Source organism: Lactuca virosa, chromosome 6, assembly GCF_052849685.1.
Source record: "Lactuca virosa cultivar CGN04683 chromosome 6, Lactuca_virosa_CGN04683_v6, whole genome shotgun sequence".
Classification (NCBI taxonomy): domain Eukaryota; kingdom Viridiplantae; phylum Streptophyta; class Magnoliopsida; order Asterales; family Asteraceae; genus Lactuca; species Lactuca virosa.
Genome location: NC_136431.1, coordinates 98,836,002 through 98,908,090, shown reverse-complemented (window position 1 = coordinate 98,908,090; position 72,089 = coordinate 98,836,002). Strand labels below are relative to the sequence as shown.

Sequence of the window (72,089 nt, the reverse complement as noted above, 5' to 3'; positions counted from 1 at the left end):
TTCCAAGCTTGAAATCACACAAGATGAACACACACACGAATTAGGGTTTTCAGAACTCTCTAGAGGCTGTAAGAGACTTAAGGGAGGCAAATGATTCCTTAAATAGGGTGCAAAACCCCGGAAATTAGGGTTTCACCCTCCAGCTCCAACTCGTTGAGTCACTCTACTGACTCGGCGAGTTGGTCACTTAAACACGTGGCCCCAAACCCGCTACTACTCGACGAGTCAGGGCATCCAACTCGTCGAGTAGACCTTGAAACTTGAAAATTAAAGTCATAATATTAATACCTGAGAATCGGGGCGTCACACCAACAAGGGAAAGAACACGTGAAGAAACAACCCTCCACATCAGACAGTCATTTCATTGCCACAATCGGGTCCCTGACCCCATTAAACTCTGGAGGCTTCATATTGTTGAAGTCCCGGTACTGAAAAGATCTCTCCCCTCGAATCCCCGCAGTAGAAACAACCATGGTAGCTGCAACAACACTAGCATCAGAAAGAGAAGCATATCAATCGTCAAAGATCTCAAATCATATCGGTCTTGATAGGCCCAAACATCTCCGCATAGACCTCCGGACAGCAGCAGTCACTTCATTAGCGATGATCTCCCGAATCTGATCATCAGTCAATCCTGGCCTATCCTGGCCACCCGCTCCAGATCCTGATCCTCTCGTCTCCACCATTCTGAAATTAAACCAAAACTGTCACACCCCAAAACCGGAACGGCGGAAACGTTCAGGGGTGGAGGACGTCATGTACAGTATCACAACAATGCATAGTAGTAAACAAGCAACAACATCATCCAGTGCATTAATAATATAATTTAATACAAGTGTGTTCTGTCAAGTTAATAGACACCAAAAATATATGAATCAAAATAAAAGATGAGTCTTGAACGAGCTCCATCTTCTCAAAACCTGGCACCGGTACCTGTCTACTGGTCACCTGAGAATACAAGTTATTTTGAAAGAGTTTATCAGCTTTAAAGCTGGTGAGATCATAAGTATATTAGTGTCTGTGTTTGTATGAAAGTGTTTGTAAGTATGAAATGTATAATTTTGTAAATGTTTGTAATTGTTTGAACTCTCCTAGAAAACCCTATGTTTTCTACTAAAAGTGGCCTTCTACCAAGGCATCTAGTGTTTGTATGTGTGTCTCTTGTAAGAGTATGTATTTTCCCAAATCTGACTATATTAACCAAAAATATAGTTTTTACATTACTGCTCATTGTGTGAAGGTCACAAAGTGAATGCAATGGGGAAATAAAATAGTACTGTAGTGTTGTATTAAGTAACTACTGGTGTACCAACTACCTTAAACCAATTGTTATTTAAAGTACCATGTGATCGGCTTGTACCATACTACCGACTATAAACACGACGATGTAAGACGTCGGAAGAAATGACGTTTGGCACCCGTAGACTTGCAAGTCCCACTGTAGCTAGCAGCAAGGTGTAGGATAGTCAATCCAATATAGATCTATACACAAACTCAACGCTCTCCATTTAAGGAGATTTTGGATACAAAACGGGCCATGACAGGTGATGCCATGCCCCGTTACGTGGCTCACATAACTGTATTAGTGCACTTGTGTATGTATTGAATGTACTAGTTGTATTGTATGTTCTCTCTCTGTCTAGTATGTATGTATGTTCTCTCTGTATGGTATTGACTCATGTATGAACTGACTCTTTGTATGTTTCATTATGCTAGTAATAGTATTAGTATCTCCCTAAACTATACCTATTATAACTTACTAGTAATGTTGTTTGAATGTATGAACATATGTGTATACCTTTGCTACCCAAAGGTATTGAATAGAAAGAAGTAACCTTTTATATCTATACACATATACATGATATATGACTAGGATTCAAACGACCTTCGGACAAACAACCGATACCCTAAGTCCACAACCAAACAAGGAACAGGAGGTAAGGTGAGCTATCAGTCCTAAGTCCTTTAAATCCTACTTATATAACTATATCTATATAGATACACATTTAGCAGAATATAAGTTTAAAAGAGTTTACTAAAAGTATTTGACATGTAAAAGAGTTTAATAAAACAGTTTGAAGTAGTTTGTTTGATAACACAATTTGAAAAGTAAGAAATCCACTTGTTTGGTAGTTATTAATCACATGTGATTGATATAATAACTATAATAGTTCAACTTGTATCCCCCCCCATAAAAGCATTTAAAATCAATTAAAAGGTTGATTTAGGGGTATGAACTCACCTGTAGTGAGTAACTCGAATGAAAGATCGATATAGGATTGTTGGGTGTCAATTGGAGTCTTGAGCACAAACGAATCCTATTTAACATATAATGATACATATATGAATACAATTAGTGCTTATAATAACTAATTATTGAATTGGAACCACCTTAGGGACTAGTAAACACTTATTTTGAAGTGTTACAACCATATATGATTGTATATAAGGGGTATATGGCTATACAAGGGAGTGTATGGTCAAAATGCACAATATTTGAGTGTGTGCGGCCAGGGTGTGCGGACAGGGTGTGTGTGCGGCCGCACACTCCCTATGAAATGTGCCAAAACGTATTTTAAGGCTTTAGGACTCATCGAGGAAGGTTTCTTACTTCATGCTTTAGCCTTATAAGGAGTTCATTGCCATTTTTGGACCTAAAAAGGGTGTGTGCGGCCACCATGATGTGTGCGGCCGCACACCCTTTATGAAGATGATAAAATCGTGTTTTTCTAGTATATCATCAAGTGTTCTTAGCATATAACAAGTTATGATAAGTGTATACACGTTATAGAGGCTTGAAAGGGTGATTAAGGTCCAAAACTAGTGTGTGTTCTTGGTGTTCTTGGTGTTCTTGGTGTTCTTGACTAAAAATGGATGTTTTCATGGATCAAAGCAAAGGGTTTTGCTAGTTAGGGTCGTGCATCAACAAATCAAAAGGAAGAATTACTTACTTTTATGAAGATCAAGATGAAGATTTGGATGATACTTGAGAGGATTTCGAGTTCTAGTCTTGAAGAAGTGGAAAAGTGTTCAAATATGACTAAGTGTTGAATATATAAGGGAGAGTGTGCGGTTGGGATGGGTGTGTGGCCGCACACTCTTGTGTGCGGCCGCACACACCTTGTGTTGGTGTGTTTGGCTCATTTGCAAGGTGTTACACTCACAATACTCATCCCAGGACTCATCCCCTGATTATACTAAGTTTTAAACACTCTAATTGACTCCAAACAGAGCTAGAAGATAGCAAAAACGAGTCTGACCTTCATTGATTTGAATAAGAGTACAAGATAAAAATTTCAGATTGTCACATCATCCCCCCGTTAGAAGGAATTTCGTCCCGAAATTAGAGTTTAAGCAATTAAGTAGTTACAAATAACTAAGCAAAAAGATGAGGATATTTCAGTTTCATGTGATCCTCTCGCTCCCAAGTGAATTCAGGTCCTCGCTTGGCGTTCCAGCGAACCTTCACTATCGGGATACGGCTTTGCTTTGTTTGCTTGACCTCTCGGTCCATGATATCTACAGGTTCTTCCACGAAGTTGAGGCTCTCGTTGATCTCGATCTCGTCAAGTGGGATTACAAGAGTCTCGTCGGACAGACACTTTTTCAAGTTCGAGACGTGAAAAGTAGAATGTACGTTACTGAGTTCACGAGGTAAGTTACGTTTGTAAGCTACAGGGCCGATTCTCGCGAGAATATTGAAAGGCCCTATGTATCTTGGATTTAGCTTTCCACGCTTTCCGAAGCGTATACAGCCTTTCCAGGGTGAGACCTTCAATAGAACACGGTCGCCCACCTGGAATTCCAACGGTTTCCTTCGTTTATCTGCGTAGCTTTTCTGTCGGTCTCTAGAGGCTTTCAATCGTTCACGAATCTGAACGATCTTCTCTGTCGTTTCCCGAATGATCTCCGGACCCGTGAGAGTGCTGTCAGGAACTCGTCCTTTAGCTAATGGGGTATCACCCACCTCAGCCCAGCACAGAGGGGATCTGCACTTTCGGCCATAGAGGGCTTCGAATGGAGCAGCCTTTATGCTCGTGTGATAACTGTTGTTGTAGGAAAATTCAACAAGGGGTAAATGAGTATCCCATGCTTTCCCAAAGTCGATCACACAGGCTCGCAACATATCTTCCAAGGTTTTGATAGTCCTCTCACTTTGCCCGTCGGTCTGTGGATGGTAGGCTGTACTCATGTCCAGCCTAGTTCCTAGGGAACTTTGTAGCGACTGCCAGAACCTCGAAGTGAATCTACTATCTCTGTCCGAGATAATGGATATGGGAACACCGTGCAGTCGTACAATCTCCCGTATGTAGGTTCTTGTAAGCTTCTCCATCTTGTCTGTTTCTTTGATAGGCAGGAAGTGTGCGGACTTGGTCAATCTGTCGATGATGACCCATATGGTATCCAGTCCACCCATTGTCTCGGGCAACTTGGTTATAAAGTCCATAGTGATCCGCTCCCACTTCCATTCTGGTATCTCCGGCTGTTGTAGAAGACCTGAGGGTTTCTGGTATTCGAAATTGACCTTGGCGCAAGTAAGGCATTTACTTACGAAGGTAGCAATCTCTGCTTTCATGTTAGGCCACCAGTATAGCTTTTTAAGATCCAGATACATCTTATCTGAACCCGGGTGGACGGAATAACGAGTTTTGTGCGCCTCTGTCATGACCAAGTCTCTGAATCCACCGTGTTTCGGTGTCCAGATCCGATCCATGAAATATAAGGCTCCGCCACCTTTGACTTCCAAGTTCTTATCCATCCCTCTCAGGGATTCACTCGCCACATTTTCAGGTTTCAAAGCGTCGAGCTGAGCCTCCTTAATTTGTGTGGACAAGTGTGAATGGAAAGTCATAGTCAATGATTTGACTCTACGGCCAGAGTATTCTTTCCGACTTAGGGCGTCGGCTACTACGTTGGCTTTACCCGGATTATAACAAATTTCGCATTCGTAATCACTGAGTAGCCCGACCCACCGCCGTTGTCTCATGTTGAGCTCCTTCTGGTCGAATATATGTTGTAGGCTTTTGTGGTCTGTAAAGATAGTGCTTTTTGTACCATACAGGGTAGTGTTTCCAGATCTTCAGAGCAAACACAACTGCTCCTAGCTCAAGATCGTGTGTGGTGTAGTTTACTTCATGTGTCTTTAGCTGCCTTGAGGCATAGGCGATGATCTTACCTCGTTGCATCAGAACACACCCGAGCCCTTGATTTGACGCATCGCAGTAGACTACGAAGTCTTCTATTCCTTCGGGGAGGGATAGTATCGGTGCGGTGCATAAGGCTCGCTTCAGCATTTGGAACGCCTTCTCTTGTTTCTCTTCCCAGTCGAAGGCCACGCCTTTCTGGGTCAATGTCGTAAGGGGTTTCGCAATTCGAGAGAAGTTCTGTATAAATCTGCGGTAGTAGCCAGCGAGGCCTAGAAATTGACGAATTTTGGTAGGCGTCTTCGGTGCTCACCAGCTCTCAATGGCTTTGATTTTGGAAGGGTCCACGTGTATTCCCTCTTCGCTAACCACGTGCCCTAAGAATTCGACTCTTCGGATCCAAAATTTGCATTTCGAGAACTTCGCATAAAGCTTCTCCGAACGCAGCGTTTCTAAAACTAGTCGAAGATGTTGACTATGCTCCTCCTTACTACGAGAGTAGATAAGTATGTCATCGATGAAGACGATGACGAACTGATCCAAGTAAGGACGACACACCCTATTCATTAAATCCATGAATACTGCGGGCGCGTTTGTTAATCCGAACGGCATCACTACGAATTCGTAGTGCCCATAACGAGTTCGGAAGGCTGTCTTCGGGACATCCTCCCCTAGCACTCGTAGTTGGTGATATCCGGATCTTAGATCGATTTTTGAAAAGAAGTTCGCCCCTTGCAGTTGATCAAATAAATCGTCAATACGAGGTAGAGGATAACGATTTTGTGACGGTTAGTTTGTTGAGCTCCCTGTAGTCGATGACCATACGAAACGATCCGTCTTTCTTCTTGATGAACAAGACTGGAGCTCCCCAGGGTGAGAAGCTTGGTCTTATAAAGCCCTTGCTGAGCAGTTCGTTAAGTTGACAGGACAGTTCTTGCATCTCTGCAGGTGCTAAACGATAGGGCGATTTGGCTACTGGGGTAGCCCCTAGAACTAAGTCGATTCTAAACTCGACTTGACGTTGGGGAGGTAATCCTGGGAGTTCTTCTAGAAAGATATCGGGAAAATCGCGTACTACTGGAATGTTCTTAATGTCTTTCGTTTCTTGGCTCACATCTACCACATGAGCAAGGAATGCGCGACATTCCTTTCGCAAAAATTTCTGGGCTTGAATGCCCAAGATGATACGAAGGTTCGTGCCGGGTTTGTCGCCATAAACTACTAGAGTTTCGCCTGACGGCAGATTAAGGCGAACAGCCTTTTCGTAACACATGATGTCGGCACGATGTAGACTCAACCAATCCATGCCGATAATGACGTCGAAACTTTTAATTGAGACCGGCATGAGGTCGATCGAAAATGAATGGCTATCCAGTGTTAGGGTACACCCTATGAATATACTGCTAGTGCTCTCCGTCTTTCCATTAGCCATTTCTACGGTGAACGGTTCTTTAAGTGATCGTGATTTTTGCTTAAGTAAATGAGAAAATTTTTGGTTCACGAAACTCCTCTCCGCTCCACTATCAAATAGTATGCATGCATAAGCGTTATCGAGGAGAAACGTACCAGTGACCACTGTGGGTTCGGCAACCGCCTCCTCGTGGCCTATGGCCAGAACTCTTCCCATTCCACCGGCGTTCCCTGCCTTAGGGCAGTTCCTCTTGTAGTGGCCCACCTCGCCACAACCGTAGCAAGCTTGGCCCACTCCTGCGCCGGGGACTTGGTTGATTGGCCTCGCCGGAGCTTTGCAGAAACGGGCAGTGTGCCCCTTCCTGTTGCAGTTTGAACATTGCATTTCCCGGCAGGCTCCGATGTGGTGGAAGTTGCATTTGTTGCACTTAGGCAAACTCCCAACGTACTGCTTGACCGGAGCAGCAGCGGCAGGTGCTATCGCAGCATGAACTGCCACGACCGGCTGCTTTTTGGCAGCCCTCTTCTTCTTCTTGTCATCCCAGAACTTCCGCTTGGAATCAGTGGTTTTGGAGGGTTTCGAGATGGCTAGGGTCGTTGTTACTGATGGGGTACGGGCCCCATGTTCTATGAGCCGTTGTGCCAACCGCTTGGCACTATCGAATGTGGTGGGGTTTGAGGCTAACACATTCCCCTGAAATGGAGGCACCAACCTGTTGAATTAATGTCTAAGTCCATAACTATATTTGGTATGTACTTGACCCGACCCGGCATGGTCCATTTGGGTTGCACTTCACCGGCATAATTTATATGGATAGTCTTTTGAGAATAGTATATTTATGATTTATATTAATATATTATAAGTTCTAATATATTAATATGGAATCATATTATTTAATTAGTATTGATCAAGAATTAATTTAGAATTAATTAAGTGATCAAAAAGAACTAATTAAATATGGACTCTTATATATATGGAATGGGCCAAGTTCATTTAGGTTGGGCTAAGCTTTCATGGATGGTCCATGGAGCTTTTAACCCATGGATCCTATGTAAATGAAAGGTCATGGGTATTAGGGTTTACATGGATGTAACCCTAATCCTCCATAATATATAAAGGGGTCCTTGGCTCACAAAATTGGCACAAGTGTGTGAAAATAAGAGTGGGTCGATTTTAGTGTGCATACATATTCTCTCAAGTTCTTCCAAGGTGTTTTGGTGATTTGTGATTCCATTTGAGGCTTCCACACTATTGGGGCTAAGCTCTTAAAGCTTGAAGACATCAAGCTACATCAAAAGGTATGTCATCTAACTAGAACTTTGTAGTATAGGTGCTTCATAATATGCTAGTTAGGATGAAACCTTGGAATAGTTAATATTTGCATGTATAATAGAGAAAACATAGATCCAAGGTTTATAGGGTTGCATGTACACCATAGGAGTGTTAGAATGCTCAAAACCCAACACAGCCCTCATATGTATCTCTCTATCTTCTTTCCCTCTATATGAACCATGTTGGGACAGAGGGCCACCAGCTCACAGAACCTGGCGGTGTAGAAGACTATGTCGGAGCCTTTCATGGTTAGGCTCCACAGTTCCTGCTCCAGCTTTTGGATTTCGCCCCTCGGGCAGTATTCTTCGATCATCAGCTCTTTCAGAGCTTCCCAGCCCATAGCATTAGCCACTATGAGAGATAGTGACTTGACATGGCTATTCCACCATGTCAGGGCTTTTGCCTCGAAGGTGCACGCTGCAAATTTGACTTTTCTTCCTTCCGGGCATGAGCAGATCTCGAAGATCGACTCTGTCTTTTCGAACCATTGCGAGAGGGCAATGACTCCGCCAGTCCCTTTAAAGGATAATGGCTTGCAGTTGGTGAAGTCCTTATAGGAGCACTCTCTCAATCGCACAAGGGCTTCACCATGGGTAGAATGAACATGTGTACCACCTCCGGTGGCACTCGAAGAATGATATTGAGCCATGGCTGTTGCCACAGCCGCAACTACTGCAGCATTTAGAGCTGCTGTATCGATTTGAGGAGCAGGTGGTGTTGCAGTTATCGGAGGATCGCGTCTCGTTGATCGGCGTGGAGGCATATTTTAACTATAAGTTTACAAAGATGAAGATATTGATAAGAATTTAATAGGGAGAATTTGGTGATAATGACTCACGGACTAACTCTCCATAGCCCAACAGCACAATTGATTAGTATGATTGAATGTAGATTTAGTACTAAAAGATGAAAGCATTTGGATATAATTTCCATGAGATTAGATATCTTTCAATAATACTGGAATTACAGATGTAACAAGTTTGGGAAAAATGACCTAGAAGTAGGCCTTACATCAACCAAGATGGGAAAATTTTGACAGAACTACGACCTAATCAAGACCTAACAGGTCCAAGTTTTAACAAAGATAGGAAATTAGACTAGAGTTTTTACATAAACTAGGTTATATCCAAAAGAGAAGTCGAGGAGACTCTATCTGCGACGAGAACTACTAGGGTGAGTTCTTGACTCTGACAGAAGGCGTTCTATGTCCCTCACGCGCCTGTCAGATCTTACTTGTTGAGCTCGAAGTTCCATGACTTCGGCTTGGGATGCAGCTAGTTGTTGCTGCAGATTCCCATTGGTTATCCTAGTCCTCTCCATAGCTACCTCGAGTTAGCGAATGCGGACCGTGTTAACGCCAAAGTTGGCGTCAATCTCCACGACTCGGTCGATAGTTGCTCGACCTTGCTCGGTGTTCCGAGCAATCCTACGGACCATGATGGGCAGGACTTGGTCAGCTGAACCTCCCTCGTTTAGGTTGTAAAAGCTTCTGTCCCCATTGTAGGGAATGGGTTGACCCTGTTCCTGACTCCATCTGTTCAAGTTTGTGGCCCACAGAGGTGTGAGTCCTTGAAATGCTGGACGAGGGTTTGGGTTTGGAGCTACTAGGGGTAGGTTGTTGACTTCCGGCTCTTATTCAGAACCATCAGAAAAGCCTTCAACTTGGTGATCATCCAAAGGGATTGGGTGATCATCTTCTGGCTCTTCTCCCAGCCATCCTGCATTGCCGTTGTTGGGATAGTATGGGTCTCCGGGGATATGGAATCCAGCCATGATATCTACGCGAGAAAATGGGTATAAGATATAACTAAATAGACGCGCTAAATAGATAATTATAAGATGATCTTTATAAGTTACTACAATACTTGTTTAGTGTATACCAGTTATATGTACTCAAAATAGGATAGACCTTCGAATAGGTGACCCTAACTCTAAGTCCACAACCAAACAAGGAACAAAAGGTAAAGCAAATATCACAGATTCTAAGTCTATGACATCTTAGTTACATATAACCTTAGCGTATCCACTCAGCAACTATTGACATACTAATAAAGACCTTTTTAGTTCTCAGATAAGTAATTATAGTAACACAAAATACTCCTATAGTATTTTAAGTTTATGTTATGTTCTATTCTTTCCATTGTAGTATTGTTGGTAAGTTTTTTTAGACTTGTTGCAACCTCACAACCACCCTTAGGCACATGCTAGTCACTCCTCGGATAATATAGTTGATCAGGCTATATCTTCCCAGGGTTGACTGTATGTCTCTAAGTCTGATTGTGTTGTCCAACAATCGTAATACTTTTATTCTGTCCTAGTGACACTGATTTTAGTATGAATGCAGGTATGTATACTTGGTTAAATATTTTATTATTTAAAAGTATAAACTCTTGGTCAGAGTATTTTAATCCCGTTTGTGTTTATAGTTTGTATATCTTTTATGGGTTGATATACTCGATTCACTATAAACAATGCTCTAATACCAATCTGTCACACCCCAAAACCGGAACGGCGGAAACGTTCAGGGGTGGAGGACGTCATGTACACCATAGGAGTGTTAGAATGCTCAAAACCCAACAGTGGTATCAGAGCCATGGGTTGTTTTCTGTTATATTGATGCAAATGTTTTATTTCCAAGTTGAAAAAAAAGGAAAAAAAAACATGACGTTTGTCAAATTTTAAGATAATTACTTGTTGTGTGAAAAACTAATTATTTGTAAATTTTGAATCATTTGCTATATGAGTTGAATTAGGTCAAATTTAGTAAAAGATAAAATGATATGATTATTTTATTAGTTTTAAAAGTTTGATCTAAATGTTTTAAGGAGTTACATATTTTGTCATAAAATTTTGGAGTTCAAAAGTTTTTTTTAAAGTTGTGATCTTAAGGGTTTTTGAAACTTCCATAAGTTATGGATATGAAAGTTTTTTTTTTAAAAAAAATTTGATTCAAAGTTTTTATGGAGTTACAAAATTTGGTGTTAATGTTTTAAAGAATGCCATAACTTGTTCTTAAGTTATGGAACATGGAAAGTTTCATCATAAAACACCATTAATTCCATAAGTTATGGAATCCAAAGGTTTTCAAGAATTATCTCCCACCGCTTCCTTGACCGGTGGAGGGTCGTTAGCCGAACGGGTAGGACAAGGACTATAATTCTCCCTTCATTAAAAGTATGAATGATAAATACTAAGTAACTAAACTCTTAATAATACCCAATCTTAGTTACTTAGGAAAATGTGAATTTGGTGCTAACCCATGAAATTACACTTTGCACTTTGCTTAAGTCAGTTAGTGGAGCGTGTGTGGTTAACCGGCACACTAGCTTGATTTAACAAGGTAGGCAAAGGGTAACTTAATGTTTATCAGAGTATCGGTGGAGCGTGTGTGGTTAACCAGCACATCGATTGAGGGGTAAATATTAAGGGTACCAAGTATATTTGCATGGTTATTCACACCTTGTTTTGTGATCCTCGGCATCCCAGTCACAAAACCTGAAGGGCACACTCGAGATTGAAACATGCCTTTGAAAAGTTCAATGAATCTCAAAAGAATCTAGGAGTTTCAAAACCAATTAAAACCTAATAATAAATTTCATTTATCTTGGTGGAAATTGGTGAATCATCATTCACCTACCTTCAAATATTTTATAGCTTGGATTACGGCATCCTTCTTCCAAGTTATAAAATAGTTTGCTGGGTCCTAGCCTTAATATTTCATATTGGGTGTTATATTAAGGACTTTAGATCAACTATCTTGAATTTCTCCCATTGTTGATGTCTGGTTTAGACAACAATGATCTTCCCAAACCAAGCTTTCCTAATGAATATGACTTCCCGAGTTTGGCTCATGGAAGTCATACTTCTCTTCCTCCACCTCCTCCAATTATTCTCCCTAACCCACAAGTTCAAGGTCACTCAAGCCCTAATGGCAAGCAAGGTCTATGTGTGATCACATCTTAGAGATGAAGTCACATATTGACAAGCCGGGAGAGTTGGGTGTCAAATTCTTGAGAAAGTTGGATGTTCAATCACTTTCTAAGTCACATAGTGAGTTCCTTTGGGACTACTATGAAACAGACTATGACATGAACCTTAATGATCATATCTATTTGCTTGGTGCTGCTGAATCAGCAATGATTTGGAACGATAGTAAAGCAAATTTGATTAGAAGATCAACTTTCCAAAAACTTTATGAACAGTAACAATGGTGACACTGGAAATCCAGAAAAAGCCTTCTCTTCCCAATGGAAATGGATTGGCCATAGTCAACCCGGTTGACCAAATGGTAAAGAGAAATGCTAAGTCTGAGATAGTCCCATTACCAAAGGGTCCATATGTTTATTTTGCCAAAGGAAGGGGCGTTGATTGCAAAGCTGCCAACTTTACCTAAGGATGTTAAAGTCAATAAGTTTGACTCTACATCAGGTACAACCCATTATCTAACTCTGTTAAGTTCTATTCTGAGATCCTCATTACATGATGTGACTGGGTCACATGTTGATGTTTTAAGAATCAAAGAATAGAGAGAAATCTTAAAGGAAGTATATGTTGATTCTGATCGCGAAGGTGGATTTCGATCGCATCAGAATTTTGAGCAGTTGCTTAAGAAGTTATGATATATTGCTAAGGAATAGATAACAACAATTTTCCATGTGGATTGTAAGGATAAGTTTTTCTGCAAAGTTTTAAAATAAAAGAAAATTGTTTAATTTTATTTATTTGAAGTATCCTTACAATGGCATTTGTGGAAAATTGTTGCTTATATGATTCCACTGACAGCAATATTGGAAAATGGATTTGATTCTTTCATTTGTGGTAGTGTCTAAATTTACCAAATCAGGAAAGTTCCTCATCACCCAAGTTTCAATTTGACCGAAACTTGGAATCATGCAAGTTGAATAGTATGATGAATGAGAACTTTCAAGCATTGGAAAATCAAGACTAATTACTTGTTCACATGGATGTGTGAGTCAAGTGAAGGACTAAAGGGATCGAGTACACATTCTTGTGCACTGGTCATGTCCACCACAAAGCTCGTTAAGACTATTTGATTTACTAAAGTTTAGTAAATATGGTTATACTTACAAGTTTAAGTATAATTCTGAAACATTGGAAAAGTCTCAATGTATGGCAGAACGAATGGGAAGAATCAAATTAGGCAGAAAGATAAAAGTTTCTCAAATCTGAAAAGATGGGAGAGTACTTTAGTATCATGTTTGTGATCATCTTAATGATTTAGAAATCATATCACAATTAGTCCTCTAAAGGTCATCTTAGTGCATTCTTATGACTAAGAACAGGAGTCATGAATTGTTGAAATGGTTAGATCAGGAAGATGAGTCATATTTCGTTCCAAAGCAATTCTTAGAGTCATACTCCAAGATTGTAACTTGAGTGATATATCTTAAAGAAAGGTTTAAAACACTTGTCAAATGTAAGAGTAAAAGTGTCCTACTCTTGTACATTTGAAATTTGTAAGTTGTGATGTTTTGGATAAAACAAAGACCAACTAAGGCCAATTGTGTGAAGTGTTTGTCTTGATAAAGAATCCGCACTATCTCTTGAATATTTGGCAAGATAGTCTTATATGTCAAGAGGATAGTGGGAGTCTTAAAGATCCTAAAAAGAATTTCAAGAACTAATCAAGAATAAAACCCGAGGTTCTTCACTAGCACACGACTTGAGGTTTATAACCTATCGTGTTGACATATTCTGTGCCCATTCCAGTTAAAGTTGGCTTTGCATAGGAGTTCTGAATGTTCTCAATTGGTTGCATAACAACTTGGAAGCAATGGCAGGCCCTGTACTGCCAGGTGTCAAGAAGTTAAGATTGCATAAGTTCAGTCCATATGAGTTTGGATTTGTCATTATCCTTGTCTTGTGACTATGGTTTTGACGATTCACATGGATAAGAACACATACACCATAAAATCTAAGGGTCATAAGGTTTCTCTCCGATTCATGAAAATGATGGTGAGGAAACACTTCCACCAAGTAGATTTGAAGCAGATGGCAAAAGGTCTAAACAAGTGAGACTATGATTACGGCATCCCTTTTCATAGTTCTGAAATTGTTTAGACACACATGCATGCTATCTAAGGAAAGGTGTATGATTTTGATAAAGTTTTATCAAAGCATCTCGTATCAGAAATCTGAACTTTGGTAAGAAAGTCAATAAAGTATTGATTTCTAGAAGTCCAACTGATTTCTGAGTACATGTCAAAGCTAGTGGGAGCATAAGTGTTATGCTAATAATCATCATGTTAGTGGGAGCATGATAATTATTGTTAGTATTGCAAGTTAGCAATGTTAATTATAGAAAACAAAAGTTTCAATTCGTGAGGCTGCATGGATTGAAAAGGTTGTTTTGCTATAATTAAGGGAGAGGATATACTTCATTTCAGTTCTAAAGGCTTAGATTGAGACCTTAATCATCTTTAGTCAAGAATATATATATATATATATATATATATATATATATATATAAATTTCATGTTGGATTGGTTCAACTTAAGGAAATTATATACATTGCGTTCTCAAAATTCGATTATGATTACGACATCCCTCTTCATAGTCAAATTTTGAAAACATGGCAAATAAAAATATTGTAGCAAAAGACTGGTCTAGAATCATGTCTTTATGTGAGACATCATGAATCGTGTACCATTTGCTTTGGGTACAGGATCGATTGCATGTGCTATAATATTTGTCATTTCTAAATTTTTCCAAATGCCCAGAGGCATTAAGAAGGGAAAAGGTCTAGAATTGGATATGACTAAAATGATTAAGCAATTGTCGAGGTCAATCTGAGGTTTACCAAAGATTGGTTGCTCAGGGACAGTTGGAAGTATAGTGCTAATTTTGGAAGGACCATATTGACATATTCTGAAAAGAGGCATCTCTTGTTCAGAAGTGATAGTCAAAATGAGAATATGGAGTTGTCTCCATAGGTGGAAGTTATCTGTGTAAGATTAGAAAACTTAATGCAAGAAGCATGTCCAAAGCAATGTACTTTGAATATGAGACTTAGTTTCCATGGAGTTGATCTCCATTGGAATACCTTATAATGAATGTTGACAAGTCTTTGTGACTTTGTACATATTCCTTACAGGAGGGTCAGTGCATATAAGTTTAAAATCTAAACAGATTTCGATAAATGATAGGAATTTGAAATTCTCACATTTTTCGATAAGGATTTGGGAGTGTGAAAAGAGAATCATTGAAATTATGTTCAATTGATCTAGTTCACAAAGAAAAGGATCATAGACAAACATAGAGTGCATACTTGGTGTATGGCAAAGCTATTGTTTAAGAAAAACATAGTGTACATGCTTGGAGCATGGGACAACTAGTGTTTTTAATTCAAGTATAAAGTTGATAAAACCGAAACAATGAATAATGAGTAATCAGTATGGTGATAAATAAAAGTGTTTATTTATATTCATAGGGTTTGATACCATATTTGATTCATTTATTCTTGTGTTTCACTTTGCATGTTTTGACTTCCAGAATAACTAAGTCGCTCTTCCTGAATGATTAAGTTATTCAAACCATCCACAGTCGGTCATATGTTGGAAGTAGATATGAATCAAGACTGTCATGGGTTGGTTTGTAGAGGTCCAAGTTGGTGGACAAAGTGGTGCTACAACACTCATTAGTGCTCATAAGTTCTGAGTATTGGATTCAACCCGCGCTCATTTGAATCACTTCATGGATTTTATCACGAGTGATCATGAGACGATAATATCTTATATTCTTCAAACCTAGAGATATGAGTTGTTACTATGAGTTGGTTATACATTGATTGCACGAAAACGCATTTGGTAACTCGATGTTATAAAACGTGCCTTTGTGTATGATTCAACAAGTAGTAGAACAAGCCATATGAGTCGAAGTTTATCCATTCCTTTTACCTTCGGGATAAAAGCGATATCTGTGGGCCCCTCGATGATTTAGCGATGACACATGTGAGTGCTTGGCCAAGCCAGGACTGATTTGATTTGTTCAATCAGTCAGTCATCATAAATCGAAAATCGGGAAACAACAAATGGACAGAGAGAATGATTATAATCCATGTCTCAGTCCATATGATATCTAGAATGGAGGAATATATGATCCCTTATCTAATGGACAAGTCATTGACAAGGTCAGAGTTCGACAGCGGCTTTAAGAGCTACGATTGCCAGTTAGGTTTTGAAGTCATACTCAATAATAGTTTTAGACTTATCCAAGTGGGAGACTGTTGGATTAATGTCTAAGTCCATAACTATATTTGGTATGTACTTGACCCGACCCGGCATGGTCCATGTGGGTTGCACTTCACCGGCACAATTTATATGGATAGTCTTTTGAGAATAGTATATTTATGATTTATATTAATATATTATAAGTTCTAATATATTAATATGGAATCATATTATTTAATTAGTATTGATCAAGAATTAATTTAGAATTAAATAAGTGATCAAAAAGAACTAATTAAATATGGACTCTTATATATATGGAATGGGCCAAGTTCATTTAGGTTGGGCTAAGCTTTCATGGATGGTCCATGGAGCTTTTAACCCATGGATCCTATGTAAATGAAAGGTCATGGGTATTAGGGTTTACATGGATGTAACCCTAATCCTCCATAATATATAAAGGGGTCCTTGGCTCACAAAATTGGCATAAGTGTGTGAAAATAAGAGTGGGCCGATTTTAGTGTGCATACATATTCTCTCAAGTTTTTCCAAGGTGTTTTGGTTATTTGTGATTCCATTTGAGGCTTCCACACTATTGGGGCTAAGCTCTTAAAGCTTGAAGACATCAAGCTACATCAAAAGGTATGTCATCTAACTAGAACTTTGTAGTATAGGTGCTTCATAATATGCTAGTTAGGATGAAACCTTGGAATAGTTAATATTTGCATGTATAATAGAGAAAACATAGATCCAAGGTTTATAGGGTTGCATGTACACCATAGGAGTGTTAGAATGCTCAAAACCCAACACAGCCCCCATATGTATCTCTCTATCTTCTTTCCCTCTGTATGAACCATGTTGGGACAGAGGGCCACCAGCTCACAGAACCTGGCGGTGTAGGAGACTATGTCGGAGCCTTTCATGGTTAGGCTCCACGGTTCCTGCTCCAGCTTTTGGATTTCGCCCCTCGGGCAGTATTCTTCGATCATCAGCTCTTTCAGAGCTTCCCAGCCCATAGCATTAGCCACTATGAGAGATAGTGACTTGACATGGCTATTCCACCATGTCAGGGCTTTTGCCTCGAAGGTGCACGCATCAAATTTGACTTTGCTTCCTTCCGGGCATGAGCAGATCTCGAAGATCAACTCTATCTTTTCGAACCATTGCGAGAGGGCAATGACTCTGCTAGTCCCTTTAAAGGATAATGGCTTGCAGTTGGTGAAGTCCTTATAGGAGCACTCTCTCAAGCGCACAAGGGCTTCACCATGGCTAAAATGAACAGGTGTACCACCTCCGGTGGCACTCGAAGAATGATATTGAGCCATGGCTGTTGCCACAGCCGCAACTACTGCAGCATTTAGAGCTGCTGTATCGATTTGAGGAGCAGGTGGTGTTGCAGTTATCGGAGGATCGCGTCTCGTTGATCGGCGTGGAGGCATATTTTAACTATAAGTTTACAAAGATGAAGATATTGATAAGAATTTAATAGGGAAAATTTGGTGAGAATGACTCATGGGCTAACTCTCCATAGCCCAACAACACAATTGATTAGTATGATTGAATGTAGATTTAGTACTAAAAGATGAAAGCATTTGGATATAATTTCCATGAGATTAGATATCTTTCAATAATACTGGAATTACAGATGTAACAAGTTTGGGAAAAATGACCTAGAAGTAGGCCTTACATCAACCAAGATGGGAAAATTTTGACAGAACTACGACCTAATCAAGACCTAACAGGTCCAAGTTTTAACAAAGATAGGAAATTAGACTAGAGTTTTTACATAAACTAGGTTATATCCAAAAGAGAAGTCGAGGAGACTCTATCTGTGACGAGAACTACTAGGGTGAGTTCTTGACTCTGACAGAAGGCGTTCTATGTCCCTCACGCGCCTGTCAGATCTTACTTGTTGAGCTCGAAGTTCCATGACTTCGGCTTGGGATGCAGCTAGCTGTTGCTGCAGATTCCCATTGGTTATCCTAGTCCTCTCCATAGCTACCTCGAGTTGGCGAATGCGGACCGTGTTAACGCCAAAGTTGGCGTCAATCTCCACGACTCGGTCGATAGTTGCTCGACCTTGCTCGATGTTCCTAGCAATCCTACGGACCATGATGGGCAGGACTTGGTCAGCTGAACCTCCCTCATTTAGGTTGTAAAAGCTTCTGTCCCCATTGTAGGGAATGGGTTGACCCTGTTCCTGACTCCATCTGTTCAAGTTTGTGGCCCACAGAGGTGTGAGTCCTTGAAATGCTGGACGAGGGTTTGGGTTTGGAGCTACTAGGGGTAGGTTGTTGACTTCCGGCTCTTATTCAGAACCATCAGAAAAGCCTTCAACTTGGTGATCATCCAAAGGGATTGGGTGATCATCTTCTGGCTCTTCTCCCAGCCATCCTGCGTTGCCGTTGTTGGGATAGTATGGGTCTCCGGGGATATGGAATCCAGCCATGATATCTACGCGAGAAAATGGGTATAAGATATAACTAAATAGACACGCTAAATAGATAATTATAAGATGATCTTTATAAGTTACTCCAATACTTGTTTAGTGTATACCAGTTATATGTACTCAAAATAGGATAGACCTTCGAATAGGTGACCCTAACTCTAAGTCCACAACCAAACAAGGAACAAAAGGTAAAGCAAATATCATAGATTCTAAGTCTATGACATCTTAGTTACATATAACCTTAGCGTATCCACTCAGCAACTATTGACATACTAATAAAGACCTTTTTAGTTCTCAGATAAGTAATTATAGTAACACAAAATACTCCTATAGTATTTTAAGTTTATGTTCTGTTCTATTGTTTCCATTGTAGTATTGTTGGTAAGTTTTTTTAGACTTGTTGCAACCTCACAACCACCCTTAGGCACATGCTAGTCACTCCTCGGATAATATAGTTGATCAGGCTATATCTTCCCAGGGTTGACTGTATGTCTCTAAGTCTGATTGTGTTGTCCAACAATCGTAATACTTTTATTCTGTCCTAGTGACACTGATTTTAGTATGAATGCAGGTATGTATACTTGGTTAAATATTTTATTATTTAAAAGTATAAACTCTTGGTCAGAGTATTTTAATCCCGTTTGTGTTTATAGTTTGTATATCTTTTATGGGTTGATATACTCGATTCACTATAAACAATGCTCTAATACCAATCTGCCACACCCCAAAACCGGAACGGCGGAAACGTTCAGGGGTGGAGGACGTCATGTACAGTATCACAACAATGCATAGTAGTAAACAAGCAACAACATCATCCATTGCATTAATAATATAATTTAATACAAGTGTGTTCTGTCAAGTTAATAGACACCAAAAATATATGAATCAAAATAAAAGATGAGTCTTGAACGAGCTCCATCTTCTCAAAACCTGGCACCGGTACCTGTCTACTGGTGACCTGAGAATACAAGTTATTTTGAAAGAGTTTATCAGCTTTAAAGCTGGTGAGATCATAAGTATATTAGTGTCTGTGTTTGTATGAAAGTGTTTGTAAGTATGAAATGTATAATTTTGTAAATGTTTGTAATTGTTTGAACTCTCCTAGAAAACCCTATGTTTTCTACTAAAAGTGGCCTTCTACCAAGGCATCTAGTGTTTGTATGTGTGTCTCTTGTAAGAGTATGTATTTTCCCAAATCTGACTATATTAACCAAAAATATAGTTTTTACATTACTGCTCATTGTGTGAAGGTCACAAAGTGAATGCAATGGGGAAATAAAATAGTACTGTAGTGTTGTATTAAGTAACTACTGGTGTACCAACTACCTTAAACCAATTGTTATTTAAAGTACCATGTGATCGGCTTGTACCATACTACCGACTATAAACACGACGATGTAAGACGTCGGAAGAAATGACGTTTGGCACCCGTAGACTTGCAAGTCCCACTGTAGCTAGCAGCAAGGTGTAGGATAGTCAATCCAGTATAGATCTATACACAAACTCAACGCTCTCCATTTAAGGAGATTCTGGATACAAAACGGGCCATGACAGGTGATGCCATGCCCCGTTACGTGGCTTACGTAACTGTATTAGTGCACTTGTGTATGTATTGAATGTACTAGCTGTATTGTATGTTCTCTCTCTGTCTAGTATGTATGTATGTTCTCTCTGTATGGTATTGACTCATGTATGAACTGACTCTTTGTATGTTTCACTGTGCTAGTAATAGTATTAGTATCTCCCTAAACTATACCTATTATAGCTTACTAGTAATGTTGTTTGAATGTATGAACATGTGTGTATACCTTTGCTACCCAAAGGTATTGAATAGAAAGAAGTAACCTTTTATATCTATACACATATACATGATATATGACTAGGATTCAAACGACCTTCGGACAAACAACCGATACCCTAAGTCCACAACCAAACAAGGAACAGGAGATAAGGTGAGCTATCAGTCCTAAGTCCTTTAAATCCTACTTATATAACTATATCTATATAGATACACATTTAGCAGAATATAAGTTTAAAAGAGTTTAATAAAAGTATTTGACATGTAAAAGAGTTTAATAAAACAGTTTGAAGTAGTTTGTTTGATAACACAGTTTGAAAAGTAAGAAATCCACTTGTTTGGTAGTTATTAATCACATGTGATTGATATAATAACTATACTAGTTCAACTTGTATCCCCCCCATAAAAGCATTTAAAATCAATTAAAAGGTTGATTTAGGGGTATGAACTCACCTGTAGTGAGTAACTCGAATGAAAGATCGATATAGGATTGTTGGGTGTCAATTGGAGTCTTGAGCACAAACGAATCCTATTTAACATATAATGATACATATATGAATACAATTAGTGCTTATAACAACTAATTATTGAATTGGAACCACCTTAGGGACTAGTAAACACTTATTTTGAAGTGTTACAACCATATATGATTGTATATAAGGGGTATATGGCTATACAAGGGAGTGTATGGTCAAAATGCACAATATTTGAGTGTGTGCGGCCAGGGTGTGTGTGCGGCCGCACACTCCCTATGAAATGTGCCAAAACGTATTTTAAGGCTTTAGGACTCATCGAGGAAGGTTTCTTACTTCATGCTTTAGCCTTATAAGGAGTTCATTGCCATTTTTGGACCTAAAAAGGGTGTGTGCGGCCACCATGATGTGTGCGGCCGCACACCCTTTATGAAGATGATAAAATCGTGTTTTTCTAGTATATCATCAAGTGTTCTTAGCATATAACAAGTTATGATAAGTGTATACACGTTATAGAGGCTTGAAAGGGTGATTAAGGTCCAAAACTAGTGTGTGTTCTTGGTGTTCTTGACTAAAAATGGATGTTTTCATGGATCAAAGCAAAGGGTTTTGCTAGTTAGGGTCGTGCATCAATAAATCAAAAGGAAGAATTACTTACTTTTATGAAGATCAAGATGAAGATTTGGATGATACTTGAGAGGATTTCGAGTTCTAGTCTTGAAGAAGTGGAAAAGTGTTCAAAAATGACTAAGTGTTGAATATATAGGGGAGAGTGTGCGGTTGGGATGGATGTGTGGCCGCACACTCTTGTGTGCGGCCGCACACACCTTGTGTTGGTGTGTTTGGCTCATTTGCAAGGTGTTACACTCACAATACTCATCCCAGGACTCATCCCCTGATTATACTAAGTTTTAAACACTCTAATTGACTCCAAACAGAGCTAGAAGATAGCAAAAACGAGTCTGGCCTTCATTGATTTGAATAAGAGTACAAGATAAAAATTTCGGATTGTCACAAAAACACATCAGAAAAGCCACAATACCCATTGCTACAATCACAAGACGAGACTATACCCTTGGGTTTTGTGACTTCTTTGCTATGTGTATAGGTCCTGTGCTTTCAATAGTATGGGCCCATACTACCTTCCACATCTACCCGTATTTATCTCAATGATCATCACAACTGCCTAACACAAATACAACAACTAGGATATGCATACATCCTATCATCACTCGAGAGAGAGAGAGAGAGAGAGAGTGGCTAAACATTCCTCATTTGTCTGGCTGCTCACACATATACTCATCCATGAAACTTCCACCAACCCTGCAACACTCATGTATGCTAATCATACATAACACTGGATCCTATAGACAGCCGAATACTTGATTCTACCCTAATCCCTTCATCAGACAAGAAAAGGAAATAAGGCTAAACCAAACATTCTCAGGCTATAAAATCCTAGTTATGTACAACTATAATGCATACACTAAGCAACAACAGTAATGATGTCAATTTCATACAATAAGTAACCCTATGCTATCAGGCATCATACATTAGGCAATTCTATCATGCACATCCTGGAGATCCCTAGCCTATCACTAGCATGTTGTTCTATCATAAACATCATATCAAATAACAGTGTGGTAACTTGGGGTATACTTTTTTGCTCTGGATGATCGTACACATCGCATCCTTCCTTGGTTGCTTTTGAAAACAATTTTTGAAAATCGTTTTTTATAAATAAATAAAACATTTGTTGTTCGTTAGTTTGAGTCTGGATTCACATGAATTTTCATCCAATTCTCTCAAACCAAGGCTCTGATACCAACTTGTAATATTCCAAAAGTCACAATAAATTTTAACTTTTCAAAAACAACTCAAATCCATAAATTGTTTACAAAACCATTGCTTCAAAAGTGAATTTCAGTAATAATGGTATCCCAAAATCCAAATAACATAAAATTGAAGGATGTATACGATCATGCATTTGCCTTGCCACGGTCATCGGAAGTATCCGGAACAATAAACTGAAACTGTAAGCCAAAGCTTAGTGAGTTCCTCCAAAGTACCAACACACACAACATACAACAACATATAATGGGTCCTCAGCTAACATATTGTATTATCCTTGAGCCCACAGTATGAGTCTGGCTTGCCTTTCAGGCCCACAACTCATATTTGGCTTGCTCCCGAGCCCACAACATAAGTATGGCTTTCCCTTCAAGCCCACTGCTTATGTCTGGCTTGCTCCCGGGTTTGTTGGCTACCGCAAAAAGCAGTACTACCTCATCCCAACCATACTATGTCGACATATAACATATATTCAGTAAACAGATAAACATATAACCAGTCAACTGACAAACAGGCAGATCTACATATCACTACCGCATACTACATCCTATTTACCAGGATACCGATCTAACATATCACTATTACATATCAACATCCTTTATACCAGGATATATAATCCAGTTGGTCGGCATTGGTGTCTTCGACCCATAAGTACAGTAAGGAAAACTCACCTCGATCCGAACAAGTAGCTGAATAAATCTCTACTCCGAATATCGGCTCTACTCGACCCTTATTAATGAAATCATGGCCTAACTTAAATTATATCAAAATATCCAAAATACCCTTAGGTCAAACTTGGTCAAAACCCTGGTAAAGTCAAAATCAATCCACCCTCGAAAGTCCTACAATCCACTAGTCACTTCGTGACCTAATACGTCAAAACAGTCGAGGAATACCATCCTCACGCCGTGACACCCATGTGCTCGCGTCGTGAGAATGTTGTGATCAGAAGTTTTTAATGAAAGTCTTAATCTCTTTTTGACAAGAAACCAAATCCTCCATAGTGTGTTATCTAGTCCAGAACATCACAAAAATTATGGCTTTTCGGACATACATTTCCAATGCATGTCCCAAACACTAACTAGGGCACAAAAGGAGAAAATAGCCCCAAATCTCATGAAAGAGTCAATAAACTCAACCCTATTCCATATCTAGCATCTATACTACTCAAGGGACACTGGAGATCTATAAAGTTGGCAACTTTATGGATTCCAACCACTACATCATCTTGAATATGAAGGATTAAGCATAAAAACCTAAATCTAAGCTTATGGACTCATAAAGCAATGAACTTGATACTCACAAAAGGTCCACAAGGTGTGCAAATGCTTGATGGTGAGACTTGAAATGTAGAAATGATGGATTAGTTGCTCTTCCTTTCCTTCTCCTTGGCTAAAATCACCACAAATAAGCTCAAGATCAAATATGGATGATAGGGTTTCAAAGGGGAGTGCAAGGAGGTGATGGAGGTTGAGGGTGGGCTAACCTAGCCCTCACTTCCTTTAAATACGGAAATAAAACCCCCACAATTAGGGTTTCCTCACAGGCAAGTCTCACGTCGTGAGCCATATGTGCTCACGTCGTGAGCCCAAAGGTGATGTGTGATTGCACTAATCTCCTCACAACGTGACATACATATCTCACGTCGTGAATAGGGCAAAAACCTTTGAATTTTTAAACTTGACAATTGCTCACCTGAACTGGATGTTACAATTAACTTCTTTAAATATGTGAGTTCATGTATAATGGATTGTATTATGTTATGTTGTGAATTTTAGGTATTAAACTAAAAATGGACTATAAGTGGTATATTTTATATAAATTTTGTATTAAAATATGAATGAATGAAAATATTTAAATGTGTATTAGTGAATTAATATGTTTATTAAATTGTGAATATTATATTTTAATCTGTAAATATGACTTATACACGATATATTCTTTTTTTAATCTACAATTTAGAAAAGAGAAAATTGAATTTGTCAAGGCATTAATCTATTTTTTATTAAAATTTAGTATATTTGACTGCAAAAATGAAATTGTATGTTTTAAAAAGTATTACCAAATAAATAAGAACTACAATGTTTGTTTTATTAAGATGTGAATATGACCAAAAAATGTCATTGAATTTGGTGTTAGCCCAACGATGGTCCGGCGGCTGTCCAACAACAAGTGGAAAATAGTTGTAACCTAGAGAATGAAAAAGTTTACTTAATATAATATTAATGTTTGATTTGTCCAAAATACCCTTAATGAAAAAAAATTTAAAAATGGTTCGTACAGTTCCTAAACTTTTTTTGTTCTCATTTGAACCACTATATATATATATATAATGTGGACAACAAGTATTGTGTGGACGAATGGACCAATGAGAATTTAGAAAAAACAAATATGGACCAATTATTTAATTAGAATTTCCATAATTATATTGGAATTAATTAATTAATCAAATTCTAAAAATAATTGTTATAAGGGTATTCTAGTCTTTTAGGCGAGAATTATAAAAGGAAAAAAAATCATATTTGTAGGGATTATGCCGAAAATCAAGGGATGTTTTTTTTCTTTGAAATAATTTGAATGTATTATAAAAGAATAAATTCTTAAAAAAATATGTTTATGAGCATCTTTAATAATAACAACATTCTTAATACATATTCTTACCAAATAAATATTTTGATTGGATACACTTCATAAAAAAAACAAATTATCAAACCATTTATTAAAGAATAACAATATTTTTAAAGAATACTCAATTTTTATTAACATTATTCAAGAATCAAGGTCCAAAAATAAATAAAAAAACACATTATAGTCACATTCTATAAAAATACAATGTTTTTGAGTTACTAATTCTTATGATCTTCGTTCTATAAGAATTCAATAACATTTTTAGAAATCTTCATTCTATAAGAATACCATGTCATTCTTAAAAATATCTATTTGACGACTATTGTTCATCTCCGTTTCACATTTCATGTAAAATCATTCATTCTTGTAATAAATCTTGTTGGAATCTGAAACTTAGCATCAATACATCAATAAGATAATGTTATAAAAACTAATATTATTTCTTCCACTTATAAGATCAATTTCAAATTAAAAATGAATCAATATCTCAAAAATATTAAACTGAAATGGAGTGTGCAGTCCATCAGTAAACCACTTCGATTAGAATATCTTGTGTATCACATAGAACATAGAGTAGGATCGCCCAAAAAACACACATATAATATGATTTTTTTTTCTTGGGAAGCAACACAAGAACACCAAACCACGGAAAGGATGTTATTTTTCTTATAAATTTTAGTAATAACAAATTAAACACATAATCGTTTATTTTTTTTCTTATTAAACCGAGCAAGACAAAACCCAAATAATGGATGCTTTTTCCTTTATATATATGTGTGAAGACAATAGCATGCGGAAATTTAGAGAAGATAAAATTGATTTTCTGAGTTCAAACTTAGCGAGGGGCCACTGGAGGTAGACGGCGTTGGTGGAGTGCGATACTAGAGGTGGGTGTCGCGTGTATTATGCAGAGGAAAAGAGGAAAATTAAGGAGGTAATTGTTGATTGATTGAGGGGTTGCTATGCACGAACCATTTGATGAAAGAGACACGTCTATCGATTGTCGATCGATTAAGGGTTGATATTTTTTTCTGCAGTTAAAAAGCAAAACACATGATATGTAGATTGGTGATTTAGGTTATGGAATTAATTTCCTTAAATATAGATTAGATAAAAAATTTCATTATTCTAGAGTTTTTGGTTTATAACTAAACTCCAACATATATTTTTTATAGGATTGTGTCCACACCGATATAGGATACATTATAATAGTAATTCCAAAAAAGACACACATACAACTTATTACATGCATTTAGGCAAACATAATTAGACGTTTGTAACGAAGCAAAAAATTAATATAATTTCTTATACACATTGCTCTCAAGTCTCAACTTTCTCCCTCTCTCATCCTTTAAACTTCACTGTTGTTATTTTATTCAAATAACAAATCGAAAACCTTGTATTCATTTCGGAAAAAATAAAAAGTACAAAATCACAATGAGAGTATATTAAAATCTTCTCTATCATGTTGTAATGCTCTCAACTCACATCATACTTTTTTCTATAATGATATAAAATTCATATCACCCTTCATTGTGTAAAATTTGTTTGTAGATCAACAAGGAACTATACAAAGAAGACATAAATATATAAAACTAAAAATCAACATCCAAACACCATTTTCTAGAAAAGCCATTGATCTTATATTCCATTAGATTATTGAATAACCAATATTACCAACAATAGGGAGTAGTGAGATTATGGTGATGGGGCTCTGGCTTCAATTGTTCCTCTTGCATCTGTGAGACCAATTCAATTGCTCTCACTGCAAAACCTTTTTAATCGTGTCCAACAATAATAGTGTTCCAAGACACTTAAGTCTCTGTCAAGCAAGCTAACAAATACCTTGTGGGCATCATCAACCAACCTACACTTTTTATCATCAATAAACATCACATACGTATTCTGTTTTCATACATATATCGTCTGATTTCATACATCGGCTCATACAAATCAGTTTGTCAATTGATTTCAAAAAAAAAAAAAATCAAATGCATACCTGCTATTGTGGAGGTCAACAGTCAGCCAAAACTTGTTGACCGGACCTGATCAGCTCATTATCAAACAACCCTTAAATTTACGTTTTTAGCAGTTGACAAAAACTGAATGTTGCGTCCCTAAAATTGAGAAAATTTATTTTGTCAATATAAGGGTATATTTTGGTTAATGATGATTATAGCGATAAAGATATGCAATTAAGCCATAAACAAATCTACAAATGTCTAGTTAAAAATATATAATTCGTACGGATATAAGTTTCAATATTTATTTATGATCATACGTATGAGAATTTTGACCACCACCAATGTAACGGTGGTGATTTGATGTTGGCACTAATAAATTCAAAGTTGGAATTTGTATGTTGATGAAGATTTATCATGTTTATGCCAAAATGTAGTTAATATTAGTTTCTAATATTTATGACAATATGACATACTACAAAAGAAACAAAACAATTTGAGCTCAAACCGAATTTGGTGTTAAAAAACACAAATTAACAATTAACTGTGTATTGGGTCGAAAACGTTGGGCCTTGGGTCGATGCGATTGATATTTGGGTGGACAAGTCATTGGGCAAATTCGGATCCCTTTGAGGCTGTGAGCCTGTGACCAGTTTATGTAAATTTATTTATTTATTTATTTTATTAGATTATAAGTTATAACACGTTAATAGATGTTATAATTAATAATATTTTTATAAATAACTATTTTTTAGAAACTTAGATGTTTTGTTTGTAAAAATATAATATTTAATTAAAATTAATTTTATAAAATATTTTGAACATATGACCAATGTTGTTTCATTATGATGTATAACAAAATATAAAATTATAAAAGAAAAAAAATATATAGACAATCAATTATAAAGATAGCATTGTTTTATTTAAAGTTATAAAGTAAGGTAATATAATAATAATACATGAACACAAAACCATAAAATTAATTACAGATAAAATCCTGAATAAAAATGTATCATCAATAAAAAAATATGTTATAAAGAAAAAAAAATTGAACTATATTTTCATATATTTTTTAACATGTATTTATGCACAATATTGAAAGTGGTATTTGTAAATCCAAAATCCTTATCTAAAATTAACAATTTTAGTTTTTTTTTATTTTGAACTCTAGATAAGGCAACATACAATTATCTATGTGAAAAAACAGGTTGTCTGAGATACAAACCAATCTTCGATAAGGATTATCCTTGACTCTTGTTAATTGTCATTATAACACATATGGCCAGTGGAAACTATTTTGTTTGGAATTTGAAAGGAAATTATTTTTCGGAACGAGTTAAAGAAATTCTTGGAATAAAGGTCTGGTTTCCAATAGCATTTCCAAATATGATAACTACTTCAATAACATCCATTCCTAATAATAGTTTTCTTCCATAAAATTAAAGGAGAGTCTAAGCTATTAAAAACTAAACCTTTTTAATATCTAAATATGATATCAAATAAAATGCAAATAGTAGGTCCTAAAGATGCTTATTAATCTCTTTCATTAGTTCTTTCACCTAATTTTGGATCCAATATAAAAATAAAGTATTTTTCAAAACAGATAGTGGAATGCAATTTAGGTCTCGTTTGATAGTTGCTGACTGAGAAAGTGCTGATTGGGAAATGTCTGTTTGGGAAAGAAATTCTGACTGAGTAAGAAACCATGTTGTTTGATTGTACATTTGACTGAATGTGTTGACTGATGAAAAATGACAATTTTACCCTGCAATTTGATTGTACATCTGATCAGACACTTGATTTCAAACTAAACGCATACCAACAAAAATACAATAGCAACAACAAATGTCCAACATACATAATATATATTTATCTATAATATATAGCTACAGAGAGCTTCACCTAGCACCAATTAAAGTATACTTTTATTTTTTTCTGTTCTTAAGATCGATCATATAACATCTCATATAGTACAATTCATCAACAAAAGTCAACTCCAGGAATAATATACTCTAGAAATCATCAATATGAACAAATGTCAAAGTCAAATTTTTAAGTAATTATCAATCATATCCTATTTCCTAGAACATTAGATTTATGATATCCATGATAAATTTGTAGAGCAACATCAACCATACAGTGAACTCAAGACTTTGACTTTTGACCACCAAATTGGATATTTTTCACAATCATAATCGGAGCCTGATTATAGTGGAGGCTATCAAATACACATATTATAATCATGATTTGTGATGAAACAAAAATATTAAAACGTGTTTTAGAAGACATTTGCATAATATGAAGAAATATTCAAAAATTAAAATGGATACCTTAAGTTAAGCCTATCTCGTTCTCCATTTTCATCTGCATATCACGCCCCTTATTTTTCTTCAATATTTATTCATATTGTCTAAATCCAAAATCAACAGGCAACTGTGATCGATTTAGAAGAAGGGGTAGTGTCTGATTTCTTGCTGTTGTTAGAGATATAAACGCAAATGAGAAGGGGAAACATACATGTAATTAAATTCGAACCAAAGTGGTGAGGCAGTCCCTCGAGTCCATCGATCGATCTAGAGATATAAACGATTAAAACTTGGTGGGGGTGTGATTTTTAAGAAAGCAAAGGGGGTGTTGGATCGATCGATTATGTGAGTCTATTAAGGACGAGACGCAAAGTGGGTGTTGGATCGATTCTTCCTGCTGGGATATGATACACACGCAAACTCACAGGGATAAACAGGCAAGGGCACAACTGGAACACGGGGTCTTCCTTTCCCAGTCAGTCGATTCTTTCTTTCTTACCGGGTCAGACTTCAATTTCCGAATCAGAAGGTTTACCAAACAGCTTCAGCTGACCGAGTCAGCCAAAAATGTCTGACCTGACTCGGTCATGTGATAATATATATATATATATATATATATATATATATATATATATAAGAGATACAAGATATAATGCATTTTTTACAATGAATTTATGCATAAATTTTTTATTTGGTCAACAAAAATAAATAAATCAAAGGCTAAACTGGCGTTTAAAGTTTGAATTAGTATTCCTTATTTTCAGGAACTTGATTCGGTCAAACCTCACTTTCAACCACTTGAATTGGTTTCGATCTTAGTTATTTATAACCCTAAAATTATAAAAGCTCTCAGTCGAAGACCAACACATCTTCATCACCGTTGCCTATCTCCTCCAGTTTTTTAACTCCGTTGTCGTTCTCTCCTCTTTGGTATCTTCTTCTGATGATTTGAGGTTTTGGAGGTGGTGGCTCTTAAACCAACGACATCGCTACCCTGTCCGGTAGTTTTTAGTAAGAAGTAAGAACCCTGAATCAATTTATGTTGTTTAGCTCTAAGCTGGTATATTTTTTAAGTTTCGTTTCCATTTTGGGTTCTTGCACTTTTTGCTTTTCTATATTGGCCTTGGATTTCATTTGGTTCTTCACTCCCAAACGAATTGATCACAATTGAGAAGATATTTTTTGTTACATATTTCTTTTAGTTAATGGCAGATTTACCAAATATGGGGTTCTCACCGCCTGCACCAGTGTACATCAATCTACCTCCCTCATTACTATAAACAACTCATTTTTCCTTTTCTATGTCCTCAATTGGCCAATAAGAAATGCACTTTATAAGTCATCTGCTATGTCAATCTCGATGCTTATCTTCATCAAACGTTCAACGTTGTCATTGCTCCACCATTTTAACAGATTCTCCACCGAACAACTAGCACTACTGCTCCCCTGCTGTCACCACAACCTACATCTGTCATTATCATTTTGCATTACATGTAGGTGTATTTTGAAAATTAACCTTACCCTCTCCCTCTTTATCTTGTTATCCTTGTAATCTTCTTTCTCATCTAACATTTTAAAACTATTGTGAAGTTCTAATGGATCCTGTTTCTTCTTACATCCATAGATTGTGGTTTTTGTTTCATAAGTTTTAATTTTTGGTTTCATGGGTTCCATCTTATCTTCTGTGTGTCTTGAATGCAGGTGGTCTAAAAAATACTTGATCCAGGAAATTCATGGGTAAATGACCTCATTCAATCAGGTATTCTCTATATTTACCCTTTCATGCCCAACTACAATCTTGATACTTGATTTTTTGTGGTGTATTTCTTTGATTTATAGAATTTCAAAATTCTGATGAAGGGGGAACGTTAAGTTATATCTTTCTTCAATATCATAACAGATGTATTTTTGATTTGATATGAAACTTGAGGATTTATTTATATATTGAGTTGGATTTCGGTTGCATTCGTTATTTTATTGTGATAGTTGTGTTTGGAATTCCTTTTGCGATTTTGACCATTTTACCCCTGCTGGTTATTGTTGCTTGGTTGTTGCCCTTATATTTCTTAGTTTTTTCCCTATTATACACGGACCATTTATGTTGCAATTTTCTGCCATGAGGACAATTTCTGCAATTCTCTCTGCATATGACCTTTTTCTGTAAAATTCTATTACGGGTGTGTTTGGGATTTCTTTTTTAAGTTAAAAGCCATTTTGTAAAAAGGACTTTTTCTAAAAGAACTTTTTTTAAAAGTAGGTATTTAAAATGTGTTTGGGTGGACTTTTAAGACTTTTAAGAGATAAAAGCCAAAAATCACAAAAAATTGGGATTTTATAACTTTTAAAAAAGCTCATTTTTGTTCATGGCTAAAAGTTGATTTAAAAGAACTTTTCTATTTTGCCAAACATCTTTTGGACTTTTTTTAACTTTTTGAAAAAGTTAAAAGTTCAAGAGTTGTTTTAAAAGGTAAGCCAAACATCCCCTACATAAGGAGTACTTTTGTTGCAGTTTTCTACCGTATGGATCATTTCTGCATTTGTCTTGGACCTTTTATGTAATTGTTTTTTGTACAGGGACTTTTTCTACAAAATTCTATTAGATAGGGACCATTTTTATGACACAATGACCATCTATGTAATTATTTAAGGATCTTTTCTGTAATTGTTTTCTGTTTATGTACATTTTATGCAAAATTATATTATATAGCGACAATTTCTAGTGTAATATTCCGTCACAGGGATCATATCTGTAATTTATTAGGGACCATTTTCATAAATTATTCTTGCATAATGACCTTTGTAAAATTTCCATCAAACGTATCTTTGTATAAAATTAATTTCCACTGCAGTGTTAGCAAATCGAGGACATGTAGAACGGGAGAAATTGGGAGAAGAAGTCATCTTCATCTTAATTCGGAAAAGAAAATCGTCGATCCTCAATCAGGTAAGTTATTTTCCTCAAATTTCTTTAGCAATGCTCGATCCTTCATTCACAGCAAGTTTTTTGAAAGGTAATGTGAAACCCTAGGTGTCTACTGTATGAAGCGGTTGGGTTTTGTTTTGTTTAGTTTGATTTGATTATTTTGCTATTGATGATATGAAACCGTGAATTTTCTTAGACCTATATTTTATTTATCATATTAGGCCCATGGGTTTCAATGTTCAACCGGATTGTATGTCATCTGATTTGTGCATATCAACTGTTTGATAAAATGCTTGAACCAAAATATATACCTATTTACCTTGTTTTATGTGTAACATCTTCAAACCAAGATATTTATTACCTTGTTTTATGTGTAACATCTTCAAACCAAGATATTTAGGATCTTTTAGTAGTTGCACCTTACATAAATCAATACTTAATTGATAAACAGTGTCATTAGTTTCTTCTTTATTTTCCACCTTATCTTAAGATGATGCTTTGATAAACTTGTTGCAGTTTTTGGTGACATTTGAAGAAACGCCACACGATTTTTACTTATCAAAAAGCAATGAATGAACACACCGATGACATCTCCACCGATGAAACCACCCAACGGAAACATGCCGCCATGATCGACCGCCTATCCAACCTCCACCAGGCCCGTATTTCCACCAAAACCAACTCAAAAGACCCAACTTTTGAATCCACCCAATCATTTCTTACCACCTTTACAAACTCCAAACAATCAATCGAATCTTCCCTCACTCAAATCCAACAAACCCCAAACCAAGATCCCAATTCCGACCTCGAAAGAATCTCCAATTCCATTTCCGACCTCGAAAAACTAGTCGCTGAAAACTCCTACTTTTTACCCCCATACGAAGTCCGCTCTTCTCTCAAAACCATCTCCGACCTCAAACAAACCCTCGATTCCGTCACCTCCAAAGTCAAACCAAGAAAAAAATTCTCCTTCAAAAACAAACCCACCAAGAAACCGGAATCGGAACCAGAACCGGAATCGAAACCGGAATCAGAACCCGAACACAAGACAAGCTACACGATCAACGATTCACCGGGGTTTCGTGGCACGGAAAACGCGATTCTAACAAAGGAATTTACCGGATCCGAGATCCGGGAATTCGTGCTTTCGGATTTGACCAATTGTGAGGTGAAGTTAAAGGGTCGTTTCCGGACATTGTTTATAAACCGGGTCCGGAATTGTAAAATTTACGTGGGCCCGGTGTCGGGTTCGATATTGATTGAGGAGGCGGAGGGGTGTTTGTTTGTGTTGGCATCGCATCAAATTAGGGTTCATGAGGCTAAATTGACTGATTTTTATCTTCGGTGTAGAAGTCGTCCGATAATCGAACGGAGTTGTGGGGTCCGATTTGGACCTTACAGGTTGTGTTATGATGGGATTGAAACTGATCTCAAGGAGTCGAATTTGTATGAGGATACAGGGAATTGGGCAAATGTGGATGATTTTCAGTGGTTGAGAGCTCTTCAGTCTCCAAATTGGTCGATTTTGCCCGAAAGTCAACGGATTGATATGGTTAAGATTTGAATTTTGTTGTTTGCATACTTTTATTTCATTATTTGTGTTTGATCTCAAGGAGTCGAATTTGTATGAGGATACAGGGAATTGGGCAAATGTGGATGATTTTCAGTGGTTGAGAGCTCTTCAGTCTCCAAATTGGTCGATTTTGCCCGAAAGTCAACGGATTGATATGGTTAAGATTTGAATTTTGTTGTTTGCATACTTTTATTTCATTATTTGTGTTGGATCTGAATTCTGTTTTGTTGATAAACGACTTTTTTAGTTTTTTTTGTTATAATAAGGTTGTTCAATGTTGAGTTTTAAGAATATATTCTTCAAATAAAAATTTACCGAAAGCATTCTTTTTTTATGTGCGACCAAACTTTCAAAACACTGATCAATTAAGAAAAACAAAGCATCTTCAAGCTATGAATCATGGAAAACGACATCAATACTGCATTTGTCACATGAGATAAGACAGACTAAACAACCTTTGTACCTTTGACACTTTTATAAGTTGTGCAAATCTTTGCAATTTTTATCTATCCAATATATAGCAAATGAACTATATCTAGTTCTTTCCTGTCTTGATCTATGTAGCAAATGGTGTTGTAAGTAGACAAATCACTAATAATTCTATACGAATCCATGCAGTTGCTATGAAGACGACATATAATTGATTGTAACTTGTAAGATATATATATCTCCATAAAACTATTGTAATACAAAGTGGAGCAAAACCATAATAATTGACATTGCAGCATATAAACAACAAAAACACCAAAAAGCAGATAACGATTCTTGATTTCTTGTACGTATTGTAGGTGAAATGAAGCTCCATGAACACCATAAACTTCTCAAATTTCATGAATTGCCCAAGTGAAAACTTAGAACGCCTTCTAATATGCAATCTGCAGCAAAATCTTCAAATTATAATGCAAAAAAATCATTGAATTGGGGGAAAAATTAGAGAATGAATGTTTACCAAGTTATCCAGTCGAATTGGGTCGTGTTGACCCGATAGATCTGGACCGATTGATTCCCACCGGATCAACCTCAGATCCCCTCCTTAATCTCTCATACCCACCGCCGGATTTCGGTCTTTCTTCTTCCTTCGGAGATTTAAATGATACTTGACGGAGATCCAACCGGGAACCAGATCCGTTTTGCTTATCCTCCCGTCTGACAAAACCAGGTCGAAGATGCGGTGGAACAAATTTATTCGTTTTCGGCGACACCGGCAAGTTCTTATTCTGTCCGCCGGGAGAGGCTAAGGGAGAAAGTGGTGGACCGGTCCCGGTTCGGTCGAGGGGGCGGAGGGAAATGGAATCCTCCGGATCCGGTTGCTGAACGGCAGCTGCGGGGGAAGGTTGTGGAGGTGGAATGAGGGATTTGGGAGAAGGGAGGTTCAGGACAAGCATGTTGCCATGGATGCGTGAATTTGAGAGAATGGTTTTGTTACCTGGAGTGGCGGTGGTTGTCGATGATGAAGACCGGCGATGGTTGTTGACGGTGGATGTTGTTTTGTTTTCATAGATGTCGTTGAAGTTAATAGCGGTGTACTTATTGGCTCTTGCCATCCACAACCACCGTACTCCGCCGCAGAACAACCGTGGATTAGAAGAGAGAGAAGAAAGACGATTTCTTATGATAAAGCGTGCCGGACGGAGTTCTAATCGCCGGGAAGGTTTTTTTTAGATCAGGAGACGTGTGAGTGGGGACCGGCGGTGGTCGCGTGGTGGAATAGACAGTGTGGGACCCACACATTTGATTCCTTTCCACTAAAGTTTGTTAAATATTTCAATTAGTGACACAATCATCTTAAAGTCATAGTATGGCCACCGAAGTTTCTGAAATTTGTTGTTTGCCCATGTAACTATGTAAGTCTGATAATACTAGTTCTTTTGGCTCGATTTTGATTCAAAATTGAACTGAAATTCTTTTTTTAAGTCCCAAAAACCGATCTTATGAGTAGATCACTTTTTTTTGGTACTTGACAATGCATTAAGATAAATGATGATAGGTTGTAATACTTAAAATTGGTCTTTGTCATTTTGAAAATGTTTTACTTTAAGAATAACTATCGAAAACAATATGTGGTTGGTTCCTATCACAGTTGATATTTTTGTCTAACTCTTTCATAAATAGGACGTTAAATCTAAGAAAAATGACCAAAATACCCATAATGTTATCTTTTATATTAGTTCACCATTCTAGAAACTACATGGACCAAGAATGTAGATAAACGACATTAACTAGAAACATATATGCATCCCCCTCCCATCATCACCTACTCACCATAACCCTCTGACCCCCCAAAAAAAGCACTCTGATTCGCCAGCCACCTACAACTATCGTCTCTAGATACATAAGGCCTACTTGCACCGTCATCAGAACCCCCACACACAAAAGCTACAATTGAGGAAACTTAAAAAAAATTATGGTTTCGAAACCTCTTTTTTATTAGGTGACAATCATGTAGTGTTTGGGTTAGCGGACAATAAGTTGACGGACCAGAAACTTCAACTCCGACACGACCATATAAATATTTGTGTCGTCCACCTCAACTTAATCCAAATATGTCAAACTCGGAAATGACTCGTTTAACCCGTTTAATTATATGATTTTACTGGTTTATTGGTCAAATTCAAATTCATTTGTTAGATTTGGGTTTGTGTATGATACGAAAAAATCTAAATATTACATATTTGTTTATTAGTCCTTAGTTTCTTCTTTATTTAATATATATATATATATATATATATATATATATATATATATATATAGAGAGAGAGAGAGAGAGAGAGAGAGCGAGAGAGAAGGCTGATAACGAGGGAATAAATATGGACCACTCATTTCGAATATGTCGCTTAAATGCTTCAGCATACCGGACCGACGGAACACATCATATATATATATATATATATATATATATATATATATATATATATATATATATATATATATAAGTATAGAAGAAGTGATTATTCATATATGAATATGGCGATGGTGGATGGTGGCGGATGTGGTGGTGATGGCGGTAGTCGTGGTAGTTGGCGGTGACGGAGGGGACGTGGTGGATTCATATATGAATACACTTACATTTATATTTATATATGAATATTACTCAGCTTTCATCGCGCCGATACGATAGAACGTTTTGCGGAAAAATAAATGATTGACTGATAGTGATTCTCCCATTTTCAACATTTTGTATTTTATTTATTGAGCTTATATATATATATATATATATATATATATATATATATATATATATATATATATATAGGTTCAAACGAGAACAGAATAAGATCGAGAACAATTCTAGGTCAACAGAAAATGAACTCACTTGAAGAACATTGTTATGGAACCCTAGAAAGAGAAGATCAACCGAAAATATGGATGGAAATGCGGATGTCGGCAACTCTGGATTTTAGATCGATGGGTTCTGGTGGTTTCCGGTGCCGTGTTTCAGGCAATAACAGTGGCTTTCGGCAACAATGATGTTCATGGATGGAGGTTTATGAGGACGATGATGTTGAGTGAAGGAGAATAAAAGGGAGAAGGGTAAAGGTCGGCTCTTGGTGGGGGGTAGGGTTTGTGATATGGGTTAGTTTATTTAATGATATTAAAGGCTAAATATATAAACTTAATAAAATTATAAGGACGTTTTTTGTAATTTAAATTACTTCTAAAATAGATTGCATATCATTAAAGAAAAAACATGTGTCAATTGCTGGTTGGTTTCTAACTTGATGCCCTAGCTATTCATTTTCCATATATATATATATATATATATATATATATATATATATGTGACAGTTCATTTGAGATTAAAAAGAAAATAAAGATCTTGAGATTCAACCTTAGCCATAAATTTCTCATCTAACGCTTCAGTGTACCGGCAACAGCGTGATATGCCTAATCATAAATGATTATATGGCAGAGAAATATAACCATATATGATTATACATGTTTATTTTTATATACGTTTTCCATGTGGTCATTTATAATAAATTTCATTCGACACTATATACTGAGTTAGTAAGTGATACACTGTGAGACCGACTTGTATATTTATAAACTAACAAATACAACTATTCTAATAATGAGTTAATTTAAAAAAAAAAAAAAAAAGTTAGCAATATGCTGAAAAAGCACACGCGCCTCACGCACTTCCCCTTGCCCCCCAGTTCACCGTATTCCTAACCCAAACACGTTTTTCTTGGTTCCCTCTTCGCATGACCACCAACAGACTCCTCACTAGGCGACCTCCTCCGTATAACCCGTTCAACGTCGCCGCTTTACTAACTGAAGAGTTTCTTCATTTCTACCATCGTATAGGATTTTCCGCTCGGCTTGTCAATAATCGAGGTGTTCTTTCATCTTTAATCCCCAATTGTGTGTTTTGGCACCATGTTTACCGCTTGTTTCTGCAAGAGATAGTAAAATTTTGTTTTTCTTATCTGTATGCATTTCCGTTGTCATCGAGTTAACTTCACAACCTCGATATAGTAAGAATTTTTTTTTCCCAAATATACGTATGGCTTGGTGAATTTGAGGTAAACCCTAGCTGATTATACAATGAATTGGTTTCGAAATGCTTTGTGGTCACTTACGATTGAAAAGTTTGTAATGCGATTTGGTTTGCCTTGCATTGAAAAGTCTGTCAATAGTACCATTACTTAACCTAATTCATGCTTCAAAGCTTGAAGATTGTCATGAAACACCATCAAGCATTTGAAATTAAAGTGAGATTGGGGAAAAACCTATTAACTTCTGAAAGAAGAACATCTATGTTCCTTTTATTTTCTTATTCTGAACATGTGATCAATACATGCATCCGAATGAGCATCAATCAGTGCTTAACTTTCTGTTCTTATTTCATTCAGACATGTCAACTGGTGATAATCATCTTGACCAAGGAAATGAAAAAAATTCAAGTAGTAAGGTACGCTCAAAAGCTATTGTGTGGGATTTCTTTGAGAAGATTAAAGGGGACGATGGGTTACAAAAAACAAGGTGCACAAACTGTAACAAAGTCTAAAGTTGTGCTCCAAAGTCAGGAACATCAACAATGAGAAGACACTTACGCAAGTGTTCTCCACAACCCTTAACCCAATTAAGCCCTGAAGCCATCCAATTGTCCAACACCAATGAAGATAACGCTGAGCTGGCGAATGAGGGTAGGGCAAAGAAGAAACTGAAGTATGTTATTGAGGACCTTCATTTGAAAACAGATAGGGAGTTAATGGAGTTTATTTGGATGAATAAGCGAAATATTGTACTCCTTGAGCAAAAGTTGCCTGATAAGGCTAGAGCTATAAAGCAAGCTATTAAGTGCTATGAAGATGAAATTAATCACAGGGCAAAACCTCAGTCTCCTAAGGTTCTTTTTCTATTCACTTGATAACCATTCTTTTCTCCTTCTTGCTTCTTAAAGTTTTGACTTCACTTTTCCAGGAGAATAGTCCAGGTGTCACCAATATAGTGACAGTTAAAATTGAAGTGGATGATCATCTTGTTGCTCAATATGAGAATTCTGGTGAAAACATGACTACAGAGACACATGCAGATGTGAATCAGGTATCTTATTTGAATTCAAATGTTTCTATTAGATATCTCGTCTGCGCAAAAGACGTTAATACCCTCCTTATCCGCATCATAATTTTGACTTTCCTCCATCAGAGAACGAGTCCACATTTGGAAAATGGTAACATGCCATCAAAAGTTGTAGCTGATGATCAATCTGTTCCTGAAAATAAGATTTTTGATGGGAATAAAACTGAAGAAGAGCATGAAGGAAAGCTTCAGATTGTAGCTATACATGGAGATGAGAATCAGGTATTTTGAATATATTAGACTAGTTTATGATTATGAACTTATTTTTTATCTAATCTCGATCTCGTTCTTATTTTTTCTTTTCTTTTCTCTATTTTATTCACAGGCATCCGAACAACAACACAACGAATTAATAAAAGTTTCATCTGTGCTCTCTTTACTAACTTCACCAAATAGTTATTACATTCCTCAAAACAACCCCCTCGATGAAAAAACCGAACAAGCCAAACAATCCCTCATCCAACTCCTCAAAAAAGACTTCAGAACCCTAGTCGGATCTCCCGATGAACAAACCCTAAAATCTTGCATCAAAATCTTAATCAAAAACCTCGACAAGCTTCCAAAGTTCCAAGCCCGAGTCATCGAAACTATTAACACACAATTCGAATCCGCGTGCGAAAATTGGTCCAAGTGGGATAAAAGTATCCAAGAAAGTATCGCGTTTGAGATGAAGGAAGGTGGTAATCTTGAGGTTTTGCAAGAATGGCAAGAGAAAGATGTTGAAGTTGAATCGAAGATATTGAAAGTGGATGCGGATATTGAGAGGTTGAAAGCGGAGTTGCGGGAAAAGGACTTGACCCGAGAGGGTTTGGTCAAACGGAAGTTTGAATTGTTTAATGAAAGTAAGATTTCGATTGGTGAGGCGAAGAAGATTCTTGAAGAGATGGTTTCTCTGCAAGTGCGAAGTGATGTTGCAGTTGATAACATGAATGATCTTAATACCAAGTGGGAACGAATTCGGGAAAAATTTCTTGTTTAAATGACTTTAAAGTTTGAATTGGTTATTTGTTTGTTATTCTAGAGTTATTGCTTGTTTAGTTTGTTAAAGCTGTTGAGAGCGTGTCTAGAATTAATTATTTCGAGGATCAAGTAAAAGATTTTATAAAAAAGATAATAAATTATAAAATTTAGGGCTAATCACAAAACTAACCAAAATACAAACCCTCATACCTCTTCCGATTCATTGATATTGAATCAATTGAAGGCACTTTTAACGCATGTTCATTTGTTTTCATATTATTATCTAGTACAAAATAATCCTAAGTTATAAACCATGATCAAACTGATCTAGTAGTCATCACCTAAGAAAAAAAAACTTTTAACATTTGAATCACAAAGTCAAATACGAAATTTGGTTCTATTTCTGTAATTTTGCTGTTACACATGTACAATTTTCTGTAATTTTATATCATGGATGTTGTAAATTTCTATTTTAGATAGACCATTTTTGTTGCAATTTGCTGGTATAGGAACCATTTCTGTAAATGTTAAAGGGGCTTTTTTTTTTTTTTTTTTTTTTGCATAGAGATCTTTTCTATAAAATTTTGTTACAAAAATACCATTTTTGCCTCTGAATTTTGGGTTAGAAATAGCCCATACAACATTAGTTTTATAGATGTAGGCCTAATAATGTGAAATTTGACGTCTGTTTTCCAATAGCCGAACCACAAGTCAAACCAGAAATCAAAATTAGATTAACAGGATCGCCCCTAACCTCTAATCCTTCCGCCCCATCTTCGTTCGCTCACGGCTCATCGCTGTACTGGTCTCACCACCGCTGGAATCAACGCTCCACCTCTCACCACCGCTGCCCACTGGTATGTTCCTCAGTTCCTCTATTTCTTTCTTCTCTCTTCTCCGCTGGAAAAAAATGATGGATTCTTCTAAGTTGAAAACGATAAGAAAGCATACAATATTTGTAAAGTAACTTATAGTACTGATTGTTGAAACTGTATAGTGGGTGTAATGTTAATCGGTGTTGATTATCTTTTGTGGGGTCTATATTACTTGATCGATATTTAAAGGCAGCGTTGCTTATGCTGATGTTCTATAGTTCGATTCTTTTTTTGGGTGTTGCTCATAAGTTCGTTGATGTTTTTCTCCGCTGATCCCAAAATTCTTCCTTAGATTTATGATATATGTTTGATGTTTGACTCCTACAATTCCTACAACTAATTCATTGTTGTGAGGTTAAATTTGTTTGGGTTAATGTTTGTCTTGCAACAAGTTCAAATTTGGTTGTAAATATTGTGGGTTAAACCAAAGGTTCAATTATGATTTTCTGTTGCAATCTTGTAACACCCATAAAAATTCTAGCAAATTTAAAACTTTTTAAAACATTTAAAACCATTCAGTTATTATAATTTGTTTTCAAAATAGTTTAAACATCAGAGTTCCCAGAAATCATAATCATAAATCGAGGAAGTATACGGTCACACCTTCGCCTTCCCGCGGTCATCCGCTATACCTGAAACAATAATCGATAAATGTAAGCTCGGAGGCTTAGTGAGTTACCCCCAAAATACTCACACACACAACAATACACATAATATAACAAACAGCATACTATGGGTCCAATCATCCATCGGGATGGAATACCCTAGGCCCTCAACCATCGGGTTTGAATGCCCACATGCTATGAGTCCAATCATCCTCGGGATGGAATACTCCCGGCCCACAACCATCGGGTTGGAATGCCCACACACAATACATATATAACAATACTATGGGTCCAATCATCCATCGGGATGGAATACCCCATGCCCCTCAACCATCGGGTTCGAATGCCCACATACTACGAGTCCAATCATCCATCGGGATGGAATACTCTCGGCCCACAACCATCGGGTTGGAATGCCCACATAACCAATCAAACATGTGTACCTATATCAGATAATCATATAACAGTCTATAGAGACAACATACTAGGGTCCTATCATCCTCGGGATGGAATACCCTCAACTACCAATCAATCATGTGCACATATAACAGGTAATCCCCTACCAGTATATAGACAGTCAGACCAAACTACAGATCACTAAGCATAATCACATCCTAACAGATCATACTAGCATATAACCATCCTATCTACCAGGATACCGAGCTAACATATCACAGCAGTCATAATTCCAACTAACAAATCAAAGGGCTGGCCTCGGTGCCTTAGACCCTTGAGTATAGTGAGGATAACTCACCTTGCAATGTCGATTTGAACTGAAGAATCGAATTCCCGAATCGTTGTCTCACCAAAAATCCTGAACTATCCAAATAACGAATATTAAGTCAATAAATGGGAATACTAATTTGACTAAGAGTCCTTCAACGAATCATAGTCCATTTTGCCTTTCCTCTAATTTGGGCCAGGGCCCAATACCAAATCCATGATCCACAAGTCCACATATGCAAGGCCCATTATTGGCCCAATTTTCCAAATTGGGCCCAACTCCCTAATTAGGCCTCATTTAAAGACTCTCTACCAAAACTGGCCCAAAATACTCTTATCCAGAGGGCCCATCAAAGCCTAAGTCCAACTAGTCCAAAGGTGGCCCAATCCCGAAGCCCAAATCGCAAAAGCCCAACAGAGGGTCGTACGCTGGGCGTACTCCTCTGGTACGCGGGGCGTACTCCTTCTCGTGTTGACCACCATCGGGGTGGTTAACCCAGTATGTTGGGCGTACAGAAATTACGCTGGGCGTACGTGGGGTTTTGCCAAAACCCTAATAAGTGCTTAATGGCTTAAGCACTTACGCCCATATTTCAGATCCATCGACAAAAAGTGTCTTAGAGCCATGAAGTCTTGAACTTTATTACTTTGGACGTCCAAAAAGCTCTTAATCCATGGTCTTAATCCATTAAGACCTTTCTACTTCATGCATGGGACAACTTAAGCTATTGGGACCTCATTTTTATCACTTAGGACCTCTTCAAGGGTCTGAAAGGACAGCTTATATTGTCCAAATCACATCATGCATCAATTTGGGGACTTTTGGGACAAGTATGGTTCCATAAGGCTAGAATAGCTAGATCTATATCATGCAAGCATAAAGTTTGAAGCTTTTTACCTTCTGGAGCTTCTAGGGCACCAAACAACTTCAGATGTACAAGCTTGATCTCCTTCTCCAACACCTTGATGCAACACCTTCTTCTTCTACTACTCAAAATACACTTTATAAGCTCACACACTCAAGGAAATGATTAGGGTTTGGGGAAAACAGCTCTAAACAGTGGAGGCTGAGGTAAGGGATGGTTATGAGCTCATAAGGTTGTTTATATAGCACCCAAACCCTAAATATTAGGGTTTCCTTCTGTCATGAGTACGCCCAACATACTAGGGCGCGCCTAGTACACTCAGCGTACTCTTATGTACGCGCAGCGTACTCAACCTGATCCCCAAAATTGCAACTTATCCCTTAGGCTTCTCATGGCTTCACCCTTTCATCCCCAGGGACTATAAATGACAAATTTTGGGATGTTACAAATCTTCTGTATAATTCTATTATACACGGACCATTTATGTTGCAATTTTCTGCCATGAGGACAATTTCTGCAATTCTCTCTGCATATGACCTTTTTCTGTAAAATTCTATTACGGGTGTGTTTGGGATTTCTTTTTTAAGTTAAAAGCCATTTTGTAAAAAGGACTTTTTCTAAAAGAACTTTTTTTAAAAGTAGGTATTTAAAATGTGTTTGGGTGGACTTTTAAGACTTTTAAGAGATAAAAGCCAAAAATCACAAAAAATTGGGATTTTATAACTTTTAAAAAAGCTCATTTTTGTTCATGGCTAAAAGTTGATTTAAAAGAACTTTTCTATTTTGCCAAACATCTTTTGGACTTTTTTTAACTTTTTGAAAAAGTTAAAAGTTCAAGAGTTGTTTTAAAAGGTAAGCCAAACATCCCCTACATAAGGAGTACTTTTGTTGCAGTTTTCTACCGTATGGATCATTTCTGCATTTGTCTTGGACCTTTTATGTAATTGTTTTTTGTACAGGGACTTTTTCTACAAAATTCTATTAGATAGGGACCATTTTTATGACACAATGACCATCTATGTAATTATTTAAGGATCTTTTCTGTAATTGTTTTCTGTTTATGTACATTTTATGCAAAATTATATTATATAGCGACAATTTCTAGTGTAATATTCCGTCACAGGGATCATATCTGTAATTTATTAGGGACCATTTTCATAAATTATTCTTGCATAATGACCTTTGTAAAATTTCCATCAAACGTATCTTTGTATAAAATTAATTTCCACTGCAGTGTTAGCAAATCGAGGACATGTAGAACGGGAGAAATTGGGAGAAGAAGTCATCTTCATCTTAATTCGGAAAAGAAAATCGTCGATCCTCAATCAGGTAAGTTATTTTCCTCAAATTTCTTTAGCAATGCTCGATCCTTCATTCACAGCAAGTTTTTTGAAAGGTAATGTGAAACCCTAGGTGTCTACTGTATGAAGCGGTTGGGTTTTGTTTTGTTTAGTTTGATTTGATTATTTTGCTATTGATGATATGAAACCGTGAATTTTCTTAGACCTATATTTTATTTATCATATTAGGCCCATGGGTTTCAATGTTCAACCGGATTGTATGTCATCTGATTTGTGCATATCAACTGTTTGATAAAATGCTTGAACCAAAATATATACCTATTTACCTTGTTTTATGTGTAACATCTTCAAACCAAGATATTTATTACCTTGTTTTATGTGTAACATCTTCAAACCAAGATATTTAGGATCTTTTAGTAGTTGCACCTTACATAAATCAATACTTAATTGATAAACAGTGTCATTAGTTTCTTCTTTATTTTCCACCTTATCTTAAGATGATGCTTTGATAAACTTGTTGCAGTTTTTGGTGACATTTGAAGAAACGCCACACGATTTTTACTTATCAAAAAGCAATGAATGAACACACCGATGACATCTCCACCGATGAAACCACCCAACGGAAACATGCCGCCATGATCGACCGCCTATCCAACCTCCACCAGGCCCGTATTTCCACCAAAACCAACTCAAAAGACCCAACTTTTGAATCCACCCAATCATTTCTTACCACCTTTACAAACTCCAAACAATCAATCGAATCTTCCCTCACTCAAATCCAACAAACCCCAAACCAAGATCCCAATTCCGACCTCGAAAGAATCTCCAATTCCATTTCCGACCTCGAAAAACTAGTCGCTGAAAACTCCTACTTTTTACCCCCATACGAAGTCCGCTCTTCTCTCAAAACCATCTCCGACCTCAAACAAACCCTCGATTCCGTCACCTCCAAAGTCAAACCAAGAAAAAAATTCTCCTTCAAAAACAAACCCACCAAGAAACCGGAATCGGAACCAGAACCGGAATCGAAACCGGAATCAGAACCCGAACACAAGACAAGCTACACGATCAACGATTCACCGGGGTTTCGTGGCACGGAAAACGCGATTCTAACAAAGGAATTTACCGGATCCGAGATCCGGGAATTCGTGCTTTCGGATTTGACCAATTGTGAGGTGAAGTTAAAGGGTCGTTTCCGGACATTGTTTATAAACCGGGTCCGGAATTGTAAAATTTACGTGGGCCCGGTGTCGGGTTCGATATTGATTGAGGAGGCGGAGGGGTGTTTGTTTGTGTTGGCATCGCATCAAATTAGGGTTCATGAGGCTAAATTGACTGATTTTTATCTTCGGTGTAGAAGTCGTCCGATAATCGAACGGAGTTGTGGGGTCCGATTTGGACCTTACAGGTTGTGTTATGATGGGATTGAAACTGATCTCAAGGAGTCGAATTTGTATGAGGATACAGGGAATTGGGCAAATGTGGATGATTTTCAGTGGTTGAGAGCTCTTCAGTCTCCAAATTGGTCGATTTTGCCCGAAAGTCAACGGATTGATATGGTTAAGATTTGAATTTTGTTGTTTGCATACTTTTATTTCATTATTTGTGTTTGATCTCAAGGAGTCGAATTTGTATGAGGATACAGGGAATTGGGCAAATGTGGATGATTTTCAGTGGTTGAGAGCTCTTCAGTCTCCAAATTGGTCGATTTTGCCCGAAAGTCAACGGATTGATATGGTTAAGATTTGAATTTTGTTGTTTGCATACTTTTATTTCATTATTTGTGTTGGATCTGAATTCTGTTTTGTTGATAAACGACTTTTTTAGTTTTTTTTGTTATAATAAGGTTGTTCAATGTTGAGTTTTAAGAATATATTCTTCAAATAAAAATTTACCGAAAGCATTCTTTTTTTATGTGCGACCAAACTTTCAAAACACTGATCAATTAAGAAAAACAAAGCATCTTCAAGCTATGAATCATGGAAAACGACATCAATACTGCATTTGTCACATGAGATAAGACAGACTAAACAACCTTTGTACCTTTGACACTTTTATAAGTTGTGCAAATCTTTGCAATTTTTATCTATCCAATATATAGCAAATGAACTATATCTAGTTCTTTCCTGTCTTGATCTATGTAGCAAATGGTGTTGTAAGTAGACAAATCACTAATAATTCTATACGAATCCATGCAGTTGCTATGAAGACGACATATAATTGATTGTAACTTGTAAGATATATATATCTCCATAAAACTATTGTAATACAAAGTGGAGCAAAACCATAATAATTGACATTGCAGCATATAAACAACAAAAACACCAAAAAGCAGATAACGATTCTTGATTTCTTGTACGTATTGTAGGTGAAATGAAGCTCCATGAACACCATAAACTTCTCAAATTTCATGAATTGCCCAAGTGAAAACTTAGAACGCCTTCTAATATGCAATCTGCAGCAAAATCTTCAAATTATAATGCAAAAAAATCATTGAATTGGGGGAAAAATTAGAGAATGAATGTTTACCAAGTTATCCAGTCGAATTGGGTCGTGTTGACCCGATAGATCTGGACCGATTGATTCCCACCGGATCAACCTCAGATCCCCTCCTTAATCTCTCATACCCACCGCCGGATTTCGGTCTTTCTTCTTCCTTCGGAGATTTAAATGATACTTGACGGAGATCCAACCGGGAACCAGATCCGTTTTGCTTATCCTCCCGTCTGACAAAACCAGGTCGAAGATGCGGTGGAACAAATTTATTCGTTTTCGGCGACACCGACAAGTTCTTATTCTGTCCGCCGGGAGAGGCTAAGGGAGAAAGTGGTGGACGGGTCCCGGTTCGGTCGAGGGGGCGGAGGGAAATGGAATCCTCCGGATCCGGTTGCTGAACGGCAGCTGCGGGGGAAGGTTGTGGAGGTGGAATGACGGATTTGGGAGAAGGGAGGTTCAGGACAAGCATGTTGCCATGGATGCGTGAATTTGAGAGAATGGTTTTGTTACCTGGAGTGGCGGTGGTTGTCGATGATGAAGACCGGCGATGGTTGTTGACGGTGGATGTTGTTTTGTTTTCATAGATGTCGTTGAAGTTAATAGCGGTGTACTTATTGGCTCTTGCCATCCACAACCACCGTACTCCGCCGCAGAACAACCGTGGATTAGAAGAGAGAGAAGAAAGACGATTTCTTATGATAAAGCGTGCCGGACGGAGTTCTAATCGCCGGGAAGGTTTTTTTTAGATCAGGAGACGTGTGAGTGGGGACCGGCGGTGGTCGCGTGGTGGAATAGACAGTGTGGGACCCACACATTTGATTCCTTTCCACTAAAGTTTGTTAAATATTTCAATTAGTGACACAATCATCTTAAAGTCATAGTATGGCCACCGAAGTTTCTGAAATTTGTTGTTTGCCCATGTAACTATGTAAGTCTGATAATACTAGTTCTTTTGGCTCGATTTTGATTCAAAATTGAACCGAAATTCTTTTTTTAAGTCCCAAAAACCGATCTTATGAGTAGATCACTTTTTTTTGGTACTTGACAATGCATTAAGATAAATGATGATAGGTTGTAATACTTAAAATTGGTCTTTGTCATTTTGAAAATGTTTTACTTTAAGAATAACTATCGAAAACAATATGTGGTTGGTTCCTATCACAGTTGATATTTTTTTGTCTAACTCTTTCATAAATAGGACGTTAAATCTAACACTTACATTTATATTTATATATGAATATTACTCAGCTTTCATTGCGCCGGTACGATAGAACGTTTTGCGGAAAAATAAATGATTGACTGATAGTGATTCTCCCATTTTCAACATTTTGTATTTTATATATATATATATATATATATATATATATATATATATATATATATAGGTTCAAACGAGAACAGAATAAGATCGAGAACAATTCTAGGTCAACAGAAAATGAACTCACTTGAAGAACATTGTTATGGAACCCTAGAAAGAGAAGATCAACCGAAAATATGGATGGAAATGCGGATGTCGGCAACTCTGGATTTTAGATCGATGGGTTCTGGTGGTTTCCGGTGCCGTGTTTCAGGCAATAACAGTGGCTTTCGGCAACAATGATGTTCATGGATGGAGGTTTATGAGGACGATGATGTTGAGTGAAGGAGAATAAAAGGGAGAAGGGTAAAGGTCGGCTCTTGGTGGGGGGTAGGGTTTGTGATATGGGTTAGTTTATTTAATGATATTAAAGGCTAAATATATAAACTTAATAAAATTATAAGGACGTTTTTTGTAATTTAAATTACTTCTAAAATAGATTGCATATCATTAAAGAAAAAACATGTGTCAATTGCTGGTTGGTTCCTAACTTGATGCCCTAGCTATTCATTTTCCATATATATATATATATATATATATATATATATATATATATATATATATATATATATATATATATATATATATATATATATGACAGTTCATTTGAGATTAAAAAGAAAATAAAGATCTTGAGATTCAACCTTAGCCATAAATTTCTCATCTAACGCTTCAGTGTACCGGCAACAGCGTGATATGCCTAATCATAAATGATTATATGGCAGAGAAGTATAACCATATATGATTATACATGTTTATACGTATATGCATAATCATAAATGATTATACATATATGTATGTTCACAGATTGAGTAATCATGACTATAAGAGTTAGTGGCAGAAGAGGTGGTGGTGGAAGAGGTGGCAGTGGTATAAGTGACGGAGGTGGAAGTGGAGGGGTCAGCTGGTAGCAGAGGCAGTGGTAGTGGTGGTGGGGATGGCGGTTGTGGTGGTGGCGGTGGCAGTTATGGTGGTGAAACTGTGAAAGGAACGAATGGTGCTACATAATCCATTATTATTATAACTTGATCTGAATTATGTGGGTGAGGATGAATCTCAAGATCTTTTTTTTATTTTAAATCTCAACGGAACCTACCTCTCTCTCTCTCTCTCTCTCTCTCTCTCTCTATATATATATATATATATATATATATATATATATATATATATATATATATATATATATATATATATAACGTCCTATTTTCACAACATTTTTTTTGTATTTTTATTAATGTAAAATTTCCAACTTATTAATCCATTATTTAAGAAAAACCATTTATTCAAAATTACATTTATTAGTATCAGAGTATAATAGGAAACGCGGAATATTCAAAGTTGCTGATAAGTGTGTACAGTCTCGCCTTTGCCTTCCCGCAATCACTGATGATACCTGAAACAAGAAACAACTGGGTAAGCATAAAGCTTAGTGAATTTTCCCCAAAATACCACATATCATACATGTAACATCCCAAAATTTATGACTAAAACATTTCGTTTTTAATTTAACTAAAACACTATTTTAACTTTGTTCACACATTGAAAAACATTTTAAATAAAACATTTATCAGAGTTCATTCCTAGAAATCAGATATTGCGGAAACATAGGTGTATGTTGTAACGTCCGTGTTTCGAGGCTAAGCATTGATCCGATAATGTAATAGTTAGGGTCAACAAATGTAACTTAGTTTAAAGTAATAAAAAGGAATTATTTGAGTATTATGTGAATTTATGTGCTTTATACTTGTTTATAATGATATAATAAATTAAGAATGAAAATAAGCGTCGAGAATAAAATGTTAGATAAACCCGATATCTATAAAGAAAATTGTAGTGGTAGTGACAAGGATTCCGGAGATATAAAGAACGCCGAAATCTTAGTTATAATGAAGAAATTATGACCTATCGAAGTTTCGCGACAAAACCGGCACGGCGCTGTGTGACGTAAAAAGAGAGTTTGCGAGAAAGCACTTTTTAGCCTTAACAATCTAAATGAAAGTCGTAGCATACGTTAAACCGATAGCGTTTATAAAAAGAACGCCCAAATCTGACTTCGTATGAAGAAGTTATGATTTTTCTAAGTTTCAGCGTAGTAGTATGTAGCCCGGAGTTCGAATAGTAGATCGGCCAATTTTTAGCCGGCACAACCTAAACGAGAATTGAGGATCTCGTCAATAGGAGATCAACGGTAAAAAGACAGACGAAAACGGACGTCAGATGAAGAAGTTATGAATTTTTAACGGATTTTTCCTGTCCCGGCCTGTTAAAAATATAACTTTAAAAATAGAGTCAAAATTAGCAGACGGAGTCTAAACGAAAGTTGTAGAGTACGTCTCTACCTACGCGTGGATATAAAAAAGGTCGAAAACGGAGTCGTATGCGAAAGTTACAGATTTTAGAATTCGAGAGTGTCATTTTCAAGACTACTCATTTACACCCCGCGTAGAAGAAGAACGCCTCGCGTTCTGATACACTTGGCTCCAGATCGACCACGTTTAACCAGCAGGCTTCAGACACCTACCTCTTCGCATGCCCAGCGTACTCTTCGGACACCTCGCGTACCGAGTACGCCCCACGTACACCGAAGGTACGCCCAACGGTCTCCTGTTGTGCGATTCCGAGACATCCACGATGAACCATCCGATGAGCGACACGTGACCCACTACGCCCCGCGTACTTCGAAGAGTACGCCCAACGTACCGAGGACTTAGCGCCCGTTGGATGAGCCCTGGCAACTATGGATTTAGTTTTTGTTATATAAATCCTGGCAATGATGGACTTCATGCCTATTCCTTAGGACAATCCTTAGGAATGAATGAATAAATAGTAGTTGATTCTTAGGGTAGATCCTTAAAAGTAAAGAAGATAATGGGGATGGGTAATTGGGTTGATTGTTTGATGTTTAAACATAATAACTATATTACTGTGGGTTAAAAACCCTATCTACTCACCAGGTTTCCCAACCTGACCCACTCAGTTTATTTGTATCACAAGTGTCGATATGAAGCAACATTACACCGAGAGATTAAGGAGATATAGATCACTAGTGTAAATGATTGTAAGTTCTGTTTATGCTTATGTTTCTGTATTGACGATGACATCCCAAAGTCTTAAAATGAATAAAATACATTTCTTCGTAAATGCTTTGATAACATATTTATCTTGTTTTCCGGGAACAAATTTCGCAACACTTTTCTTTAAAAAGTTACTCTGAATTTCAAATAAAGCATAAACAAATCGGTCTTTTCTGGCCGTGAAAATGGGGGTGTCACATATGCGTTGCGATCGTCCCGAGCTCCTTTATTTGAAAACTGGAGTACCTGAAACCAAAACTGAAAACCGTAAGCACGAAGCTTAGTGAGTTCCCAAAATACCACATACCATACATATCAACATACTGCCTAGCATATCTGGGTGCTAGCCTACCCCTTCAGTCTCTTTCAATCGGATATTGTCTAGCATATAAGCACATAAATCACATACAGTCATACATAACCATGAGTCTTACATATCATTCATATATCATAATCAATAAAGATGCTATGTGCTGAACATAGTCTTGCCATTATGCCACGGGCTGCCACGTGGTCTTTCTTGCCAAGCTGGGGGCCACCCTGGGTCTTACAGACAAATGCCAAGAGCCACCTCCTGGTCTTCCATGCAAGCATCACAAAGACAACTAGCATACATACTACTCTACTTAGCCAATTAGCATACAGTGTTCCAGGAGCCACCTTGTCGTCTTTCATACATGATGCCTAGGGCTAACCCTCGGGTCCTCCTACAATACATAATAGCATACAGTGTGCCAGAAGCCGCCTCCTGGTCTTTCATACATAGTGCCTAGGGCTAACCCCCGGGTCTTCCTACAGTACATAAACCAAATGGGCCGGCATTGGTGCCTTCGACCCATACAAACAGTGAGGAGACTCACCTCGAATGCTGAAACTCCTTGCAAGAAATCCTTAGCTGCTGCCCTGACAACTCCTCGATCTATCAATACAAAAATATCACCCAATTAGCAATTGGGTCCCAAACCATGATCCATAATCATACTTGGGGGTAAATTGACCATTTTACCCCTGGCCCAACAAGATTCACAACTAAGTCCCAAGCTCAAAACCGAAAAGGCCCAAAACTATAAAATCCATAAAAGCCCATCAATGGCCCAATTTTCCAAATTGGGCCCAAACCAGAAGTCCATTACTCTAAAATTCTTAGTCCATTATGAGCCCAAACCAAAGGATAAGTCCAAGACCAAGCTAGTCAACAATCAAAGAGTCCAAAACTTGCACAGGAGATGCTCACGTCGTGAGGTCGTGATTTCTGTCCAGAAACTTCCTTAAACCCGTTCTCACGTCGTGAGGCTTCATTCCTCACGTCGTGAGTCCAGATCTGATAAAAAATAAGCATTAAGCTCCTAATCCATTAAGCCTTAACATGGGACAGTCTAGAGGGTATTCCTTGATCCCAAGGACCATAAAAATCGAAGCTTTTCAGTCATGTATGTCCAATACATGACCCAAACACCAAATTGGGTCAAAATGAAGGAAAAAGGACCAAGAATCAATCTTGGAGTCCAAAACCATGACCAAAATCCAAATCTAGCACTTATAGGACTTAAGATACCATCATAATCCATAAAGTTGCCAAATTTATGGATTCTATGCATGCTAACCAACATTAGAAGCCATAAAATGCATGGAAACTTAGATCTAGCAATAAAGGAAAGGAAAGGCATGAGCTTGAGGACTTACAAACATCCAAAAGCTCCTCTACTATGTAACATCCAAATTTTTCATGACCAAAAATTTCATTTTTGATATAACAATTTAGGAAACATTTATAAGTAAACATAGTTGAGTCGTTTCTATTTATAAAACCATCATATCATGTCTCAAAATCATATCATGAAAATAGTAATAAAATCAGAGTACAATCCCAGAGATCTCAAAATGCGGAATCCTGTGTGAATGTGATGTGCAGCTACCGCACTGGCTCCTTCCCCTTCACTGAAGAGGTACCTGAAACAAAACTGAGAACTGTAAGCATGAAGCTTAGTGAGTTCCCCCATCATACCACATACCATACAAACACATGACATACATACTGCCAGGCATATATGGGTACCCGACCTACCCCTTCGGTCCTCTCGACCGGTGACCTTGCCTAGCATATCTGGGTGCTGGCCTACCCCTTCGGTCCTCTCGACCGGTGACATTGCCTAGCATATCTAGGTGCTGGCCTACCCCTTCGGTCCTCTCAACCGGTCTACCACATATTATCACATAATCATAATCTGTCTATCATAGTTGGGTACTAAACTACCCCTTCGGCCCTATCGACCGGTAACTTGGGAACTATCTCCCCCTACTGCTATGATCACGTAACATCATATCATGCTAACACATAAACATATCAAGTAGCAGTAAACACAGACAATTATCACAAAGACAATTGTCCGACATACACTCCTACTGGTGGGCCGGCATTGTGGCCTTAGACCCACCGTTACTGGAAGGTAACTCACCTCGATGTCTTGTAGTATCTGCACGGTTCTCGGCACGGGAATCGACTCGTCTCTACTCCCCAATCCCTATACAACGACCTTTTCCGATTACTATTGCATACTCATAACCCTTACAAGAGTCAATCCAAATCCAAGTCAAAGTCAAGGTCAAACCCTGGTCAAAGTCAACATCCAGTTGACTTGACTCGCCGAGTTGGTCCACCAACTCGTCGAGTCCCTATTCTTTCAAAATGATATAACCCCCGAATCTACTCGTCGAGTCTAGCAAGAACTCGACGAGTTCACCTTCAACCATAGCATCGGGACCATCTTCAACCGACTCGCCGAGTTCATCCTTGAACTCGTCGAGTTCATCTTCATCATATGAATGTGTCCAGTCTATGACTCGCCGAGTTCTATGAACAACTCGTCGAGTCTCCCTTCATGAGTTGGGAGATTGCCTTGGACTCGTCGAGTCTTTTCATACACTCGCCGAGTCCTATGATTTACAGGTCCAAGACAAACCCCTAGCAGGCTGAGTGTTCCCTCCACTCAAGACAAACCCCTAGCAGGCTGAGTCTTTTCATACACTCGCCGAGTCCCTCTTTGTCCAAAACTATACAGTTGATTATAATGGGTCTTAACGCGTCAAAACCATAGATCTGGCCTCTTAGGGTCCATTTTATACGTAAAGCTTCAAGCTTGATGTACATGCATGGGGCCTTTGGCTCAAAAAGCCATAAAAGGAGGTCTACAAGATGCATGGGGTGTTTATGGCAACAAAGTTGGCACCTTTATGCCATAAAAACCCCCAATAGCCCCAGATCCGAAGTGCAACTCTAAGCATATCCACAAAATCTGATTTTTGCTTCTCTATACTCATAAAAAGGGTAGAACTAGCCCCAAATCAAAATCTAAGAGATAAATGGTCAAGGTTCCAGCTTTTTACCTTGAATGAGCTGAGAATGAAGTAAAACTTCTGGATCTCCTTGCTTCTACTTGAACTCCCAAGCTTCCTTCTTCTTCTCCAACTTCAAACACACACAAAGAGGGCACCACAAGCTCAAGAACACTCAATAATGGTTAGGGTTTCGAGTTAGGGTTTTCTAGAAGTGAGAGGGACGATGGAGGCTGGTTTGGGACGATTTAAGTTGTTTAAATAGGGTGCAAACCTTAAATATTAGGGTTTTGTCCAGACAGCTCCTACTCGTTGAGTCGGTCTCCTGACTCGTCGAGTAGGTCACTTAAACCCTCGATCAAAGTCGAGTCTACTCGACGAGTTGGGCCTCCAACTCGCCGAGTCCCAGAGTAAATTGGAACATTACATGAGTTTAAATACGTACCAGGAACCAGGTGTTACAAATCTCCCCCACTTATTTTAGACTTCGTCCTCGAAGTCTGCTGCTGAGTCCTGAAAAAGCTCGGGGTAGTGCTCCCTCATCTCGTCCTCCAGCTCCCAAGTCCATTCTGAGCCCTTGCGGTGCTGCCATTGCACCTTTACCAGTTCAAACCTCTTGTTCCTCAGATCCTTCGACTTCCTGTCGAGGATAGCTACTGGTCGCTCGATGTAATTCAGGCTGTCATCCACCTGAATATCCTCCAAAGGCACCACTACCGAGTCGTCCACCAGACACTTCCGTAACTGGGAGACGTGAAAAGTACTATGAATCTGACTGAGTTTGGCTGGCAGGTCCAGCCTATACGCCACCTTGCCCACCCGGGCGATAACCCTGAAAGGTCCAATATACATGGGGCCCAACTTGCCCCGCTTCCTGAATCAAATAACGCCTTTCCAAGGCGACACCTTCAGGAGGACCATATCCCCGACCTGGAACTCCAAGTCCGAACGACGCTTGTCGGCATAACTTTTCTGCCGACTCTGAGCAGTCTGAAGCCTACTCCTAACCTGTTGAATCCTCTCTGTCCTCTTGAGCACCACTTCGGTGCTCCCCATGACCCTCTTTCCGACTTTACCCCAACATATCGGGGTCCTGCACTTCCTCCCATACAACATCTCAAAGGGAGGACGGTCAATACTCGCATGATAGCTGTTGTTATAGGAAAACTCAGCCAAAGGAATCCCAACTACCTCCGAAGTCTAAAACACACGACCGCAGCATATCCTCCAGAGTCTGGATGGTCCGCTCACTCTGACCATCCGTCTGTGGGTGGAAAGAAGTGATGAAGTGCAGACGAGTACCCAACTCGTCGTGAAACTTCTTCCAGAATCTGGAAGTAAACCGCACGTCTCGGTCCGAAATCACCAAAACTGGCACTCCGTGCCGAGCTACTACCTCTCGGATGTAGATATCGGTCAACTTCTCGGCTGAGATGCTCTCCTAGATCGGTATGAAGTGGGCACTCTTGGTTAACCGATCCACGATGACCCAAATCGAATCCACTCCCCGTGCAGTCCTGGGAAGCTTAGTGATGAAATCCATAGTAATATCTTCCCATTTCCACATGGAAATGTCTAGCGGCTGCATATTGCCGTGTGGCCTCTGGTGCTCGGCCTTGACCTTCCTGCAGGTCAAGCACCGCTCTACGTACCAGGCAACGTACCGTTTCATGCAGGGCCACCAGTAATCGGGTCGAAGATCTCTGTACATCTTCGTCGCCCCGGGATGAATCGAGAATCAGGATTTATGCGCCTCCTCCATTAGAACCTGGTGCACACCCCCATGATAGGGAACCCATACCCTATGATGTAGTGTCAATAACCCTCGGCTCTAGTAATCGAAGGAGGAAACCTGGCCCACAATACGCTCACTCTTACGATGTTCCTCCTTCATGGCCTCCTGTTGGGCCTCTCGAATCCGCTCCAACAACGGAGTCACCACGGTCATCCTCATGCAGATGTCTCTGATCAGCGCTGCCTTGTGGCTAAGCGCATTGGCTATGACATTGGCTTTCCCCGGGTGGTAAAGGATCTCACAATCATAATCCTTCACCATGTCTAACCACCGACGCTGCGTCATGTTCATATTCGGCTGATCCATGAGGTACCTCAAACTCTTGTTGTCCGTGTAGATGGTACATCGGACCCCATAGAGGTAGTGTCGCCAAATCTTGAGGGAGAAGACGACCGCCCCCAACTCCAAATCATGCGTCGGGTAGTTCGCCTCGTGAGGCTTCAGCTGTCTCGAGGCGTAGGCGATGACATGCCCTCTCTGCATTAAAACTGCGCCCAAATAGTATCTGTCTCAGTGTCTCGAATGCTGCCTGCTGCTCAGGCCCCCAGCGAAAGACAACAGATTTCTTCGTCAGTCGGGTCAAAGGTACGCTTATCTTGGAGAAGTCCTAAATGAATCTCCAGTAATAGCCCGTCAATCCGAGGAAACTCCAAATCTCAGATGGAGACTTCGGAACCTCCCATCTCATCACGGCCTCCACTTTGGCCGAGTCAACCAATATCCCGTTCTGGTTGACAAGGTGCCCAAGAAACTGCACCTCGCGTAACCAGAACTCGCACTTGGAGAACTTGGCATACAAGTTCTCCCTCCTCAGGGTATCCAAAACCTCTCGCAGATGCTCCTCATGTTGCTCCTGCATCTTGGAGTAAACCAAGATGTCATCAATGAAAACTATCACAGACCGATCCAGCATCGGTCTGCACACGCGGTTCATGAGGTCCATGAATGCGGCAGGAGCATTGGTGAGCCCGAAGGGCATCACCACGAACTCGTAGTGGCCATAGCAAGTTCGGAAAGCAGTCTTCTGTATATCCTCATCCATGACCCTCATCTGATGGTAGCCTGACCGCAAGTCTATCTTGGAAAACCAAGATGCTCCCTGAAGCTGGTCGAACAAGTCATCTATGTTGGATTAATGTCTAAGTCCATAACTATATTTGGTATGTACTTGACCCGACCCAGCATGATCCATTTGGGTTGCACTTCACCGGCACAATTTATATGGATAGTCTTTTGAGAATAGTATATTTATGATTTATATTAATATATTATAAGTTCTAATATATTAATATATAATCATATTATTTAATTAGTATTGATCAAGAATTAATTTATAATTAATTAAGTGATCAAAAGGAACTAATTAAATATGGACTCTTAGATATATATATATATATATATGTGTAGTGGGCCAAGTTCATTTAGGTTGGGCTAAGTCTTCATGGATAGTCCATGGAGCTTTAACCCATGGATCCTAGGAAATGAAAGGTCATGGGTATTAGGGTTTAACCCTAATCCTCCACACTATATAAAGGGTCTTATGGTTCATGAAATTATGCTAGTGGCTAGTGTGGATACACTAAAGAGGGCAATAACCGATTTCATAGTGTGAGCCAAGTATCCATATTCTCTAAAGGTTTTCCAAGGTGTTTTGGTGATTTGTGATTCCACTTGAGGCTTCCACACTATCGGGGCTAAGCTCTTAAAGCTTGAAGACATCAAGCTACATCAAAAGGTATGTCATCTAACTAGAACTTTGTAGTATAGGTGCTTCATAATATGCTAGTTAGGATGAAACCTTGGAATATTTAATATTTGCATGTATAATAGAGAAAACATAGATCCAAGGTTTATAGGGTTGCATGTACACCATAGGAGTGTTAGAATGCTCAAAACCCAACAGTGGTATCAGAGCCAGGTTGTTTTCTGTTATATTGATGCAAATGTTTTATTTTCAAGTTGGAAAAAAAAAGGAAAAAAAAACATGACGTTTGTCAAATTTTAAGATAATTACTTGTTTTGTGAAAAACGAATTATTTGTAAAATTTGAATCATTTGTTATATGAGTTGAATTAGGTCAAATTTAGTAAAAGATAAAATGATATGATTATTTTATTAGTTTTAAAAGTTTGATCTAAATGTTTTAAGGAGTTACATATTTTGTCATAAAATTTTGGAGCTCAAAAGTTTTTTTAAAGTTGTGATCTTAAGGGTTTTTGAAACTTCCATAAGTTATGGATATGAAAGTTTTTTTAAAAAAAAAAAAAAAAAATTTGATTCAAAGTTTTTATGGAGTGACAAAATTTGGTGTTAATGTTTTAAAGAATTCCATAACTTGTTCTTAAGTTATGGAACATGGAAAGTTTTTTATTACAAAACACCATTAATTCCATAAGTTATGGAATCCAAAGGTTTTCAAGAATTACAAAACTTGCCCTCAAGTTTTGGAATTTGAGAAAAGTTTTTTTATGAAAAAAAGAATTGAATTCTAAAACTCTTGGGTTCATAACTTAAACAATTAATTAAATGGTTTTAATTTTGAGTTTAATAATTGGAATTATGATGTTTTGTTGAATAGTTCAAATTAACTCTTATGGACTTTATTAATAGTTAATTAAAGCGTTTAATTAAAAGAGTATTATTAATCCATAAATATATGGTTTGAGTTTAATTAAATTAAAAGTCTAGTTTAATTAATAGATTAAACCACCAAGTATTTTAAATGTCTAAAATACACCCTTATACTATTATAATATTAAAAGTTTAATATATTATATGTATAAGAGCAAGTCGTCTTACCATTAGTAGACCTCATTCACGAAGCCGGTCTATAAGGGGGGTATAAGGTTACTGCCTATAAAATGGCAGTTTAATAGGTGTCCACTCTCACTCACCGCTTCCTTGACAAGTGGAGGGTCGTTAGCCGAACAGGTAGGACAATGACTATAATTCTCCCTTCATTATAAGTATAATGATAAATACTAAGTAACTAAACACTTATAAATTCCCAATATTAGTTACTTAGGAAAATGTGAATAAGGTGCTAATCCATGAAATTACAGTTTGCACTTTGTTTAAGCTGTTAGTGGAGCGTGTGTGGTTAACCGGCACACTAACCTGGACTTAACAAGGTAGGCAAAGGGTAACTTAATGTTTATTATAGTATCGTTGGAGCGTGTGTGGTTAACCGGCACATCGATTGAGGAGTAAATATTAAGGGTACCAAGTATATTTGCATGGTTACTACACACCTTGTTTTGTGATCCTCGGCATCGTAGTCACAAAATCTGAAGGGCACACTCGAGATTGAAACATGAAATTGAAAAGTTCAATGAATCTCAAAAGAATCTAGGAGTTTCAAAACCAATTAAAACCTAATAATACATTTCGTTTATCTTGGTGGAAATTGGTGAATCGTCATTCACCTACCTTCAAATATTTTATAGCTTGGATTACGGCATCCCTCTTCCAAGTTATAAAATAGTTTGTTGGGTCCTAGCCTTAATATATCATATTGGGTGTTATATTAAGGACTTAAATCAACTTTACGTGAATTTATCCCATTGTTGTTGTCTGGTTTAGACAACAATGATCTTCCCAAACCAAGCTTTCCTAATTAATATGACTTCCCGAGTTTGGCTCATGGAAGTCATACTTCTCTTCCTCCACCTCCTCCAATTATTCTCCCTAACCCACAAGTTCAAGGTCACTCAAGTTCTAATGGCAAGCAAGGTCTATGTGTGATCACATCTTAGAGATGAAGTCACATATTGACAAGCCGGGAGAGTTGGGTGTCAAAGTCTTGAGAAAGTTAGATGTTCAATCACTTTCTAAGTCACATAGTGAGTTCCTTTGGGACTACTATGAAACAGACTATGACATGAACCTTAATGATCATATCTATTTGCTTGGTGCTGCTGAATCAACAATGATTTGGAACGATAGTAAAGCAAATTTGATTAGAAGATCAACTTCCCAAAAACTTTATGGACAGTGACAATGGTGACACTGGAAATCCAGAAAAAGCATTCTCTTCCCAATGGAAAGGGATTGGCCATAGTCAACCCGGTTGACCAAATGGTAAAGAGAAAGGCTAAGTCTGAGATAGTCTCATTACCAAAGGGTCCATATGTTTATTTTGCCAAAGGAAGGGGCGTTGATTGCAAAGCTGCCAAATTTACCTAAGGATGTTAAAGTCAATAAGTTTGACTCTACATCAGGTAGAGCCCATTATCTAACTCTATTAAGTTCTATTCTTTGATCCTCATTACATGATGTGACTGGGTCACATGTTGATGTTTTAAGAATCAAAGAATAGAGAGAAATCTTAAAGGAAGTATATGTTGATTCTGATCGCGAAGGTGGATTTCGATCGCATCAGAATTTTGAGCAGTTGCTTAAGAAGTTATGATATATTTCTAAGGAATAGATAACAACAATTTTCCATGTGGATTGTAAGGATAAGTTTTTCCGCAAAGTTTTAAAATAAAAGAAAATTGTTTAATTTTATTTAGTTGAAGTATCCTTACAATGACATTTGTGGAAAATTGTTGCTTATATGATTCCACTGACAGCAATATTGGAAAATGGATTTGATTCTTTCATTTATGGTAGTGTCTAAATTTACCAAATCAGATAAGTTCCTCATCACCCAAGTTTCAATTGGACCGAAACTTGGAATCATGCAAGTTGAATAGTATGATGAATGAGAACTTTCAAGCATTGGAAAATCAAGACTAATTACTTGTTCACATGGATGTGTGAGTCAAGTGAAGGACTAAAGGGATCGAGTACACATTCTTGTGCACTGGTCATGTCCACCACAAAGCTCGTTAAGACTATTTGATTTACTAAAGTTTAGTAAATATGGTTATACTTACAAGTTTAAGTATAATTCTGAAACATTGGAAAAGTCTCAATGTATGGCAGAACGAATGGGAAAAATCAAATTAGGCAGAAAGATAAAAGTTTCTCAAATCTGAAAATATGGGAGAGTACTTTAGTATCATGTTTGTGATCATCTTAATGATTTAGAAATCATATCACAATTAGTCCTCTAAAGGTCATCTTAGTGCATTCTTATGACTAAGAAGAGGAGTCATGAATTGTTGAAATGGTTAGATTAGGAAGATGAGTCATACTTCGTTCCAAAACAATTCTTGGAGTCATACTCCAAGATTGTAACTTGAGTGACATATCTTAAAGAAAGGTTTAAAACACTTGTCAAATGTAAGAGTAAAAGTGTCCTACTCTTGTACATTTGAAATTGGTAAGTTGTGATGTTTTGGATAAAACAAAGACCAACTAAGGCCAATTGTGTGAAGTTTTTGTCTTGATAAAGAATCCGCACTATCTCTTGAATATTTGGCAAGATAGTCTTATATGTCAAGAGGATAGTGGGAGTCTTAAAGATCCTAAAAAGAATTTCAAGAACTAATCAAGAATAAAACCTGAGGTTCTTCACTAGCACACGAATTGAGGTTTATAACCTATCGTGTTGACATATTTTGTGCCCATTCCAGTTAAAGTTGGCTTTGCATAGGAGTTCTGAAAGTTCTCAATTGGTTGCATAACAACTTGGAAGCAATGGCAGGCCCTGTACTGCCAGGTGTCAAGAAGTTAAGATTGCATAAGTTCAGTCCATATGAGTTTGGATTTGTCATTATCCTTGTCTTGTGACTATGGTTTTGACGATTCACATGGATAAGAACACATACACCATAAAATCTAAGGGTCATAAGGTTTCTCTCCGATTCATGAAAATGATGGTGAGGAAACACTTCCACCAAGTAGATTTGAAGCAGATGGCAAAAGGTCTAAACAATTAAGACTATGATTACGGCATCCCTTTTCATAGTTCTGAAATTGTTTAGACACACATGCTTGCTATCTAAGGAAAGGTGTATGATTTTGATAAAGTTTTATCAAAGCATCTCTTATCAGAAATCTGAACTTTGGTAAGAAAGTCAATAAAGTATTGATTTCTAGAAGTCCAGCTGATTTCTGAGTACATGTCAAAGCTAGTGGGAGCATAAGTGTTATGCTAATAATTATCATGTTAGTGGGAGCATGATAATTATTGTTAGTGTTGCAAGTTAGCAATGTTAATTATAGAAAACAAAAGTTTCAATTCGTGAGGCTGCAGGGATTGAAAAAGTTGTTTTGCTATAATTAAGGGAGAGGATATACTTCATTTCAGTTCTAAAGGCTTAGATTGAGACCTTAATCATCTTTAGTCAAGAATATATATATGAATTTCATGTTGGATTGGTTCAACTTAAGGAAATTCTATATATTGCGTTCTCAAAATTCGATTACGATTACGGCATCCCTCTTCATAGTCAAATTTTGAAAACATGGCAAATAAAAATATTGTAGCAAAAGACTGGTCTAGAATCATGTCTTTATGTGAGACATCATGCATCGTGTACCATTTGCTTTGGGTATAGGATCGATTGCATGTGCTATAATATTTGTCATTTCTAAATTTTTCCAAATGCCCAGAGGCATTAAGAAGAGAAAAGGTCTAGAATTGGATATGACTAAAATGATTAAGCAATTGTTGAGGACAATCTGAGGTTTACCAAAGATTGGTTGCTCATGGACAGTTGGAAGTATAGTGCTAATTTTGGAAGGACCATATTGACATATTCTGAAAAGAGGCATCTCTTATTCAGAAGTGATAGTCAAAATGAGAATATGGAGTTGTCTCCATAGGTGGAAGTTATCTGTGTAAGATTAGAAAACTTAATGCAAGAAGCATGTCCAAAGCAATGTACTTTGAATATGAGACTTAGTTTCCATGGAGTTGATCTCCATTGGAATACCTTATAATGACTGTTGACAAGTCTTTGTGACTTTGTACATATTCATTACAGGAGGGTCAGTGCATATAAGTTTAAAATCTAAACAGATTTCGATAAATGATAGGAATTTGAAATTCTCACATTTTTCGATAAGGATTTGGGAGTGTGAAATTAGAATCATTGAAATTATGTTCAATTGGTTTATTTCACAAAGTAAGGATCATAGACAAACATAGAGTGCATACTTGGTGTATGGCAAAGCTATTGTTTAGGAAAAACATAGTGTACATGCTTGGAGCATGGGACAACTAGTGTTTTTAATTCAAGTATAAAGTTGATAAAACCGAAACAATGAATAATGAGTAATCAGTATGGTGATAAATAAAAGTGTTTATTTATATTCATAGGGTTTGATACCATATTTGATTCATTTATTCTTGTGTTTCACTTTGCATGTTTTGACTTCCAGAATAACTAACTCGCTCTTCCTGAATGATTAAGTTATTCAAACCATCCACAGTCGGTCATATGTTGGAAGTAGATATGAATCAAGACTGTCATGGGTTGGTTTGTAGAGGTCCAAGTTGGTGGACAAAGTGGTGCTACAACACTCATGAGTGCTCATAAGTTCTGAGTATTGGATTCAACCCGCGCTCATTTGAATCACTTCATGGATTTTATCACGAGTGATCATGAGACGATAATATCTTATATTCTTCAAACCTAGAGATATGAGTTGTTACTATGAGTTGGTTATACATTGATTGCACGAAAACGCATTTGGTAACTCGATGTTATAAAACGTGCCTTTGTGTATGATTCAACAAGTAGTAGAACAAGCCATATGAGTCGAAGTTTATCCATTCCTTTTACCTTCGGGATAAAAGCGATATCTGTGGGCCCCTCGATGATTTAGCGATGACACATGTGAGTGCTTGGCGAAGCCAGGACTGATTTGATTTGTTCAATCAGTCAGTCATCATAAATCGAAAATCGGGAAACAACAAATGGACAGAGAGAATGATTATAATCCATGTCTCAGTCCATATGATATCTAGAATGGAGGAATATATGATCCCTTATCTAATGGACAAGTCATTGACAAGGTCAGAGTTCGACAGCGGCTTTAAGAGCTACGATTGCCAGTTAGGTTTTGAAGTCATACTCAATAATAGTTTTAGACTTATCCAAGTGGGAGACTGTTGGATTAATGTCTAAGTCCATAACTATATTTGGTATGTACTTGACCCGACCCGGCATGGTCCATTTGGGTTGCACTTCACCGGCACAATTTATATGGATAGTCTTTTGAGAGTAGTATATTTATGATTTATATTAATATATTATAAGTTCTAATATATTAATATATAATCATATTATTTAATTAGTATTGATCAAGAATTAATTTATAATTAATTAAGTGATCAAAAGGAACTAATTAAATATGGACTCTTAGATATATATATATGTGTAGTGGGCCAAGTTCATTTAGGTTGGGCTAAGTCTTCATGGATAGTCCATGGAGCTTTAACCCATGGATCCTAGGAAATGAAAGGTCATGGGTATTAGGGTTTAACCCTAATCCTCCACACTATATAAAGGGTCTTATGGTTCATGAAATTATGCTAGTGGCTAGTGTGGATACACTAAAGAGGGCAATAACCGATTTCATAGTGTGAGCCAAGTATCCATATTCTCTAAAGGTTTTCCAAGGTGTTTTGGTTATTTGTGATTCCACTTGAGGCTTCCACACTATTGGGGCTAAGCTCTTAAAGCTTGAAGACATCAAGCTACATCAAAAGGTATGGCATCTAACTAGAACTTTGTAGTATAGGTGCTTCATAATATGCTAGTTAGGATGAAACCTTGGAATATTTAATATTTGCATTTATAATAAAGAAAACATAGATCCAAGGTTTATAGGGTTGCATGTACACCATAGGAGTGTTAGAATGCTCAAAACCCAACAATATATCCTCGGGAGTGGGTAACGGTTCTTCACTGTTACCTTGTTCAAACATAGTGTGCATACTTGGTGTATGGCATGACTATTGTTTGGATAAACATAGTGTGCATGCTTAGAGCATGGCATGACTAGTGTTTTGATTCAAGTATAAAGTTGATTAGTTGAATCAGTATACAATGAATAATGTGTAATCAATATGGTGATAAATAAAAGGTGTTCTATTTATATTCATAAGCTCTGAGACCATATTGGATTTGATTATTCTTGTGTTTCACTTTGCATGTTTTGAATTCCAGAACAACTAGGTCATTCTTCCCAAATGACTAAGTTATTCAAACCATCCACAGTCGGTCATATGTTGGAAGTAGATATGAATCAAGACTGTCATGGGTTGGTTTGTAGAGGTCCAAGTTGGTGGACAAAGTGGTGCTACAACACTCATGAGTGCTCATAAGTTCTGAGTATTCGATTCAACCCGCGCTCATTTGAATCACTTCATGGATTTTATCACGAGTGATCATAAGACGATAATATCTTATATTCTTCAAACCTAGAGATATGAGTTGGTTATACATTGATTGCACGAAAACGCATTTGGTAACTCGATGTTATAAAACGTGCCTTTGTGTATGATTCAACAAGTAGTAGAACAATCCATATGAGTCGAAGTTTATCCATTCCTTTTACCTTCGGGATAAAAGCGATATCTGTGGGCCCCTCGATGATTTAGCAATGACACATGTGAGTGCTTGGCCAAGCGAGGACTGATTTGATTTGTTCAATCAGTCAGTCATCATAAATCGAAAATCGGGAAACAACAAATGGACAGAGAGAATGATTATAATCCATGTCTCAGTCCATATGATATCTAGAATGGAGGAATATATGATCCCTTATCTAATGGACAAGTCATTGACAAGGTCAGAGTTCGACAACGGCTTTAAGAGCTATGATTTCCAGTTAGGTTTTGAAGTCATACTCAATAATAGTTTTAGACTTATCCAAGTGGGAGACTGTTGGATTAATGTCTAAGTCCATAACTATATTTGGTATGTACTTGACCCGACCCGGCATGGTCCATTTGGGTTGCACTTCACAGACACAATTTATATGGATAGTCTTTTGAGAATAGTATATTTATGATTTATATTAATATATTATAAGTTCTAATATATTAATATATAATCATATTATTTAATTAGTATTGATCAAGAATTAATTTATAATTAATTAAGTGATCAAAAGGAACTAATTAAATATGGACTCTTAGATATATATATGTGTAGTGGGCCAAATTCATTTAGGTTGGGCTAAGTCTTCATGGATAGTCCATGGAGCTTTAACCCATGGATCCTAGGAAATGAAAGGTCATGGGTATTAGGGTTTAACCCTAATCCTCCACACTATATAAAGGGTCTTATGGTTCATGAAATTATGCTAGTGGCTAGTGTGGATACACTAAAGAGGGCAATAACCGATTTCATAGTGTGAGCCAAGTATCCATATTCTCTAAAGGTTTTCCAAGGTGTTTTGGTTATTTGTGATTCCACTTGAGGCTTCCACACTATTGGGGCTAAGCTCTTAAAGCTTGAAGACATCAAGCTACATCAAAAGGTATGGCATCTAACTAGAACTTTGTAGTATAGGTGCTTCATAATATGCTAGTTAGGATGAAACCTTGGAATATTTAATATTTGCATTTATAATAAAGAAAACATAGATCCAAGGTTTATAGGGTTGCATGTACACCATAGGAGTGTTAGAATGCTCAAAACCCAACAATCTATCCTCGGGAGTGGGTAACGGTTCTTCACTGTTACCTTGTTCAAACATAGTGTGCATACTTGGTGTATGGCATGACTATTGTTTGGATAAACATAGTGTGCATGCTTAGAGCATGGCATGACTAGTGTTTTGATTCAAGTATAAAGTTGATTAGTTGAATCAGTATACAATGAATAATGTGTAATCAATATGGTGATAAATAAAAGGTGTTCTATTTATATTCATAAGCTCTGAGACCATATTGGATTTGATTATTCTTGTGTTTCACTTTGCATGTTTTGAATTCCAGAACAACTAGGTCATTCTTCCCAAATGACTAAGTTATTCAAACCATCCACAGTCGGTCATATGTTGGAAGTAGATATGAATCAAGACTGTCATGGGTTGGTTTGTAGAGGTCCAAGTTGGTGGACAAAGTGGTGCTACAACACTCATGAGTGCTCATAAGTTCTGAGTATTCGATTCAACCCGCGCTCATTTGAATCACTTCATGGATTTTATCACGAGTGATCATAAGACGATAATATCTTATATTCTTCAAACCTAGAGATATGAGTTGGTTATACATTGATTGCACGAAAACGCATTTGGTAACTCGATGTTATAAAACGTGCCTTTGTGTATGATTCAACAAGTAGTAGAACAATCCATATGAGTCGAAGTTTATCCATTCCTTTTACCTTCGGGATAAAAGCGATATCTGTGGGCCCCTCGATGATTTAGCAATGACACATGTGAGTGCTTGGCCAAGCGAGGACTGATTTGATTTGTTCAATCAGTCAGTCATCATAAATCGAAAATCGGGAAACAACAAATGGACAGAGAGAATGATTATAATCCATGTCTCAGTCCATATGATATCTAGAATGGAGGAATATATGATCCCTTATCTAATGGACAAGTCATTGACAAGGTCAGAGTTCGACAACGGCTTTAAGAGCTATGATTTCCAGTTAGGTTTTGAAGTCATACTCAATAATAGTTTTAGACTTATCCAAGTGGGAGACTGTTGGATTAATGTCTAAGTCCATAACTATATTTGGTATGTACTTGACCCGACCCGGCATGGTCCATTTGGGTTGCACTTCACAGACACAATTTATATGGATAGTCTTTTGAGAATAGTATATTTATGATTTATATTAATATATTATAAGTTCTAATATATTAATATATAATCATATTATTTAATTAGTATTGATCAAGAATTAATTTATAATTAATTAAGTGATCAAAAGGAACTAATTAAATATGGACTCTTAGATATATATATGTGTAGTGGGCCAAGTTCATTTAGGTTGGGCTAAGTCTTCATGGATAGTCCATGGAGCTTTAACCCATGGATCCTAGGAAATGAAAGGTCATGGGTATTAGGGTTTAACCCTAATCCTCCACACTATATAAAGGGTCTTATGGTTCATGAAATTATGCTAGTGGCTAGTGTGGATACATTAAAGAGGGCAATAACCGATTTCATAGTGTGAGCCAAGTATCCATATTCTCTAAAGGTTTTCCAAGGTGTTTTGGTGATTTGTGATTCCACTTGAGGCTTCCACACTATTGGGGCTAAGCTCTTAAAGCTTGAAGACATCAAGCTACATCAAAAGGTATGTCATCTAACTAGAACTTTGTAGTGTAGGTGCTTCATAATATGCTAGTTAGGATGAAACCTTGGAATATTTAATATTTGCATGTATAATAGAGAAAACATAGATCCAAGGTTTATAGGGTTGCATGTACACCATATGAGTGTTAGAATGCTCAAAACCCAACAATCTATCCTCGGGAGTGGGTAACGGTTCTTCACTGTTACCTTGTTCAAACATAGTGTGCATACTTGGTGTATGGCATGACTATTGTTTGGATAAACATAGTGTGCATGCTTAGAGCATGGCATGACTAGTGTTTTGATTCAAGTATAAAGTTGATTAGTTGAATCAGTATACAATGAATAATGTGTAATCAATATGGTGATAAATAAAAGGTGTTCTATTTATATTCATAAGCTCTGAGACCATATTGGATTTGATTATTCTTGTGTTTCACTTTGCATGTTTTGAATTCCAGAACAACTAGGTCATTCTTCCCGAATGACTAAGTTATTCAAACCATCCACTGTCGGTCATATGTTGGAAGTAGATATGAATCAAGACTGTCATGGGTTGGTTTGTAGAGGTCCAAGTTGGTGGACAAAGTGGTGCTACAACACTCATGAGTGCTCATAAGTTCTGAGTATTGGATTCAACCCGCGCTCATTTGAATCACTTTATGGATTTTATCACGAGTGATCATGAGACGATAATATCTTATATTCTTCAAACCTAGAGATATGAGTTGTTACTATGAGTTGGTTATACATTGATTGCACGAAAACGCATTTGGTAACTCGATGTTATAAAACGTGCCTTTGTGTATGATTCAACAAGTAGTAGAACAAGCCATATGAGTCGAAGTTTATCCATTCCTTTTACCTTTGGGATAAAAGCGATATCTGTGGGCCCCTCGATGATTTAGCGATGACACATGTGAGTGCTTGGCGAAGCCAGGACTGATTTGATTTGTTCAATCAGTCAGTCATCATAAATCGAAAATCGGGAAACAACAAATGGACAGAGAGAATGATTATAATCCATGTCTCAGTCCATATGATATCTAGAATGGAGGAATATATGATCCCTTATCTAATGGACAAGTCATTGACAAGGTCAGAGTTCGACAGCGGCTTTAAGAGCTACGATTGCCAGTTAGGTTTTGAAGTCATACTCAATAATAGTTTTAGACTTATCCAAGTGGGAGACTGTTGGATTAATGTCTAAGTCCATAACTATATTTGGTATGTACTTGACCCGACCCGGCATGGTCCATTTGGGTTGCACTTCACCGACACAATTTATATGGATAGTCTTTTGAGAGTAGTATATTTATGATTTATATTAATATATTATAAGTTCTAATATATTAATATATAATCATATTATTTAATTAGTATTGATCAAGAATTAATTTATAATTAATTAAGTGATCAAAAGGAACTAATTAAATATGGACTCTTAGATATATATATGTGTGTAGTGGGCCAAGTTCATTTAGGTTGGGCTAAGTCTTCATGGATAGTCCATGGAGCTTTAACCCATGGATCCTAGGAAATGAAAGGTCATGGGTATTAGGGTTTAACCCTAATCCTCCACACTATATAAAGGGTCTTATGGTTCATGAAAGTATGCTAGTGGCTAGTGTGGATACACTAAAGAGGGCAATAACCGATTTCATAGTGTGAGCCAAGTATCCATATTATCTAAAGGTATTCCAAGGTGTTTTGGTGATTTGTGATTCCACTTGAGGCTTCCACACTATTGGGGCTAAGCTCTTAAAGCTTGAAGACATCAAGCTACATCAAAAGGTATGTCATCTAACTAGAACTTTGTAGTATAGGTGCTTCATAATATGCTAGTTAGGATGAAACCTTGGAATATTTAATATTTGCATGTATAATAGAGAAAACATAGATCCAAGGTTTATAGGATTGCATGTACACCATAGGAGTGTTAGAATGCTCAAAACCCAACAATCTATCCTCGGGAGTGGGTAACAGTTCTTCACTGTTACCTTGTTCAAACATAGTGTGCATACTTGGTGTATGGCATGACTATTGTTTGGATAAACATAGTGTGCATGCTTAGAGCATGGCATGACTAGTGTTTTGATTCAAGTATAAAGTTGATTAGTTGAATCAGTATACAATGAATAATGTGTAATCAATATGGTGATAAATAAAAGGTGTTCTATTTATATTCATAAGCTCTGAGACCATATTGGATTTGATTATTCTTGTGTTTCACTTTGCATGTTTTGAATTCCAGAACTACTAGGTCATTCTTCCCGGATGACTAAGTTATTCAAACAATCCACAGTCGATCATATGTTGGAAGTAGATATGAATGAAGACTGTCATGAAGTTGGCTTGTAGATGTCTAAGATGTTGGACATAGCAAGAGTTGCTATAACACTCATGAGTGCTCATAAGTTCTGAGTATTGGATTAAACCCACGCTCATTTAACTCACTTCATGGATTTTATCACGAGTGATCATGAGACGATAATATCTTATATTCTTCAAACCTAGAGATATGAGTTGTTGACTATGAGTTGGTTATACATTGATTGCACGAAAACGCATTGGTAACTCGATGTTATAAAACGTGCCTTTGTGCATGATTCAATCTGTAGTAGAACAAGCATATAAGTCGAATTTTATCCATTCCTTTTACCCTTATAGGGATAAAAGCGATATCTGTGGGCCCCTCGATGATTTAGTGATGACACCCCGAAGTGCTTGGCCAAGCCTGGACTGATTTGATTAGTTCAGTTAATCAGTTGTCATAAATGGACAGAAAGAATGATTATAATCCATGTCTCAGTCCATATGATATCTAGAATGGAGGAATATATGATCCCTTATCTAATGGACAAGTCATTTACTAAGGTTGGAGTTCGACAACGGCTTTAAGAGCTACGATTGCTAGTCG

The 72,089-nt window shown here is 37.4% G+C and overlaps 5 protein-coding genes across 6 annotated transcripts; 3 read left to right on the top strand and 2 right to left on the bottom strand.

Annotated features, from left to right (window-relative positions):
- Positions 1 to 30,367: 30,367 nt before the first annotated feature.
- LOC145119955 (tubulin-folding cofactor C-like) lies at positions 30,368 to 34,367 on the top strand. 2 transcript variants are annotated; one of them, XM_079055732.1, is made up of 5 exons: positions 30,368 to 30,557; positions 30,953 to 31,032; positions 31,241 to 31,298; positions 32,389 to 32,483; positions 32,979 to 34,367. In XM_079055732.1, exon 5 carries the CDS (start codon positions 33,031 to 33,033, stop codon positions 34,024 to 34,026), a length of 996 nt encoding a protein of 331 aa, XP_078911858.1. In that variant the 5' UTR covers positions 30,368 to 30,557; positions 30,953 to 31,032; positions 31,241 to 31,298; positions 32,389 to 32,483; positions 32,979 to 33,030; the 3' UTR covers positions 34,027 to 34,367. The 2 variants fall into 2 exon arrangements, with proteins under 2 accessions (XP_078911858.1, XP_078911857.1); XM_079055731.1 differs by lacking the exon at positions 30,953 to 31,032.
- Positions 34,368 to 34,988: 621 nt separating this feature from the next.
- LOC145121769 (uncharacterized) lies at positions 34,989 to 35,579 on the bottom strand. Its single transcript, XM_079057469.1, has one exon. It carries the CDS (start codon positions 35,577 to 35,579, stop codon positions 34,989 to 34,991), a length of 591 nt encoding a protein of 196 aa, XP_078913595.1.
- A 2,571-nt stretch (positions 35,580 to 38,150) lies between these two features.
- On the top strand, positions 38,151 to 40,641 carry LOC145122863 (uncharacterized). Its single transcript, XM_079058425.1, has 5 exons — positions 38,151 to 38,373; positions 38,892 to 39,388; positions 39,463 to 39,585; positions 39,688 to 39,843; positions 39,947 to 40,641. Exons 2-5 carry the CDS (start codon positions 39,077 to 39,079, stop codon positions 40,598 to 40,600), a joined length of 1,245 nt encoding a protein of 414 aa, XP_078914551.1. The 5' UTR covers positions 38,151 to 38,373; positions 38,892 to 39,076; the 3' UTR covers positions 40,601 to 40,641.
- Positions 40,642 to 44,744: 4,103 nt separating this feature from the next.
- On the top strand, positions 44,745 to 46,863 carry LOC145120551 (tubulin-folding cofactor C-like). The gene is made up of 2 exons (XM_079056357.1): positions 44,745 to 44,979; positions 45,475 to 46,863. Exon 2 carries the CDS (start codon positions 45,527 to 45,529, stop codon positions 46,520 to 46,522), a length of 996 nt encoding a protein of 331 aa, XP_078912483.1. The 5' UTR covers positions 44,745 to 44,979; positions 45,475 to 45,526; the 3' UTR covers positions 46,523 to 46,863.
- Positions 46,864 to 47,153: 290 nt separating this feature from the next.
- On the bottom strand, positions 47,154 to 48,239 carry LOC145120749 (uncharacterized). The gene has a single exon (XM_079056550.1). The coding sequence runs from the start codon at positions 48,073 to 48,075 to the stop codon at positions 47,485 to 47,487; it is 591 nt and encodes a 196-aa protein (XP_078912676.1). The 5' UTR covers positions 48,076 to 48,239; the 3' UTR covers positions 47,154 to 47,484.
- Between the last annotated feature and the right edge of the window lie 23,850 nt (positions 48,240 to 72,089).

What these genes read in the sequence shown, in the direction of transcription:
- LOC145119955 (XM_079055731.1), top strand. Translation starts at nt 33,031, where the DNA reads ATGAATGAACACACCGATGACATCTCCACCGATGAAACCACCCAACGG.
- LOC145121769 (XM_079057469.1), bottom strand. Translation starts at nt 35,579, where the DNA reads ATGGCAAGAGCCAATAAGTACACCGCTATTAACTTCAACGACATCTAT.
- LOC145122863 (XM_079058425.1), top strand. Translation starts at nt 39,077, where the DNA reads ATGAGAAGACACTTACGCAAGTGTTCTCCACAACCCTTAACCCAATTA. An exon ending in CACATGCAGATGTGAATCAG is followed by an intron (nt 39,586 to 39,687) that starts GTATCTTATTTG and finishes TTCCTCCATCAG; the next exon opens with AGAACGAGTCCACATTTGGA. An exon ending in TACATGGAGATGAGAATCAG is followed by an intron (nt 39,844 to 39,946) that starts GTATTTTGAATA and finishes TTTTATTCACAG; the next exon opens with GCATCCGAACAACAACACAA.
- LOC145120551 (XM_079056357.1), top strand. Translation starts at nt 45,527, where the DNA reads ATGAATGAACACACCGATGACATCTCCACCGATGAAACCACCCAACGG.
- LOC145120749 (XM_079056550.1), bottom strand. Translation starts at nt 48,075, where the DNA reads ATGGCAAGAGCCAATAAGTACACCGCTATTAACTTCAACGACATCTAT.